Genomic DNA, 72,089 nt, shown 5'->3' on the forward strand with positions numbered 1-72,089 from the left:
AGTAGGCTCCGATTATGCATGTAAGCCAACTTTACAGTGTCAAACATGAATGGCTATGCTTACAGACTTTAGGAAATATGTTGTCTCTGATTACTATACGATACCAAACCATGATTGCTGGCGATGGCGAGGCAGTTCGACAAGCTGCTTTTGGGCTCACTTTAGTTCCGAGTCTACTCTTAAGCAACCATATAGCTGTGGACCTGTGGACAGGAGGTTCCACGGCCAGGCAGGACACGACCATAAAAAACACGCCAGTGTTATATGGTGTTCCATACGTTTTAATATAATTAATAGAGAGGAGAGAGCGATAGCGAGGATAGAGAAAACAGCACAACACAATAAGGGGAAAGTGTAGGCCCGTGGGCTACAAACCTGAAACCAAACATGAAGACCTAGACTGCAAACACACGCTAGATCCGTGCTAGATCAACATGACATGATAAAAATAGACAGAGACCTATGATGAATGAATAATATTGTCACCAGTAAGCACTTCATTGAACTGTGAAGCCTACACCATGTCTGTCCTGTACGTAAGTCAAGGCATTTGATTTGATTGATTTCACTGTGTGAAAAGGGTCCATATCGGGGATATCGTTACATGAAATATTTTTGTTACACCGAATATCACACATGAACATTTCCTATGGCCAGATATGGACTCATTCGATATCCTGAGATATGTGACATTCTATTTAATCTGTCCGTGTTGACGTATACTGACTGTATACATAGCATGTGGTTTTTTCCAGCACACTCAAGAGTCCAGATAAACAGTGCATTCGGAAAGTTTTCAGACCCCTTGACTTTTTCCACATTTTGTTACATTACAGTCTTATTCTAAAATGTTTTTTTTTATCTACACACAATATCACATAATGACAAAGCAAAAACTGATATTTTGGCAAATTTATTAAAACTTTAAAACTTTTACATAAGTATTCAGACCCTTTACCCAGTACGTTGTTGAAGCACCTTTGGCAGAGATTACAGCCTTAAGTATTCTTGGGTATGACGCTACAAGCTTGGCACACCTGTTTTGGGGAGTTTCTCCCATTCTTCTCTGCAGATCCTCTCAAGCTCTGTCAGGTTGGATGGGGAGTGTTGCTGCACAGCTATTTTCAGGTCTCTCCAGAGATGTTCGATCGGGTTCAAATCCGGGCTCTGGCTGGGCCACTCAAGGACATACAGACACTTGTCCCGAAGCCACTCCTGCCTTGTCTTGGCTGTGTGCTTAGGGTTGTTGTCCTGTTGGAAGGTGAACCTTCGCCCCAGTCTGAGGTCCTGAGCGCTCTGGAACAGGTTTTCATCAAAGATCTCTCTGCACTTTGCTTTCTTCATCTTTGCCTCGATCCTGACTAGTCTCCCAGTCCCTGCCGCTGAAAACATCCCCACAGCATGATGCTGCCACCACCATGCTTCATCATAGGGTTTGTGCAAGATTTCTTCCCGACGTGACACTTGACATTCAGGCCAGAGCGTTCAATCTTCGTTTCATCAGACCAGATAATCTTGTTTCTCATTGTCTAAGAGTCCTTTAGGTGCCTTTTGGCAAACTACAAGCGGGCTGTCATGTGCCTTTTACTGAGGAGTGGCTTACATCTGGCTACTCTACCAGAAAGGCCTGATTGGTGGAGTTCTGCGGAGATGATTGTCCTTCTGGAAGGTTCTCCCATCTCCACAAAGAACTCTGGAGCTCTGTCAGAGTGACCAACGGGTTTTTGGTCATCTCACTGACCAAGGCCCTTCTCCCCGATTGCTCAGTTTGGACTGGCGGCCAGCTCTAGGAAGAGTCTTGGTGGTTCCAAACTTCTTCCATTTAAGAATGATAGAGGCCACTGTGTTCTTGGTGACCTTCAAATGTTTTGGTATCCTTCCCTAGATCTGTGCCTAGACACAGATCCTGTCTCAATTCCTTCGACCTTATGACTTGTTTTTTTTTCTCTGAGATGCACTGTCAAATGTGGGATTTTATATAGACAGGTTTGTGTCTTTCCAAATCATGTTCAATCAATTGAATTTACGACAGGTGGACTCCAATCAGGGTGATTTACATGATCAATGGAAACAGGATACACCTGAGCTCCATTTCGAGTCTCATAGCAAAGGGTCTAAATACTTATGTGAGTAAGGTATTTTTTATTTTTTTTGTATAAATGTGCAAAAAATGTGCTTTATCAGGGTATTGGCTGTAGATTGATGAGAAAAAATGATATTTAATCAATTTTAGAATATGGCTGTAACGTAACAAAATGTGTAAAAAGTCATGAGGTCTGATTACTTTCCGATTGCACTGTACATCTCTTGGCTGAGGTCCATATCCGGATCGCAATATGCTTTTTGATATGCTGAAAATAAGAACAATTTCTGATGCATTTCTGAGTTTTCAGCACATGCTTAATAATGTGACAAATATGAAATTCATCTTTTTCTTACTTGCACATATCATTTCTGTATTCCCTCTGGATATCATGCATGAGAGGGCTGCCTCACTTCTAGTCCTTGGAAACTTTGCAGTATTTTTTATATTTTTTATGTATTTTTTATTACATTGTTAGCCCAGAAAATCTTAAGTGTTATTACATACAGCCGGGATGAACTATTGGATATCAGAGCGACATCAACTTGCCAGCTCTACGACCAGGAATACGACTTTCCCGAAGCGGATCCTTTGTCCGAACCATCCAGGGCATCTGAACTGATTCCAGAGGCTGACCCAAAACTCTTCTGCGGAAGAGGTAGACGGAGCGGCCTTCTGGTCAGACTTCGAAGGCGCACACCACCCACCGCTTCCGAGTATATTACTCGCTGATGTCCAGTCTCTAGATAACAAGGTAGACAAATTAGGGCAAGGGTTGCTTTCCAGAGAGACTTCAGGGATTGTAACATACTCTGATTCACGGAAACATGGCTCTCTCGGGATATGCTGTCGGAGTCGGTACAGCCACTGGGATTCTTTGTGCGTCGCTCTGACAGAAAAAAACATCTCATGGTGTAATTGTAACAACATACAGGAACTCAAGTCCTTTTGTTCACCTGACCTAGAATTCCTCACAATCAAATGCAGACCGTATTATCTCCCAAGAGAACTCTGGACTTTATGCAAACTGGAAACCATATATCCTGAGGCTGCATCTATTGTAGCTGGGGATTTGAACAAAGCAAATTTCAAATGAAATCAATTTGTCACGTTCCTGACCTGTTTTCTGTTAATTTTGTATGTGTTTAGTTGGTCAGGGCGTGAGTTGGGGTGGGCATTCTATGTTTTGTGTTTCTATGTTTAGGTTAGTGGTAATTAGCCTTATATGGTTCTCAATCAGGGACAGGTGTTTGACGTTTCCTCTGATTGAGAACCATATAAAGTTAGGCTGTTCACACTGTTTGTTTGTGGGTGATTGTCTTCCGTGTCTGTGTATGTTGCACCATACGGGACTGTTTCGGTTTGTTCGTTCGTTTGTTGTAGTCTGTACCTGTTCGTGCATTCTTCGTGTTATATGTAAGTTCTCATGTTTTAGGTCAGTCTACGTTCGTTTGTTATTTTGTAGTTTGTTGAAGTGTTTTCGGGTTTCGTCTTTTCTTTAATAAACTTCATTATGTCAAATTATCACGCTGCGCTTTGGTCCAATCCCTAATCCTCCTCTTCTTCCGAAGAGGAGGAGGACAGCCGTTACAGAACCACCCACCAATCTAGGACCAAGCGGAGTGGAGAAGGGAGGCAACAGCAGTGGGAAAAAACCCAGGACTCCTGGACTTGGGAGGAGATCCTGGACGGCAAAGGACCCTGGGCTCAGCCAGGGGAATATCGCCGTCCCAAGGCGGAGCTGGAGGCAGCGAAGGCAGAGAGGCGCTGGTATGAGGAGGCAGCGCGGCGACGCGGTTGGGAGCCCGAGAGTCAGACCCAAAAATGTCTTGGGGGGGGCACACGAGGAGTGTGGCAAAGCCGGGTAGGATACCTGAGCCAACTCCCCGTGCTTACCGTGGAGTGAGAGGGCGTCGTACTGGTCAGACACCGTGTTATGCGGTAAAGCGCACGGTGTCCCCAGTACGCGTGCTTAGCCCAGTGCGGGCTATTCCACCTCGCCGCACTGGTAGGGCTAAGTTGGGCATCGAGCCGGATGTCATGAAGCCGGCCCAACGCATCTGCCCTCCAGTGCGTCTCCTCGGGCCGGCATACATGGCACCAGCCTTACAGAGGGTGTTCCCGGTTCGCCAGCATAGCCCAGTGCGGGCTATTCCACCTCGCCGCACTGGCAGGGCTACTGGGACCATTCAACCTGGTAGGGTTGGGGAGGCTCGGTGCTCAAGAGCGCGTGTCCTCCTTCACGGTCCGGTATACCCGGTGCCACCTCCACGTACCAGTCCACCGGTGGCAGCCCCCCGCACCAGGCTGTCTCTCCGGGTTCTCTCTCCAGCTGCTCCCACCTGTCCAGCGCTGTCAGAGCCTTCCTCCTCTCCAGCGCAGCCAGTGCCTACACCACGCACCAGGTCTACAGTGCGTCTCAGCCGGCCAGAGTCTGCCGTCTTCCCAGCGGCGCCTGAACTGCCTGCCTGCCCAGCGCTGTTTGAGCTGCCTGCCTGCCCAGCGCTGTTTGAACGGCCTGCCTGCCCAGCGCTGTTTGAACGGCCTGCCTTCCCAGCGCTGTCTGAACTGTCTGCCTGCCCAGCGCTGTCCGTCTGTACTGAGCCTTCAGAGCCGTCCAGCCAGGACCAGCCAGAGCCGTCCAGCCAGGACCAGCCAGAGCCGTCCAGCCAGGACCAGCCAGAGCCGTCCAGCCAGGACCAGCCAGAGCCGTCCAGCCAGGACCAGCCAGAGCCGTCCAGCCAGGACCAGCCAGAGCCGTCCAGCCAGGACCAGCCAGAGCCGTCCAGCCAGGACCAGCCAGAGCCGTCCAGCCAGGAGCTGCCAGAGCCAGCCAGCCAGGAGCTGCCAGAGCCAGCCAGCCAGGAGCTGCCAGAGCCAGCCAGCCAGGAGCCGCCAGAGCCAGCCAGTCAGGATCCGCCAGAGCCAGCCAGTCAGGATCCGCCAGAGCCAGCCAGTCAGGATCCGCCAGAGCCAGCCAGTCAGGATCCGCCAGAGCCAGCCAGTCAGGATCCGCCAGAGCCAGCCAGCCAGGATCCGCCAGAGCCAGCCAGCCAGGATCCGCCAGAGCCAGCCAGCCAGGATCCGCCAGAGCCAGCCAGCCAGGATCCGCCAGAGCCAGCCAGCCAGGATCCGCCCCTCAGTCCGGTGCTGCCCCTCAGTCCGGTGCTGCCCCTCAGTCCGGTGCTGCCTCTTAGTCCGGTGCTGCCCCTCAGTCCGGTGCTGCCCTTTGGTAGAGTGGGATTGACATGGAGGGTGGTCATTGGGAGGAGGCCAAGGAAGCGGGGTTTGACTATGGTGGGGTGGGGACCACGACCAGCGCCAGAGCCGCCACCGTGGACAGACGCCCACCCAGACCCTCCCCTAGACTTTATGCTGGTGCGCCCGGAGTTCGCACCTTAAGGGGGGGGTTATGTCACGTTCCTGACCTGTTTTTCCTTTTTCTTGTGTTTATTTAGTTGGTCAGGGCGTGAGTTGGGGTGGGTTGTCGATGTGTGTTTTTCTATGTTGGGGTTTTGTGTTCGGCCTGGTATGATTCTCAATCAGAGGCAGCTGTAGATCGTTTGTCCCTGATTGAGAATCATACTAAGGCAGCCGGGGTTTCACGTGTGTTTTGTGGGTGGTTGTATCGCGTGTCTGTGTATGTCGCACCACACGGGACTGTTTGCGGTTTGTCACGTTTGTTGTTTTGTATGTCGTAGTGTTCAGTCTGTTTTCATTAAATAATCATGGACACAAACCACTCTGCATATTGGTCTGATCCTTCTCGCCTCTCCTCCTCGTCCGAGGAGGAGGATTACGACGATCGTTACACAATTTTTATTTGTCACATACACATGGTTAGCAGATGTTAATGCGAGTGTAGCGAAATGCGTGTGCTTCTAGTTCCAACCATGCAGTAATATCTAAAAAGTAATCTAACCTAACAATTTCATAACAACAAGTGTAAAGGAATGAATAAGAATATGTAAATAAAAATATATGAATGAGCGATGGCCGAACGGCATAGGCAAGATGCAGTAGATGGTATAGAGTACAGTATATACGTATGAAATGAGTAATGTAGGGTATGTTAACATTATATAAAGTGGCATTGTTTAAAGTGGCTAGTGATACATTTATTACATAAATGTTTTCATTATTTTAGTGGCTGGAGTTGAGTCAGTATGTTGGCAGCAGCCACTCAATGTTAGTGATGGCTGTTTAACAGTCTGATGGCCTTGAGATAGAAGCTGTTGTTCTGTCTCTCGGTCCCAGCTTTGATGCACCTGTACTGACCTCGCCTTCTGGATGATAGCGGGGTGAACAGGCAGTGGCTCGGGTGGTTGTTGTCCTTGATGATCTTTTTGGCCTTCCTGTGACATCGGGTGGTGTAGGTGTCCTGAAGGGCAGGTAGTTTGCCCCCGGTGATGCGTTGTGCAGACCTCAATACCCTCTGGAGAGCCTTACAGTTGTGGGTGGAGCAGTTGCCGTACCAGGCGGTGATACAGCCCGACAGGATGCTCTCGATTGTGCATCTGTAAAAGTTTGTGAGTGAGAACAAGGTTATCCAAATTCTATCAGCAAATTGAATGTATTACTCGCGATGGCAAAACTCTGGATCACTGCTACTTTATCTTCTGCGATGCATACAAGGCCCTCTCCCGCCCTCCCTTAGGCAAATCTGACCACAACTTCATTTTGCTCCTCCCTTTCTATAGGCAGAAACTCAAACAGGATGTATCCATGACAAGGACTATTCAACGCTGGTCTGACCAATCGGAATCTACGCTTCAAGATTGTTTTGATCACGCGGACTGGGACATTGTCCGGGTAGCCTCAGAGAATAATATTGAATTATACGCTGATTTTGTGAGGGAGTTTATAAGGAAGTTTATAGGAGATGTTGTACCCACTGTGACTATTAAAACCTACCCTAACCAGAAACCGTGGATAGATGGCGGCATTCGCGCAAAACTGAAAGCGCGAACCACCGCATTTAATGATGGAAAGTTGATGGGAATATGGCCGAATACAAACAGGGTAGTTATTCGCTCCGCAAGGCAATCAAACAAGAGAAATGTCCGTATAGAGACAAAGTGGAGTCGCAATTCAACGGCTCAGACACGAGACGTACTGTATGTGGCAGGGTCTGGTGACAATCATGGACTACAAAAAGAAAATCAGCCACATCATGGACACCGACGTCTTGCTTCCAGACAAACTAAACACCTTCTTTGCCGGCTTTATGGATAATACAGTGCCACTGACGCGGCCCGCTACCAAGGAGTGTGGGCTCTCCTTCTCTGTGGCCAACGTGAGTAAGACATTTAAACGTGTTAACACTCGCAAGGCTGCCAGATGGCATCCCTAGCCACGTCCAAAGAGCATGCTCAGACCAGCTGGCTGGTGTGTTTACATATATATTTAATATCTCCCTATCCCAGTCTGCTGTCCCTACATGCTTCAAGATGGCCATCATTGTTCCTGTACCCGAGAAGGCAAAGGTACCTGAACTAAATTACTATCGCCCCGTAGCACTCACTTCTGTCATCATGAAGTGCTTTGAGAGACTAGTCAAGGGTCATATCACCTCCACCCTACCTGTCACCCTAGACCCACTTCAATTTGCGTACCGCCCCAATAGGTCCACAGATGATGCAATCGCCATCACACTGCACACTGCTCTATCCCACCTGGTAAAGAGGAATAACTATGTAAAAATGCTGTTAATTGACTACAGCTCAGCATTCAACACCATAGTACCCTCCAAGCTCATCATTAAGCTTGAGGACCAGGGTCTCAACCCTGCCCTGTGCAATTGGGTCCTGGACTTCCAGACGCCCCCCCCCCCCCCCCCCCTACTTCGCTGATCCGCAACACTGGGGCCAAACAAGGGTGCGTGCTCAGCCCCCTCCTCTACTCCCTGTTCACCCATGACTGCGTGGCCATGCATGCCTCCAACTCAATCATCAAGTTTTCAGACGACACAACAGTAGTAGGCTTGATTACCAACAACGACGAGACAGTCTATTGGGAGGAGGTGAGGGCACTCGGAGTGTGGTGTCAGGAATACAACCTCTCACTCAACGTCAACAAACAAAGGTTTGGAGCCCGTCAAATGGCAGCCATCCCCTCCTGCACTGTTCTTATTAATATACACATTCCTCACATGGCTAATAGGAAAGAAGAGAAGAATGAGACGCTATGCTGATGATGATACGTTTGTGTTCATTTCCACCATGCCTCTATAATAGGAAACAGTGTGAATTATGTTACGCTTACAGGATGAAGTTAAATAAGCATTCAGACCAGCCTTCCTGATTTGAACTTTCGTAAACTCCATTAGTCTCTATAGAGAGAAAGACTTCAAAAGCTTTGCGGTTGTGTCTGCTGGTTTGTGTGTGTGCGTGAGGGAGGGAGTGTGTACAGGCGGGAGTGAGAGAGCTAGTGAGCGAGTGCATGTGTTTTTGCGAGTGAGCGAGTGCATGTGTCTGCCATTAAAAGGTTAGAGAGATTAAACAATAATGCTGGATCAAAGGCAATCTAGGATACAGATGCCTCCTTTTGTATGTGTTCATGTGAACAGTCAAAAGAGGACACTTTTGCCAGTAGCACGCAAATGTGTTACTTTGATCATGTGGCGGTACTTTCAGCACGTTATTCTGCAAAGGCTTTCTCTTCTTCTGGCGCAGACCAGACACAAGCTAATATCGCTGTGATTTGGCCTTTAGTATGGATGTTTCTGTGCACTGAACAAAAATACGCTGTGTGAGACTTTGTATGTAGGGTACATTCTAAACTAAAGTATTGACTTTCTCAGTGAAGGAAGAAGGTAAAAGCAACACCTCAATTTGTGAGTTATTGACGAAAAAGGTTTGGATCCTCCCTCACATGTTCAGCGCCAACAGTGCGAGGAGTCTGCAAGTGTTATGCTGCCTCTGGCAGAGCAGGATCATTTGTTTGTCTGCCCTCCTCCTCAATCTATCGCTTTCACACCATCCTCCTTACTACCCCTGTGTCCAGGAGCCAGACAGGGCTCTCTGTCTTACAGTGTGGCAGTGGTACGCTCATACACATACACATAATCACAACCATACACACAATGTGCATACGCATGCACGCACACGTGCATTTACGCAAACCCTGAGAGCATACAGTGCTCTTCCAGTTTTTTAGGACTTAGTAGAACATAGTGCATTTTGGGGGAAAAACAACAATCCCTGGTTTGTCATTAATAAGAGATTTGGGCCAATGACTCCCACAGTGGACAATCACAGTGTGTTTTACTGATAAGGCCCTCTGTGTCACGCCCTGACCGTAGATTGCTTTGTATGTTTCTATTTTTAGTTTGGTCAGGGTGTGATGTGGGTGGGTATTCTATGTTGTAGGTCTAGGTTTTCTGTTTCTATGTGTTTGGCCTGGTATGGTTCTCAATCAGAGGCAGCTGTCTATCGTTGTCTCTGATTGAGAGCCATACTTAGGTAACCTGTTTTCCCACTTGTGTTGGTGGGTGGTTATTTTCTGGTTAGTGTTTGTTGCACCTGTCAGAACTGTTTGTTGGTCGTTTTGTTGTTTTTGTTCGTGTATTCATTCTTGATTAAAAGTATTATGGATACGTACCACGCTGCACTTTGGTCCTCCTCTCCTTCTCCCGACGATTTTCGTTACACTCTGGCTGTGGTGTCATGCCTAAAGATGCAGATGGCTGTTGAGGGGATCTTTCATTTAGCTCTGGTTGGACTCTTGGGAGGAGAAAGGGCACTGGAAACCACACTGAACTTCTTACATCACCATTGACCAAAGATTAGTTAGCTGGTTTGTTTGTCGGCCCGCCCATATCTCAGTCTAGGCTACATTCCACTGACCAGTGCGTCTCAGATTGGGGGAACTGATCCTCGAGCAGCACTCAAACTCTGAGATGCTTTATGAAATACAGACCCAAGAGTTGCAGTGCATTCAGAAAGTATTCAGACCCCTTCCTTTTTTCTACATTTTGTTACGTTACAGCCTTATTCTAAAATGGATTAAATTACATTTTTCCTCATCAATCTACACACAATAATACCCCACAATGACAAAGGACAAACAGGTTTTTAGACATTTTTGCAAATGTATTAATAATAAAATACTGAAATACCTTATTTACATAAGTAGTCAGACCCTTTGCTATCAGACTCGAAATTGAGATCAGGTGCATCCTGTTTCCATTGATCAACCTTGAGATGTTTCTAAAACTTGATTTGGAGTCCACTTGTGGTAAATTCAATTGATTGGAGATGATTTGGAAAGGCACACACATGTCCACATAAAGTCCGACAATTGACAGTGCTGGTCAGAGCAAAAACCAAGTAATGAGATCGAAGGAATTGTCTGTAAAGCTCAGAGACAGGATTGTGTCGAGGCACAGATCTGGGGAAGGGTGCCAAAACAATTATGCAGCATTGAAGGTCCCCAAGAACACAGTTTGGAACCACCAAGACTCTTCCTAGAGCTGGCCGCCAGTCCAAACTGAACAATCGGGGAGAAGGGCCTTCCAGAAGGACAACCCTCTCTGCAGCACACCATTAATCAGGTCTGTATGGTAGAGTGGCCAGACGGAAGCCACTCCTCAGTAAAAGGCACATGACAGCCCGCTTGGAGTTTGCCAAAAGGCACCTAAACGACTCTCAGACCATGAGAAACAAAATTCTCTGGTCTGATTAAACCAAGATTGAGCTCTTTGACATGAATGCCAAGCGTCACGTCTGGAGGAAACCTGGCACCATCCCTACGGTGAAGTATGTTTGTGGCAGCATCAGCCGTGGGGATGTTTTTCAGCGGCAGGGTCTGGGAGACTAGTCAGAATCGAGGGAAAGATGAACGGGGCAAAGTGCAGAGAGATCCTTGATGAAAGCTTGCTCCAAAGCGCTCACGACCCTAAGCACACAGCCAAGACAACACAGGAGTGACTTCGAGACAAGTCCCACACATCAGGCCTCCAGTGCGCCTCCAGAGTCCAGAGCTTCCGGCAACAGTTCCCAGTCCAGAGCTTCCGGTGACAGTTCCCAGTCCAGAGCTTCCGGCGACAGGTCCCAGTCCAGAGCTTCCTGCGACGTTTCACAGTCCGGAACCTCCAATGACGGTCCACAGTCCGGAACCTCCAACGACGGTCCACAGTCCGGAACCTCCTGAGACGGTCCGCGGTCCTGGAACCTCCTGAGACGGTCCGCGGTCCTGGAACCTCCTGAGACGGCCCGCAGTCCGGAGCCTCCAGTGACGGTCTGCGGTCCAGAGTCTCCAGCGGGGGTTCTCAGTCCGGAGCCTCCGGCGACGATCCACGGTCCGGTTCCTCCGGCGACGATCCACGGCCCGGAGTCCCCGGCGACGAACCACGGTCCGGAGTCCCCGGCGACAATCTACGGTCTAGAGTCCCCGGCGACGATTCACGGTCCGGTTCCTCCGGTTACGATCCACGGCCCGGAGCCCTCGGCGACGATCCACGGTCCGGAATATCCGGCGACGATCCACGGTCCGGTTCCTACGGCGACGACCCACGGTCCGGAGCTTCCGGCGACGATCCCCGCACCAGAGCCGCCATGGAGGAAGATGTATCTGCGAGCGGAGTGGGTACTTTGCCCCGCTCCGGAGCAGCCCTTGACGGTAGATGCCCACCCGGACCCTCCCCTATTGAGTCAGGTTTTGCGGTCGGAATCCGCACTTTTGGGGGGTACTGTCACGCCCTGACCATAGAGAGCTTTTTATTCTCTATGTTGGTTGGGTCGGGGTGTGACTAGGGTGGGTCATCTAGGTGTTTGTGTGTCTATGTTGGCCTGTTATGGTTCCCAATCAGAGGCAGCTGTTTATCGTTGTCTCTGATTGGGGATCATATTTAGGCAGCCATTTCCCCTTTGCGCTTTGTGGGATCTTGTCTATGGATAGTTGCATGTCAGCACTATTATTAGCTTCACGTTTCGTTTGGTAGTTTGTTGTTTTTGTTCGGTGTTCATTTATTAAAGGAAAATGTACGCCTACCACGCTACACCTTGGTCCATTCATAATGACGAACGTGACAGGTACTGTACTCAGTGATGTGTTGTGTTGGATTTTCCCCAAATATAACACATTGTATTTAGGACAAAAAGTACATTTATTTTTTGCCACATTATTTGCAGTATTACTTAACTACCTTGTAGCAAACAAGATGCATGTTTTGGAATATTTGTATTCTGTACAAGCTTTCTTATTTTCACTCTGTCATTTAGTCGAGTAACTACAATGTTGTTGATCCATCTTCAATTTTCTCATATCACAACAATTAAACTCACCATTGGCCTCATGGTGAAATGCCTGAGCAGTTTTCTTCTTCTCCGGCAACTGAGTAAGGAAGGACGCCTGTATCTTTGTAGTGGCTGGGTATATTTACACACCAACTAAAGCCTAATTAATAACTTCACCATGCTCAAAGGGATATTCACTGTCTGATTTTTCTACCAATCAGTGCCCTTCTTTGTGAGGCATTCAAAAACCTCCCTGGTCTTTGGGGTTGAATCTGTGCTTGAAATACACTACTCGATTGAGGGACCTTACAGATAATTGTATGTGTGGGGTACAGAGATGGTGTACTCAATCAAAAATCATGTTAACCACTATTATTGAATGAGTCCATGCAACTTATTATGCGATTTGTTAAGCACATTTTAGGCTTGCCATAACGAACGAGTTAAATACTTATAGACTCAAGACATTTCAGCTCTTCATTCTTTATCTAAAATGTTCTACAAACAAAATTCCTCTGACATTTTGGGTTATTGTGTGTAAATCAGTTACACAAAATCTCAATATAATACATTTTAAATTCAGGCTGTAACACAGCAAAATGTGCAAAAGGTAAAGGTTCTGAAGGTAAAGGTTCTAAAGGTAAAGGTTCTGAAGGCGCCGTATGTTAAGGACGCAGTTCAAGTGGAAAGTGAGAGGCATAATGTGAGGGTAATGGGCACTAATGTGAGCTCTGTCACTGAGGGATAATTAGTGGAAAGGCCCTGTTATCTGATCTCACAGCATAGGCCTGGCGTCATTATGCACTTCCACTGCCCAGTCAGTCAAGTTTCCCTCTCCCCATGGTGAAAATCACATCAGGCTACTCTTATGTTACAAGTCAACTTAAGAACCAGAAAAATCATAGGACCATTTTCATGAACCTGATCACACTCATTAGCCCACAAAAGATAACTGTACATTATCGTCTACACATTGAAAGACTTTCAGTAGTATCTCTGTATTGTGCAGGATGGCTCATGAATGGCAACCCTCATGGAACCAAGGGAAAAGGGGTATTTACAATGAGATCTATAATCGTTGGACTGTTTCTAGAATAAATCATAGCTTACTTATGGCCAAAGTAGACACATGGTATAGAAACAGAGCATGGAAGGGTATGTTGGATAACATTTATTTAAATGTACTGTGTACAAATCATAAGAATATACTGTACATTTCCTATCTGAAAATCAGGTTCCTTGTACTTCTCTGTTACATAATCCTGTAGCTATAAGCTCATTTTCAAAGGATCTCCAAAGCGCGAGAGTTATCTTGGTTAGGGAAAATCCCACATTGACCCAGTTCAACTAAATGTGTGAAATGTTGGACACCTGCTCAAGTCTGTCTAAAAAATGACCTATTGTCAGATACAGAGAGAACCTTAAAATCTGTGTCAATGTTAATCCATACAGGTTTTACTTGTCTTTGAGCTGTCAGTCTGACCATTGTAGTATGGGGATGAAAAGGTACGTAGCCTGTCTATCTTTATCTCAATACAATACCAATGAATGTTCTTTCATTTTAATTAAGGTTAGTAGGCTATGGCTTACTTGTCTAAGATGTCATTTTGAGGCCACTGCAGGCCAAACTGAGGCCATTAGTAAGATTGGGTTTTACTAATTTGGCCAATGTTCACAAATTTCCCGAAAACCTGTGGAGAAAGATCTACCATTCACAAACACAGAAACAACCGACACACAAACCTCTTAACCGGTGATCTTTCTATAGTTTTGAGCATAAATGAAAACATAACAAATCTTGTGTCTTGTCAGACAGCCGACCAGACTAAGATAATCACAACATAGAAAAACCATAACAAGGAAATGATGGGCAACAGGAGGAATGATCCTAAGCAGAGATGCCAGGGCCTGAGTCACAAGCCCGTAAGCCCTAACATGCTGTTAATCATGTGGTTGGAACAATTTGCATGGGTTTAGGAAGGCTGGGCTTGTTTTTGTGTTTGAGCGAGCCAGTGCCTCAGAGAACAGCCCATCAAACCCAACCGGAACGCTTTCATAGCTGATATCATCTGTAATTGAATTTGCCTCTTGTTTGTTTACGTCCAGCTTTGAGCACCAAGGCAGGCTTGACGGGGCTGATGAAAACACCAAATGAAAGCAAGGATGATGAATCCATCTGATTATTTGAAATCCAAGGATAAGAAAGATGCAGACGTGTCGAGGAAAGTGATCGTTGTTTTTGGATCTGTGATGTTATTGAAAGCTGATTTGAAGTCCAATATACAGTAGGTTTCAGTTCTACTTTTTTATCTCTTGAAGGAGAAAGATAGGTACTGATAAGGTAAGGAAGGCTCATCACCCCATTCTCTACACAGCCCCCACCTGTGGGTGTGTGTATTCCTGTGACTCTCTCTCTGTGTGTGCGTGTGTACGTACATGTGTGTGTGCGTGCGTTCTTGTGCATGCACACATGCGTGAGGGGATGTCAACATAATAACAGCTTCAAGTTGCTCACTCATGGATGTCCTGACCAAAGATGTTTCTACTAATGTGATCCCCTATTAGGAGTTGGTATTTCTATGCCCATTTCTTGGAATGCATCCAAATAGATCATACCGTCAACACTACCCTGCACACAGCCATACACAGAATTGGCCCACATCATCCTCCCTCTTCCTGTTAATTGTTTAACCAAGTCAGGTTTAGAGCAATAGGACATCTGCATTTGGAGACCGCACCCCCTAAATGGATATTGCAGTGTTTCAGAAAAGTAATTTGTATTGACTGTTGTCTCTAACTGGATAAGATGCTAATGAGTGAAAGGGATTCTTTTTTTAGGTCAGACATATTTCACTGTCATGTTGACACAAAACAAACATCTCACACAATTTAGTGAGTGAATGTTATTTATGGATTACATGGAGAAAATCAGACCTCTGAAATTATTATGGATTGCCCTCCCTTCAGCAAAATATATTTTACCTAACCCTCCCTTTATACTTGCAATAAAACAAGTGACCCTCCCCTATACCCAAAATAATAATTTAAACATAAAATGGATAGCAGAGAACATGTCAACCATTTACCCTCACTTCTTGGACAGACCAGAGCCTTAAAAATGCAGTTTTAAAAACTGTTTGTCATCATGAAAGCATTACATGGCAACACAGTAATTTTGATAGCGTACAAGGCTGCGGGCCAGAAGGTTGTGGGTTCACAGACCACCTTGGACAAGAGTAGGAGTGGATGGAAAGATCACCTTTATAGTAAAAGCCTTGCATTCATATATCATCGTATTTGCAGGTCTGATCCTTTATTTGATAAACATTTCCTGCAATTCTATTTAATTTGACATATTAGCAGAATAATTTTTAATACCACACAAATTACCGAAATATAAAATGTTAAGCTAATGAAAGGTAGGCCTACCCCCTAAATTTGACTGTTGGTTTTAACTTAACAGCTGTTGTGACTATCATTAATGTGATGACTGCTATTTATCAAATAATTACCTACTATGCTTAATTATTACTTGATTAAATTAATCATGCAACAATTAACTCATTAGGAATTTGGGGCACCACGGGAACAGTTTACCGAGTTACTATCTCCCGACTTAAACTCTGAAGATGATCTAAATATCTCTTACATCAATACCAGTCAATTATTACCTCATCAGTCTCATTCTGAATGTTGCATAATCCTTGGATATCTGCATGAACCATAACCTAAGTGATGAATCAGCGATACACAAATTGACTTATTTACTAGCTAACTAAATCATCACACAGAATACGTAAACACACACAGCACAGGTTATTGATTACATACATAATACAATGAAAACAGGTCCCCAGTGGACTAACAAAAGCATGACCATTTGGTTACGCGATGGAAAAGGAGGGCCTACAAGGAATGTACTTATCGTACATACATTTAGAAACTATGCTCACCGTAACCAGAATACTTAGCACCCTAACAACCGCTCATTCGGGTTAGAAATTATAATGAATACTCAGGGAGAAAAAGGTGTAGATTCACCCGCAGAGCACGGCAGGTGTTTATTTCACCTCGGCAGAAGGCAGGAATCGTGGTCACAGGCAGGCAATGGTCATACACAGGTAGGCAAACAGGCAGGTGAATAAAACTAGGACTGAAGGCTATAATTGGTTCTCACAAACAAGCTAGGAAAAGGCTTAGTGGAGTCAAAATGAACAATACCTCACAAAGACACAAACAGAATGAACTGATCTAAATAAGGAGCTGATGAGACCTGGTGAGTAACTAACACAGGTGAAATCAATGAACAAAAATTAAAGACAGGGCTACGTTCAAGAACACAAAGAAACAGGGCTACATTTAAGAACACAACGAAACAGAACACAAGGTTGACTAAGAAAATAAACACAGAACCTTACAGAAATGCAATATATATTTACGCGTAGATGTCTTTTTCTGTCGTATCGCTGTTGAAACCACTCGATCTGTTTATGGGAAGTGGTTTGATGTAAGTCTTTGGTTGTCCACCAGAGTTCACAATGTCCTTCTTACTTGTAGGCATCTTTGTTTGTTAGAATAGATACTTCAGATGTACCACACGGTGTTCAGAGGGAGCTGTTCTTCCCTTAGGGGCGTTCCAACATGCCGAAACAATGTCTGTGCTCTCATGGGCGTGGTTACTGACTGGGCCCAGGTATATATGAAAAGCCATTATCTCATTTAGAAGGCTAAAATTAAATTTCTATCTTTGTTTAAATACTTAATACTTAATCATACTTAATCATATATTTTATGCAACATTTAGATGACTAACTTGACAACTATAATGTGTACACCCTCAGAGATACAGTTATTTAGTAACACCATCCTTAAGGATTTCACACAATTATAAAACTTTGACAGGATTGTTCTTTAAATCCCCACCGACCATTTCCCACATTCTTTATGTTAGAAATATTGTTTCATTATCCACTTTTGGATGTTGGAGTTTTGGTGGCAAAGTCTCTCTGTGTAACAAAGGATTTTCAGCTATCCATTTCTGCAGAGCCAAAGGGAGAGTTTCTGCAAGGTATTTAAGTCATAAAATAGGCCAAATCCCCCCCCCCCTCTCCTCTTCTATGGCTATCCTCAGACATTTGCCTAGCTGATGGGTCCTCTTGATCCTCACCAAGGAGAGAGAGTCATGACAGCCCTTCGCTGACACAGAGGAAGGCTATTTAAAGAGTGCATGGTGGGTGGAGGAATTGTTCGACAAATCTAAGGATATAGCAGTCTATAGCCTAATTTCCTCACTCAAACTGGTAGGACTACCCCTTACTTCTTAAATAGGAAGACATAGGCTCAAACACAAAGCCCTCTTGTTAGAAACGTCAAATTAAAATAAAGATGGTTGAAATGAATTATGGCTACTCAAATTTGCCTACTTTCAGCACCAAGAGCTGTCAATTTCCGAGTGATTGTGCTGCGGCTGCTGCTTCAAGTTTCAAGTTACTAGAATCTGGCTTATTGTGAGGTCAATAACTTTGATAAATACATCATGGGCAAGAAACATATTGTTCCGTAGTATAGTAGTAGCCAGCTGTTAAAGTTGACCTCCGGTCCTGCTTCTCATTTTCGCGCTGTTCTCAAGCCGAACAGAACATAGGCTATAGGCTAGTCTGCGCACATGATAGTGGATTTTTTTGGACTAGGCCTAATCAAAAAATATTTTCTGAAGAAGCCTTTGACTCTCCTCCTGAATAGCCACCATAGGCCTGCACAGCTATTGGTTAGGCACCATACAAAAAGTTGTTGATCAGCAAGAGCAGAGCAGGCCAGGGCTCAGGGTTGGAATATCCATTGCAGTGTGTAATGCAGCTTATTAAAAACATCCCAGCAGCCATCTTAGAAATAGAACTTTGCTATGAGCTTCTACGAGCATGCACTTCGTAGCCTATAGCATAGCCTATAGGCTTTGTATCATTTGACTGAGACCACACTAAATAGCCTACAGGTGCACTTGATATTGCGTGGCCAGAGAAGAATCAGAGGTGAGTGGCGGCATCGGGCACATTATATAGCCTGTTAAGTAATTAATTAAACAAAAAATGCAAAAAGTTTAAACTAAACATTACAGGAAAAAGGAATGCCTGAGGCTGATGCCACGCAAGCGCTTGTACACGTGCACACACACGCACACACACACACATGCAAATAGTGCCACACATGCACACAAACACACACATAATTGGCCGTTTTTACATTGTTGTTTTCTGTTGTTGTTTACCTTTTTTCTTGTCTTTTTACTCTTTTATTATTTTTATTAGTTGTTGGCACATCGGGTGGGTAGTTGTTTTGGTTGAGTTGGATGGAGATGGTGGCTAGGAGGGGATGGAGATGGGGGAGTTTGGGGATAGGGAATGAAGGGGGTGATTTCTCGGGGGGGATTTTGGGAGGGTCTTGGATAGTTGAGGGGCAGCTCTTGGGGGGAACTGTGGGGGGGGATCTTGGATGGTTGCCATCTCTTTAAAGTACATTAAGATATCATAATATGGCAAAGTTGTTTCCTACTAATTATTTGCCCACTTTAGCAATGTCATCGTATTTCCATGCCACTAAGTTAGTGTAATTCAGACTAAACAGTCACATTAACCTCTGAGGGTGAACCCATTACTAGGGCACAAATAAATATTGGATTCAGTTATGGTAACATAATTCACTTAAGCTAACATAATTTAACTGTATATATGAATAGTGTGTAAATAGTATGTTCGTTGTCTCTTGGTGTCTTTCCAATATACAGTGTGTATATATATATTTTTGTATTTATTTATACATTTTTTAACTGTCTATAACTGTTCTGTACTTTATGATTTATTTGTACGTTTTATGTGGACCCCAGGAAGAGTAGCTGTTGCATGTGGGATCCTAATAAACTAAACTAAACTCATGTCTGACAACAAACAGTGTACTAACTAGCAGCAACAAACTAAAACCAACCCAGGGCCATAGCAAAACATGTCACAGTTGGTTGTTTAGTGTAACGGCGTCACCGGCCTGAGTCTAATCCAATCTGGAGCCAGACAGCTGTAAAGCATAGAATTAGCTTCCAAACGAGATTACGAGCTATGTTTATAATTGAGGGATGATGACAATCGTTGAACCTGTTCTGCTGTTAGACAAAGTGCACAGTTGATTGCCAGACTGATTTCTTTGTTATTAACATATGTCGGGACCTACCAGAAGGAGCAAAGGTGGGTATCATAACATGTCCACCAATGTGATTGCAATGGTTTAGCGACCTCCAAAAATAGTTTTGTTCACTTGCTATTTTCTCAGCTTGTCAGGCAAGACCTCCGAATGAAAACCCTTGTGACACCTAATCCGATGTTGCCAGAGTCTCCCTCCACTCCTAGGAAAAGCACATGCCTTCAGATATTACCTATCCTAACTGCCACTGGTTATAGAACAGTGACTATGTGTATGTGTACACAGAAACATGTATGGAGCCAGCACATGGAGATTTGCAAAGTGATGTGATGAAGTCCAGACTGACAGGCGGTCACCGAGACCTGGCACTCGGCAAAACATTTTTGCTAGACACAACTTTCACTTGTGTTGTCTTTTTTATTATTGAATTGAATGCTATCAGCCAATATGGGGAGGGAGAAACTTTGTGTATTCTGGACCAGGATCAGGGAATTCCTGTTGTATACAGGACACCACACAGGAAGGCATGACGACTCTGACATGTTTGCCAAGGTAGCACCATTACCACCAGACAAAATGCTGATAGGCACAGTATCTGTATTGGCTGGGAATGACAAGGAAAAGTGCACTTTGCTATATTAGCAGAACACTGCTTATATGGTATTATGTAAAGGCAGGGTTGGGGAGTAACGGATTGCATGTAATCTGTTACATGTAAGGGATTACAAAAAAACTGTAACAGTAATCCGTTACGTCACCCAAAAAATATTGTAATCAGATTGCCGATACTTTTGAAAAACTAGATGATTACTTCGAGGATGACTTTAAAATTCAGAAAGGATGTTTGCGAAAAAAAATCTTGATAGTTCTCAGTTTCCTCAATGACAATCAAATCAGCATTTAAAAAAGGCGCAAGTTTAAGTTTGTTCCATCTGAGCGAGTCTGACCACAAGTCAGAGATCACTAATGATGACACACCAAATGTGTTTGATGGATCTCGGGAAAAGCGCAGGAATAGGCTTTTGTAGGCCAATGGTGCGACTGCTGTTGGCATCCAAAGATTGTCCAACTTGAATAAACGCGTGGAGGTAAGGATGACAGTAGTGGTGTAGTCTACGACGCCCCCCCCCCCCCCCCCCCCCCTTGGGTTGTGCCGTGGCGGAGATCTTTGTGGGCTATACTCGGCCTTGTCGCAGGATGGTAAGTTGGTGGTTGAAGATGTCCCTCTAGTGGTGTGGGGGCTGTGCTTTGGCAAAGTGGGTGGGGTTATATCCTTCCTGTTTGGCCCTGTCCGGGGGTATCATCGGATGGGGCCACAGTGTCTCCTGACCCCTCCTGTCTCAGCCTCCAGTATTTATGCTGCAGTAGTTTGTGTCGGGGGGCTAGGGTCAGTTTGTTATATCTGGAGTACTTCTCCTGTCTTATCCGGTGTCTTGTGTGAATTTAAGTATGCTCTCTCTAATTCTCTAATTCTCTCTTTCTTTCTCTCTCTCGGAGGACCTGAGCCCTAGGACCATTCCTCAGGACTACCTGGCATGATGACTCTTTGCTGTCCCCAGTCCACCTGGCCGTGCTGCTGCTCCAGTTTCAACTGTTCTGCCTGCGGCTATGGAACCTTGACCTGTTCACCGGACGTGCTACCTGTCCCAGACCTGCTGTTTTCAACTCTCTAGAGACAGCAGGAGCGGTAGAGATACTCTTAATGATCGGCTATGAAAAGCCAACTGACATTTACTCCTGAGGTGCTGACTTGCTGCACCCTCGACAACTACTGTGATTATTATTATTTGACCATGCTGGTCATTTATGAACATTTTGAACATCTTGGCCGTGTTCTGTTATAATCTCCACCCGGCACAGCCAGAAGAGGACTGGCCACCCCTCATAGCCTGGTTCCTCTCTAGGTTTCTTCCTAGGTTTTGGCCTTTCTAGGGAGTTTTTCCTAGCCACCGTGCTTCTACACCTGCATTGCTTGCTGTTTGGGGTTTTAGGCTGGGTTTTTGTACAGCACTTTGAGATATCAGCTGATGTACGAAGGGCTATATAAATACATTTGATTTGATCTATGTAAATGTCATATTTCTGTTTTTTATTTTTAATACAATCGCAAAAATAAATTTGATTTGATAAAGTAAAATTTAACATCCATATATGGCCAGCTATGTAAACTTTAACATTGATTTATCCTGCAATAGACGTGGTTCAATTGGTAACATACATTTTTTGTCGTCTTCTAATGCTTCTTAAGGGGAAAACAACGTAAAAGTAACTGAATGTAATCATATTACATTACTGAGTTTGAGTAATCCAAAAGTTACGTTACTGATTATAATTTTGGACAGGTAACTTGTAACAGATTACATTTAGAAAGTAACCTACCCAACCCCATGTAAAGGGTTGTTTATTCTACATGGACCTGTTGCTGCATTTGAAAGTTATCACAACTCTTAGTTTAGAATATCAACATACATTTGAAGTCGGAAGTTTACATACTCTTAGGTTTGAGTCATTAAAACTCGTTTGTCAACGCCTCCACAAATTTCTTGTTAACAAACTATAGTTTTGGCAAGTCGGTTAGGACATCTACTTTGTGCATGACACAAGTAATTTTTCCAACAATTGTTTACAGAAAAATTATTTCACTTATAATTGACTTTATCACAATTCCAGTGGGTCAGAAGTTTACATACACAAAGTTGACTGTGCCTTTAAACAGCTTGGAAAATTCCAGAAAATTATGTCATGGCTTGAGAAGTTTCTGATGGGCTAATTGACATAATTTAAGTCAATTGGAGGTGTACCTGTGGATGTATTTCAAGGCCTACCTTCAAACTCAGTGCCTCTTTGCTTGACATCATGGGAAAATAAAAAGAAATCAGCCAAGACCTCAGACTCCACAAGTCTGGTTCATCCTTAGGAGCAATTTCCAAACGCCTGAAGGTACCACGCTCATCTGTACAAACAATAGTACGCAAGTATAAACACCATGGGACCACGCAGCAGTCATACTTCTCAGGAAGGAGACGCGTTCTGTCTCCTAGAGATGAACGTACTTTGGTGCGAAAAGTGCAAATCAATCCCAGAACAACAGCAACGGACCTTGTGAAGATGCTGTAGGAAACCGGCACAAAAGTTTCTATATCCACAGTAAAACGAGTCCTATATCGACATAACCTGAAAGGCCGCTCAGCAAGGAAGAAGCCACTGCACTAAAACCGCCATAAAAAAGCCAGACTACGGTTTACAACTGCACATGGAGACAAAGATCGTACTTCTTGGAGAAATGTCCTCTGGTCTGATGAAACAAAAATAGAACATTTTGGCCATAATGACCATCGTTATGTTTGGAGGAAAAAGGGAGAGGCTTGCAAGCCGAAGAACACCATCCCAACCGTGAAGCACGGCGGTCGCAGCATCATGTTGTGGGGGTGCTTTGCTGCAGGAGGGACTGGTAAACTTCACAAAATAGATGGCATCATGAGGTAGGAAAATTATGTGGATATATTGAAGCAACATCTCAAGACATCAGTCAGGAAGTGAAAGCTTGCCGCAAATGCGTCTTCCAAATGAACAATGACCTCAAGCATACTTCCAAAGTTGTGGTAAAATGGCTTAAGGACAACAAAGTCAAGGTATTGGATTGGCCATCACAAAGCCCTGACCTCAATCCTATAGAAAACTTGTGGGCAGAACTGAAAAAGCATGTGTGAGCAAGGAGGCCTACAAACCTGACTCAGTTACAACAGCTCTGTCAGGAAGAATTGGCCAAAATTCACCCAACTTATTTTGGGAAGCTTGTGGAAGGACACCCGACACGTTTGATCCAAGTTAAACAATTTAAAGGCAATGCAACAAATACTAATTGAGTGTATGTAAACTTCTGACCCACTGGGAATGTGATGAAAGAAATACAATCTGAAATAAATAATTCTCTCTACTATTATTTTGACATTTCACATTCTTAAAATAAAGTGGTGATCGTTCCTGACCTAAGACAGGGAATTTTTACGAGGACTAAATGTCAGGAATTGTGAAAAACTGAGTTTAAATGTATTTGGCTAAGGTGCATGTAAACTTCCGACTTCAACTGTAGCTATGTACAACCATTTTTCAACAACCATTTTCCACCTAGCTAGTTGCTAGCTATACATATAGTTCAGTGGAGACTGCTGAGAGGAGGATGGCTCATAATAATATCTGGAATGGAGCAAATGGAATGGTATCAAACACGTGGTTTCCAGATACTGACTGGTTTTCTGATCCATGCTCGTGCCTTTTTTTAAGGTATCTGTGACCATCAGATGCATATTTGTTATCCCAGTCATGTGAAATCCATAGTTTATGGCCAATTTATTTATTTCAGTTGACTGATTTCCTTATATGAACTGTAACTCAATAAAATCTTTGAAAATGTTGCATGTTGGGTGTATATTTTTGTTCAGTGAAAATTTATATTTAGTTCATTTATCAGATGATTTTTTCCATATTTTTGTTTTATTTAACTTGGCAAGTCAGTTAAGAACAAATTCTTATTTGCAATGACGGCCAGGGTTGACAGAAATACTTTCCCCAAAACCTTCTCAATTAAATGTTAACTGCAAAGTAGGCTTACCTGGCAGAAGTGTATATCATGAGTAAGTATATAATTTGTATTTATAATTTGTTATTTGCACACTTTACCATGAAATGAGCAGCAGCAGTACAGAACCATTGCTAGACTAACACATCAGACAGCACATTCCTCATTCCTCACAAAGGACCAGATGCCAATTCTTCCAGACCTTAAAAAAAGTGTCTTCTGATGTGATTTAAGCATTTACATGGACTCAGGAAGTCAAATTTCGTTGTTTGTCTATGAACAATTGTCATTTTGAGAGTAAATCAAATAAAACAATCTAAAACCAGGAAAAATAAAACTGAGAAACTATAAATTATAAAACATAACCTGGGAGAAAAATCTCAGATTTAATAGGGCCCCCCTTAGAGTTGCATGTGAGAAAAAAACGGCCTATTTGAATGCTATTTAAAAAAATTAGAGGCTTGCAACACGTTGCATTTTTTACATGTCTAACTAGTCTAACTAATTGTAGTTAAACACGTGCTGCGTTCAACGAATCAGCAAGTCAGAAATCTTCACGTTTTTAGTTCCGACTAGTACATGAACAGATCTGTCCTGCTTGTGCAACTGCAATATCTGTTACAACAGAGGAGGTTATAACTGCCTCTACAATAGAACTCCCAGATCACACTTGTAGGCGATGACAAGCTCATGCACAGAAAGACGTCATGGTGTCTAACGGTCGTCTTGCGTTGAACTGCGCGTGTGCAGGCCGTAGCTTTTGACGAAAATGAAAACATGCAAGTTTGTCACTTTTACGAGGTTGGGGTAATAACATGTTCATTAAGACATTGGCTCGAATCTAGGTTGTGCCTTTAAATTTCGAGAAAATTAACAAATGAGGAATATGTTTTCTTTCATTGACTTATCAAAAGCCAAACCCCCTGCTTGGTCTGTTTCGTTTCCCGGAAGTCTCCCGATGTTAGAATACCACCTCAATAATACAGACAGTAACGCCTCGATCACGCCGACACTGTCATTGCATTTTGGCACACCATAAGTACATTCATTTCGAATGGAAAGCTGTGTTTGCCTTGCAACATTGATTTGCAGTTGCAGTGTGTTCTGTGTGGTGCATAGATTGGATTTATCACCAAATCAAATTGTATTTGTCACATGCGCCAAGTACAACAGGTGTAGGTAGACCTTACAGTGAAATGCTTACTTACAAGCCCTTAACCAACAATGCAGTTTTAAGAAAAATAAGTGATAAGTAAAAAATAAGCAGACGGCTATGCAGAAATGGTAGCAGAAGGTGAATGTTGAACTTTTGTTGCAGAGAAATCCAGATGATGCTGCATACCGTTTTGCGCAAAGTACTATCGGTGTGATCCAAGCATAATAGGTTTTGGTATACCAGAAGTACATTAATTTCCAATGGAGCTGTGTTTGTCTTGCAGCCTTGCGTTGCACTGCAGTGCGTACTGTGTTGGATTTATTGAACGTATGCATCAAATCGCATGCTTAGACGGCTTGGTAGAAATGGTAGCAGAAGGTGAATGTTGAACTTTGGTTGCAGACATATCCAGATAATGCTGCATACCATTTTGCGTGTGTTTCACTGTCGGCATAAAGTACGTGGTAGGGAGTGGGGGAACGGACTCATGTACCAGCGCTTGTTGATGACGTATCAGTTATTCTAGCAGACGCAATGGAGGTAGAGGCAACAAATGAAGATTGCTCCTGGCTTCCTTTTATTCTTGATATTATAAAATGGTAAATCAATTCTGCTTTTTTTTTCTTGTGCATGTTCCCATACCCTTCACATAAAGCTTTTGGTTATGTGTACTCCTCTCGTATGAGGCCAACGTTAGTAAGATAACGTTATTTAGTTAGCCAGAACCATGGTAACGCTACCCGGCTAGCTTACTAGCGATAGTTCGTTTTGCTTGTGGCTTTGAAGTGTTAGGTATATCGCAGCACATAATAGATGCAGTCACAGAGCATAGGATAGTTAATAATGAGATGTAATTTAGCTGTCAACGCCTCATGTGCCTTGTTACTTTAGTATGCACTTTCACAAGACATTATTATGACTACAGCTAAGTAGCTCTGGTCCAGGGCGTTACGTGCTGCTTGCTAAGGCTGGGATCAGCAGCATCAACAAGCTGTACTTCATAAGAAACTGCTATGTAGCCTGAAGTCTTGTTGAAATATTTTCTCCCTTTATAACAGCATGGATAAAGACAGTATGGATGTGAACCAAGAGCTGACCAAGCTAAAGACTAAGATTCAAGAGACCAGGGAGAAGATCCTAGCCATGCCTGAGATAGAGTCCAGTCCTGGGGAGCAGCAGGAGCAGCTGAAGACCATGAGAGAGAAGGTGGACACCAAGACACAGCTCCTACAAAAATACAAGGGCCTCTGTGTGTTTGACTCTCCCAAATCATAGTGGGATGGGGACAACATTTTGGTGAATGGATTGTCAGGGCATGGACAGAAAAGACTATAAGTATGGCATCCAAACTAATTTAGCTAGGTTTCACTGTTTGACTTCAAGTTAAATAATGGTGAGTGCAGCGTTCAGTCTGGTTTAACCAGGCTACAAAAGACTGACCTTTTTATGCCAAATGTGTTCATCATTCAGTGAATTCATAGCCTGGCTTCTTTCAATTTAGATAGGTACTGACTGTTTGATATAGGGCAATTGTAGAACAGAATTATTATCAATAAGAAGTGTTAAATAGTGTATATTTAGCCGATTTTATTGTTGTATTGTAGAAATAAACACATTTCATTGGGCCTTTTTTTGTTATTCTCAGTTATGTGGATAGTATCTGAAGTATTCGGTCATAACAATGGTTGGTAGACATAGTAAATTCCTGGAAAGGCCTAGCCCATTGAAGTACCAACACAAAGCAGTCGTCTGCCAAGAGAGAACTGCATATTAATTAGCATTGTAATTACACGTTTCAGCCATTAAAACCAAAGGGAAGAACAGAATGTTACAGAAGGCAGAGGAATTATTTTGAATGGAACGGTTGTAGAAGATCATGTCCCAGTCTTTGCAGGATAGGCATAATCAAGACATGCATGTCACTGTTCTTGTGTATGAATTTACAGGACAAGTTGAGCTAAAGGGGTAAGTTGAGTCACCATATCATTTTACCAAATATTTAGGAAGAGGTCATCATTTCATGGAGTGTCAAGGAAGAAACCACATGAAAAAAGTGGTAAGAAAGTTAAGTCAGAAAAAAATATTTTGTGCCAAGTCAAATGAATGTATTATGTTAGTGGTTTCATGATGCTTGTATCTAAATCAAAGGAGATCATTTTAAGATTGTTCGATACATCAGTTGGGGTCTCTAACCTTCAATATGAGGTCTTAAACCCAGCATGAAAGTACATCCTTGTAGCTGTGTGGCTAATATAGTTAAAATGTTTACCTTGGGTAAGTTGAGGCAATGGCAAGTGTTTTCTTCCCAGGTGTAATTTATTTTACCTTTATTAAACTAGGCAAGTAATAGTAATATTATTTGACTGTGGCGCTATGCTATTCAGCGTTGCTGATGACAATTATCCCGATACCGAGATGGGTAGATCAGAGAACAAATTCTTATTTTCAATGACAGCCTAGGAACAGTGGGTTGACTGCCTTGTTCTGGGGCAGAACAACATATTTTTGCCTTGTCAGCTCAGGTATTTGATCTTGCAACCTTTTGGTTACTAGTCCAATGCTCTAACCACTAGGCTACCTGCTGCCCCAAGGCATCACTGGGATATGAGGTAACAACAAGGCCTGGCCTATGTTAAAAGTGTTTAAAAAAGTACAAAGTGTTTAAGTGTTAAGCCTATGTTAAAAAATGCTTAAAATTATTCAAAGACAAAAAAGCGATTGAAATTGTGTTGAATTGTGTTTGGGAAATAAAGATAGACATGGTTTTAAAAAGGTAGTAGTAATATTTCATTCAGTACAGAATTTGTAGGCGGCTTAACTTACCCTGTTCCGCGGCTCAATTAACCCATACCCTGGGTAAATTGTGCCATGAGACCACTTTTTTTAGACAAGCTATGAATTCTGATTATTTCCAGGGATACACAACATCCTGAAATATACAACATGTAGATATATCTTTGTTAGAAAGAATACTATATTTCAACGTACCCCACTCTCCCATCCACAGGACTACGCTGAATTGTATGTGTTGAGATGTTTCTGGTTGGTTGAAGGTTTAGAACAGGACTACAGTATGTGCTTTAGTCTGGTAGGAAAGCCTTGTTGTTTCTGTTGATGCTCTCTTGTAGGACATTACATGTACCAGCTGTTATATCTTCTGTGTCATGGTGTGGGCAGAGGCATGTAGGCCAAGGATATACATTCTTATCATGCTTTATTGTATGGCATTTCACATGTTTGTGTTTGTCCCCAAGGAGTGTAATCTTTGAATTACATTTTTTTTTTAAATACACTCGGTGTACAAATCATTCGGAACACCTTCCTAATATTAAGTTGTACCACCCTTTGCCCTCAGAACTGTAACTCAGTAAAATCTTGCAGGTTGCGTTTTATATTTTTGTTCAGTATACTTTCCCACTGGGCACAGACATCAATTCAACATTTATTCCATGTTGGTTTAATGTCATTTCATTGAAGTGACGTGGAAATAACATTGATTCAACCAGTGTGTGCCCAGTGTTAGGTCTAGTTAGTTAGGTCTATAATAAGACAATAGTGCAAAAGGTGAAAAAGCTGAGAAAGTGCATGGCCCTTTAATTATGTTCCAATTATTGGGTAATTATAGTTCTTACATCCAAGTAGGCTAAATTCTTTCTCAATCTGTAAACTAGTGGTGTGGGACTCTCAACTGTCTTGAATGCTAGACTGCTCATTGCAGCTTATTTCATTAATTCATGCTTTGGTGTTTGGCTTAGGTAGTTTCCCTAGATACCGTATCTAGGCCTACTAGGTGCAGGGAGTGATGAGTGAATAGAGTTGGCCATTTCAAAACACGTGTGAGAAGAAAAGCATAAAGAAACAGAAGATTCAGATGTTTGTATTTATTTTTTCCAGTTCTTTTTTCTTTCTTTGCAAAAGTTGACGTCAACATACAATAATAAATATACATTCACAATATAAAATTGTTCCGATTGCAACATTCAAGTTGAATTATCTGTTATAAAATGTATAACAAAATGTAAACAACATTCTTCACATTGTACTCCACGCCAGGAGTCTGTTTTCTCGCCTGTCTGTAAAGATGTCTAAACAACACATTTTACACATTTGTTGTGAATAATCTCACAATATTTTAAGCCACATCACATAAGGCTCTGGTCTAACAGAACAGAGTAGCTAACGTTCTTAAATGTCTCGCGGACATGTAACATGCGCTTCCACGTTTGTGGAGAGGTTGAATCTAGACAGTGTCATTACGCCTGGAGCTCATAGGCTTTCGGCATCGCTGTCTCTCAAGTGTCCCCACTAAGGGCAACGGAAGCGGCATGGGCAGCCTTGCGCGCCCAAACCCCGTCTGTCAGGTGCATCACAAATGAAGCATATCCTTTTAGGTTACAATATCTTCCATACGATTAATCTTACAGTCTTAGCTGATAGTACATCTCTCTTTATCCTTTCCCTGCCCGCCACCGATCGCCTTCTCCTTTATGTACATCAAGTCACTGTGGACGCTCGGGCGCCGTGCGAATGGTGCCACGATGCCATACGCGTCTCCATCGTGTTTCTTGTTCTTATTTTTCAGTGACTTAGTGCGAAGCATGTCGCAGTACTGCACCGAGACCTTACGGTGGAGGTCCGGGCTCATCTCATTGGGTAGGTTGGCCATGGTGAATAGGGTCTGGAACATCTGGTCCACGTTGGTGTTGCGCTTGGCTGATATCTCAAAGTATGCGCACTGCTCATCTCCAGCCACCAACTGCTCAATCTCTTCATTCTGCACCTCCCGGTAAAACTCCCGGTCGCCCTTATTGCCGCAGATAACCAGAGGCACGTCAACGTTCTCCTTGGTCTTGTTTTTTAGGCAAGACTTGGTCTCAATTATCTGTCGCTTGAGCCTCTGAACCTCCTCGAAGGAGTCTCTGTTGTCTAAGCCGAAGACCAGGATAAAGACATCACCTGAATGGAAACAAGAGAAAGAAGGGATTTAGTATCAGAGCTTCTATGAAACACAGTGACAGCATTTCAACGCGTAATAACTACAAAGACGCACAAATTGCGTTATTGAACATGCACACTATTTGAGTTGCAATAACCAGAGATGGAATAAGATATTCACCTGTCAGTATGGATAGTCTCCTCATGGCAGGGAATGGGTGGTTTCCTGAGGTATCCAATATGTCCAGTTGGTATACATCTCCCTTAATGCTGTACAGTTTCCTGTGAAAGTCCTCTATGGTCGGCGTATACTGCTCATCGAATCTCCCGTTCAGAAACTGAGACACGATGGCTGTTTTGCCCACTTTGGTGGACCCCAAAATCACCATCCTACAACAGTTCTTCGCCGGTATATCAAAGTCGTTCTCTGAAGGCGACATTTTCTTGATCATGATTGTGAAGTGAATGTGCGTAGAGTGGTTCCAATATGTGCTCACTCGTCGTTTCCTTTATTTTCAGCCAAAGTTGGATTCAACAGTTGGCTATCGTTTAAAGTTCTCAGTGCGCTCTGTTCAGTCTGTCTGAACTACGGGGATGGCCAGCTATTTAAGCAGAAAGCAGAGCCCTCCCCTCTCCCGACGTCACGGTACTCAGCGCTCTATTGAGTAGAAGGGAAAGGGTAACAGGTGCGTGCTGATGCGTCTGTCAGTTCCAGGGAATACGAGACTATGAGAACTGCGTGACCAACTACCTTGGGGACTGGGACAGATAAGCATTGTAGCTTGCACCTGAGAAGAAAGCATTAAGCAGATAAGCATTAAACAAAGCATTACCTCGACTTAGACATTTGGGCATATTTAACTATCTAGTCTACACTGAGTATACCAAACATTATGAAGAACAATCCTAATGAGTCCCCCACCCCCATTTGCCCTCAGAACAGTCTCAATTCTTCAGGGCATGGACTCTACTCGGTGTGGAAAGCATTCAACAGGGATGTTGGCGCATGTTGACCCCAGTGCTTTCCACAGTTGTGTCAAGTTGGCTGGATGTTCTTTGGGTGGGTGGACTGTTCTTGATACACACGGGAAACTGTTGAGCATGAAAACCCAGCAGGGTTGCAGTTGTTGTGAAAATCAGTGCGCCTGGCACCTAAAACCATAACCCGTTCAAAGGCACTAGCATTTTTTGTCTTGCCCATTCACCCTCTGAATGGCACAGATACACAATCCATGTCTCAAAAAAATACTTCTTTAACCTGTCTCCTCCCCTTCATATACATTGATTGAAGAGGAATTAACAAGTGACATAAATAAGGGAGCATAGTTTTTATCTGGATTCACCTGGTCAGTCTATGTCATGGAAAGAGCTGTTCTTAAGGTGTTGTACACTCAGTGTGTTGTCAGTAATATTGTGTGTAATGCTCGCTTTCTGCAATATTAGGCCTACTTTGTTAATAATTACACTCTTTCTGACATTTGGCCAGTATTTATTCTGTTTGGAATGATGTTGAACCTTGGACAATTTTAGTAATATCAAATCTAAAGAATGGACTTGAACATAAAATAGGCTGCAGTAGCCTAGCCTTCTACATACCAGGCATTCCCAATGCGTCAGAGCAGTAGGCCTACACAATCTGCCTTTTTACAAATCTGTTTCAGATAGTGCTTTTAATTAAAAAGTCCATGCACATTCAGCCAGGTGGAAATTAAATTGTCATTCCAGACATTGCACTAAACTCATTTCACTCAAGTGTAACAAAATGTAGCCTAGTTTTATTCAATTGTGCACTCAGTTGATTACTATTAGGCTAACACTAATACGTTTAAATGTGTTAAAGGGATAGTTCACCCAAATGACAAAATTACATATTGGTTTCCTTACCCTGTAAGCAGTCTATGGACAAGGTATGACAACAATCCATGCTTTGGTTTTGTTTTCCTGACCACTGTTTCAAACGCTAACTGTTTAGCATTTGTGGCCCAAATCCAATGCAAGTCAATAGTACCTATATTAAGATTTTTGCACTTCATGTCCAATTCATCCTAAAGTATATACAAATTGATTGTGTCACTCAATGAAGTTTCATATAGATGTGATTTTGTAATTTGGGAGACTATCCCTTTCAGCTTTAATTCAATTATTTGAAACGTGCACTCCATTAATGCATTTGTGCATAGTTCTTCATTCGAGGCACCAGTCAAAAGAAGCCTCTCATGGAAGCGGAGAACATTTGTGTATTTACAAAGCCTACCACAAAGGGGCACTCATGTTACAACCAGCACAGGTGCTTTGGCAAACACATTGTAGTGAAATACAATTGTGCTTTGTGTGATTTATTAACCATAGAAGCAGTCAGTAAGGAAAATGTCACTTTGCAGCATTTAGTGTGTGTGTATGGCTGCATAATGCATAGTGTGTACACGTGTACATATGTGCTTACATGTTTTCCTGTATGTGTATATGCGCATGCATGTACCTGTGTCTCTATGACTATTTCAACCTGTACCTGCTCAAGGAAACTGTGTACTCATATTAAGAACCCAATAATCAGTCTTCTCAGAAACCTAGAACTGAAATCTCCCATAATTGCGTCAGATGCTCGATTAGGTTCTGGGGGGAGACGTATGAGAAAAGATACTAACGAGACTAGCGAAGTCTCCACCCCCCTAAACAGAAACTCTCAGCCAAACCTAGTCCAAATGTCTCTTCCTTTTTCCGAAATTCAAACGACGCGAACACACGAGAAATCGTGATTTGTTCAACTGATAAATGACGGGAAAAAATCTTCAAACCGGAAACAAAGTTCCTTGTTAGTCATCGCATCCCACAGTCTGTTGATAGATGCTACGATACCATCCTATGTTACGTGCGTCAGTCCACAAGAGATGAGGTATGTTACTTCAATCCCATCTGAGTTGGAGGGCAGAAGCAACGTGTCTCTCAGAAAACCCCCTGGTGGGTGGTGAAACACAGAGAAAAAATAGGCACTGTGACCCAATGTATCCACGGCCTTCCCTTGATGACTTATTCAGGGTCTCTCTGACCCTGAGCCTGGTGCACAGGCCTCTAATGCAGTACAGGCACGTAGCAATGGAACTCAGGGCCCCAAAAAAACATCAGACGAAAGTGAACCTTTTAATCATGAGGCATTATACATTTTAGTTCATGCAATAGACTAGAACAAAACTATGCAGAAAATTGTTCATATATCTACTATATAAATATGATTGTGTGTGTGTGTGTGTGTGTGTGTGTGTGTTTGAGTGAGAGAGAGAGAGAGAGAGAGATGCCGAAGAGACATTCAATCAGAGTCATACAAAATAGCCATTTCCGATAGCATGGCAAAGGATTTCTAAGAAACGACATAGAACGCAGACCAAAGACATTAAAACGGAGTTAAAAATCACCGTTTTATAACCGGTTAGGTAATGGTGGACACAGAGGGCCTTTATTACAGAGCAAAGACAAAGGGATGAGACAGAACATTGAAACAGAGAGAAGGAGAGATGTGGTCACTCCGACCTCTCTTTAACACTGTGGGAGGGAACAAGGGAAGGAGACAGTGCCCAGACATGAAAGACAGCATCCAATTTTCTACTGCCATGTCCATCCTTCATCCCCACGCCCTTGTTTTACGCTACCAATGAGAGGAAGAAATTACATCTACTTTCCCTGTGATTGTGGGGGGGAAAAATGCAGAGAGCGAGACCACGAAACACACATCAAAAGGATGGCCAGACAGGCCATTTTCATGTCAGATAACGGTCTGTGACAGAAGGTGATAATGATACAGGTAACTGGTCCAGAGGCGACGGAGGAGAACAATGTGGAGCACCATATGTACAAAGCAAATAGAGGACTTCAAACAGCCGCACTATCAAGGACTCTAGCTGTGTGGGACTGACATTAGAAAGAAGTAGGCAGGGGACACACAGCTTTGTGCATCAGCAGCTGCAGTCATGCTGGAGGATTGCGACACAGACAGTGATGGGAACACAACACTCATACTGGGAAGTTGCTCTGTACAAACATGGTTCCCACAAGCTGCAAAACATGGGGTGTCCAGAGTGCACGTTACCCCTATAAACACTGGCCAGCTGCTGGAAGCAGGAGGTGTGTTGACACGACAAACAACCAGATACATACTAGCATACCTTCAGTCATTGTTTGGGGTTTGACTGGAAGGGTTTGGTGGTTGCAGAGAAGGTATAACCAGACATGAGAAACTACCAGATACATTAACGTTTACCTCACCAATGGCCTTAAGGTGTTTGGACATGTCTGGAAGAGGTGAGTGCAGATCATGTATACAAGACACTACGCGATACATGACCTTTCACCTCAGCAATAGCCTGAAGGCATCTGCTGAACATAAAAGAACTGACTGCGTAAGTTGTCTTACAAGTATACCTTCTCTGCATGAACCCATTCAACAGTAAACGGGCTAGTAACCTTACATTAAGAAGTGTACGTTTTCACATACTAACCTATTTTTTCTTCTTTCAGATAATTTATGAATTGTACTTGCCTGAATTCAATCCAGAATTGAATTCTGCTGCTCCATCGATCGCTCCATGCAGTGCCTTCGGAAAGTATTCAGACCCCTTGACTTATATCCACATTTCATTACGTTACAACCTTATTCTAAAATGTATTCAATATTTTTTTTCTCTCATCAATCTACACACAATACCGCATAATGACAAAGCGAAAACTGTTTTTTTGCAAATGTAATAAACAACAGAAACGTATTCAGTCAATCTCTTCATTCAAAGACTCAATCATGGACACTTACTGCCAGTTGTGGCTGCTTTGTGTGATGTATTGTTGTCTCTACCTTCTTGCCCTTTGTGCTGTTGTCTGTGCCCAAAAATGTTTGTACCATGTTGTTGTCATGTTGTGTTGCTACCATGCTGTGTTGTCATATGTTGCTGCCTTGTGTCTCTATTTATGTAGTGTTGTGTTGTCTCTCTTGTCGTGATGTGTTTTGTCCTATATTTATATTTAATGTTTATTTATTTAGATTTTTTTCCCATCCCCGCAGGAGGTATTTTGCTTTTTGGTAGGCCGTCATTGTAAATAAGAATTTGTTCTTGCCTAGTTAAATAAAGGCTAAATAAATAAATAAAATACATTTAGATAAGTATTCAGATCCTTTGCTATGAGACTAGAAATTGAGCTCAGGTGCAGCCAATTTCCATTGATCATCCTTGAGATGTTTCCACAACTTGATTGGAGTCCACCTGTGGTAAATTCAATTGATTTGACATGATTTTGAAAGTCACACACCGGTCTATATAAGGTCCCACAGTTGACAGTGCATGTCAGTGCAAAAACCAAGCCATGAGGTCAAAGGAATTGTCCGTAGAGCACAGATCTGGGGAAGGGTACCAAAACATTTCTGCAGCATTTAAGGTCCCCAAGAATACAGTGGCCTCCATCATGGAAGAAGTTTGGAAACACCAAGACTCTTCCTAGAGCTGGCCGCCCGGCCAAACTGAGCAATTGGGGGAGAAGGGCCTTGGTGTGGGTGGGGACCAAGATCCTGATTGTCACTGTGACAAAGCTCCAGAGTTCCTCTGTGGAGATGGGAGAACCTTCCAGAAGGACAACCATCTCTGCAGCACTCCACCAATCAGGCCTTTATGGTAGAGTGGCCAGACGGAAGCCATTCCTCAGTAAAAGGCACATCACAGCCCGCTTCGAGTTTGCCAAAAGGCACCTAAAGGACTGTCAGACCATGAGAAACAAGATTATCTGGTCTGATGAAACTGAGATTGAACTCTTTGTGCCAAGCTTGTAGCGTCATACCTAAACCGACTCGAGGCTGTAATCACTGCCATAGGTGCTTCAATAAATTACTGAGTAAAGGGTCTGAATACTTATGTAAATGTGATATTTCAGTTTTTTATTTGTAATACAGTTGCAGAAAAATCTAAAAATCCTGTTTTTGCTTTGTCATTATTGGGTTTTACGTGTAGATTGATGAGGTGAAAAAAACATTTTAATCAACAAGGCTGTAATGTAACAAAATGTGGAAAAAGTCAAGGGATCTGAATACTTTACGAATGCACTGTACATGCAGTCTGAAACTGCCATCCTAGAAGTCGTTTGTGCTGACTTCAAAATGAGGGGCGTTGTACAAAACAATTAAATCAGCGATTGGATCTTCTCTGACCAATCATAGTATCGAATCCAATGACGTTATTCATGATTCGTGTAGGCTGTCTCTGGCCCAACGTTCCCTATTCAACAAGACGTCAGGGAGGAACGCATATCCATACTCATCGTGGAGAAGAAACACTACTGGGCATGTCATTTGGCCGGAGTGATGTGGATGGGCAGAATGTGTGTATGCCTGTGAGTGTGTGACTACCTGATTGCACTCGTAACCCAGTGAACTAAATAACAAGTAGACTTCATAATTACATACTATTATTCAAATAATAATACACTACGTGATCCAAAGGTGTGTGGACACCTGCTCGTCGAACATCTCATTCCAAAATCATGGGTATTAATATGGAGTTGGTCCCCTTTGCTGCTATAACAGCCTAAGCTCTTCTGGGAAGGCTTTCCACTAGATGTTGGAACATTGCTGTGGAGACTTGCTTCCATTTGCTTCCATTCAGCCACAAGAGCATGAGGTCAGGCATAGTGAGGCCTGGCATAGTGAGGATCGTCGATAAGGCCTGGTTCGCAGTCGGCGTTCCAATTCATCCCAAAAGTGTTTGATGGGGTTGCTGTCAGGGCTCTGTGCAGGCCAGTCAGGTTCTTCCACACCAATCTGTATAACCCATTTCTGTATGGACCTTGCTTTGTGCATGGGAGCATTGTCATGTTTAAACAGAAAGGGCCTTCCCCAAACTGTTGTCACAAAGTTGAAAGCAAAGAATTGTCCAGTATGTCATTGTATGCTGTAGCGTTAAGATTTAAATTCACTGGAACTAAGGGGCCTAGCCCAAACCATGAAAAACAGCCCCAGACCATTATCCCTCCTCCACCAAACTTAACTTCTCTAGGGTAGGGGGCAGCATTCGGAATTTTGGATGAAAAGCATGCCCAAATTAAACTGCCTGCTTCTCGGGCCCAGAAGATATGATATGCATATAACTGGTAGATTTGGATAGAAAACACTCTAAAGTTTCCAAAACTGTTAAAATAGTGTCTGTGAGTATAACACAACTGATTTGAGAAATCAATTCGGGAAGTTTTTTGTTGTTGTTGGTTTTGTAGTTTTCTATTCAATGCCATTACAGTATCCATTGACTTAGGACTCAAATTGCAGTTCCTATGCCTTCCACTAGATGTCAACAGTCTTTAGAAATTGTTTCAAGCTTGTATTCTGAAAAATTAGGAAGTAAGAGCAGTATGAATGAGTGGACCCTAAAGTGTCACAGAGCTTTTTCATGCGCACGACCGAGAGAGTCCTTTCATGTTTACCTTTTATATTGACGACGTTATTGTCCGGTTGAAATATTATCGATTATTTAGGCTAAAAGCAACCTGGGGATTGAATATAAACATCGTTTGACATGTTTCTATGAACTTTACGGATACAATTTTGATTTTTTGTCTGCCTGTTTTGACTGCGTTTGAGCCTGTGGATTACTGAAGAAAACGCGCGAACAAAACTGAGGTTTTTGGATATAAAGAGACTTTATCGAACAAAAGGAACATTTATTGAGTAAATGAATGTCTGCTGAGTGTAACCATATGAAGATCATCAAAGGTAAGGGATTCATTTTAGCTCTATTTCTGACTTGTGTAACTCTTCTACTTGGCTGGTTACTGTTTGTAATGATTTGTCCGCTGGGCTATGTTCTCAAATAATCGTAAGGTATGCTTTCGCCGTAAAGCATTTTTTAAATCTGACACCGTGGTTGGATTCACAAGAAGTTCATCTTTAAACCTATCTAAAATATGTTTTGTTTTCTGAATTTTTATAATGAGTATTTCTGTATTTGAATTTGGCGCCCAGCAGTTTCACTGGCTGTTGAAGAGGTGGGACGCTAAAGTCTCACGTACCCAAGAGAGGTTAACAGTTGTCACTATGCATTGCGGCAGGTAGCATTCTCCTGGCAACTGCCAAACCCAGATTCGTCCGTCGGACTGCCAGGTGGTGAAGAGTGATTCTTCACTCCAGAGAAAGCGTTTCCACTGTTCCAGAGTCCAATGGTGGTGAGCTTCACACCACTCCAGTCGACGCTTGGCATTGTGCATGGTGATCTTAGGCTTGTGTGCGGCTGCTCGTCCATGAAAACCCATTTCATAAAGCTCATGCATAGTATTAATATTAGCCCTCTGATTACAATGAAGAGCGTGTCGCTCTGTTCTGGGCCAGTTGCAGCTTAACTAGGTCTTTCTTTGCAGCACTAGACTATATGACTGGACAATAATCAAGATAAGATAAACCTAGAGCCTGCAGGACTTACTTTGTTGAGTAAGGCGTCAAAAAAGCTCCATCTTTACAACCATTGAATCTATATGTTTTGACCATAACAGTTTACATTCTAAGGTAACACTAAGTAATTTAGTCTCCTCAACTTGTTCAACAGCCACACCATTCATTACCAGATTGAAGACTCATCTCTTCAGTAGGTCCTATGATTGAGTGTAGTCTGGCCCTGGGGTGTGAAGGTGGACGGAAAGGCACTGGCTGGTTCCCCTCTCACCACTGGGATTCTCTGCCTATTACCCTAGTCACTGGCTTACTTGTGCTCTTCCATGCCGTCCCTAGGAGGAATGCGTCACTTGAGTGGGTTTAGTCACTGACGTGATCTTCCTGTCCGGGAGATCTTTGTGGGCTATACTCAGTCTTGTCTCAGGGTAATAAGTTGGTGGTTTGAAGATATCCCTCTAGTGGTGTGGGGGCTGTGCTTTGGCAAAGTGGGTGGGGTTATATCCTGGATATATATACAGTAGCAGCAACATTATGTACAAAATAAGTTTAAAAAATAAGGTACAAATGCACAAAAATTAACATAACACAATCAGTTAGGAGAACGTAAAACATCAGCCATCTTCTCCTGCGCCATTTCAGTTTTGTCTAAGATGACAGCAATCTGTAAGTCATTGAGAGAGGACATTAGTTCTGTATGTGAATGCCTGATAACAATTACAGACTCTATGAGTCCCCTTGATATACCTGCACATATGTATTCTGAGACAGTAGGTGTTAATTGATTATATCTACGTGTCCCTCTGTTGATGACCTGTGTGGTGTGTCATCCAAAGACGGGCAGCTAAAAAGCATGTGTCTGTTCTATTTCACTAGGTTGCTAATGAGTTGCTATCTCTTGCTCTCACACACCCACGCACCAACGCTCCCCCGCACAAACACACACTCCCCCGCTCACAAACTCGCACACACACACACAAACACACGTACTGTATGACTAGTCGTTCAGTGAGCGGGGAAATTCGCAGCCGGCCCTCACACGCGTTAGGCATAACGCCAGGAGACGCTTGTAGATTTGACAGCTTCAACGCAGTTACAACTTCGACAGCGCCAAACAAAAGTAATAGTAGGCTATGCGTTTGTCGGTTACCACGGGTTACTGCTGAACTGATTTAATCCTGGCATAAACTCACTCCAGGTGATTAAACAACTCCATCAATAATTAGTACATTTCATTGATTTCATTCGGCATTATACAAGTCACTTGGAATAGCTCTAGAGCTAATTTTACTATAGCAACAAAACAGTGGATGTGTTGTCATTCTGTAAGTGAGATCCTTAGACAAACATAGTCTGTCCTGCTTCATCTTCATTTTTGCTTGCTGCGCTCTCTGTCGATAGACGTCCTTGGTGAAAGGTCTGCAAATACCAGAGAATAAACACATAATACAATCATAAATGGGGGAAGAGAGTAATACGGCTACTCCACCGTACCAGCCCGTGCCTGGAGCCCGTGTTTGTTCCCCGGAAGAGTGTGGGTGTGTAAAAGTTGTCCCTCTTCCTGCCTGTTATCCATTGCTGCTCGCATGGATACACAGTGTTCTGCACCAATGACCCCCCAGTCACTCCCCGTAAAGCCCCATCCTGTACAGACAGATGACTGCCTGGACAGGTGTAGCGTCCAACCCTATAATGACCTTCTCCCCCTCTTCTCCCTCCCTCTCTTCTGTCCCTGCTCCTTATAAAACACTGGAGTAAAAAGTTATTAATGCCCACCCAGGTATGGATAATGGAGACTAATTAGCATCTGGATTTACATCAGGGATCGTTCAATGGACTGACAAGAGGTAGGTACAGACTGGAGAGTGATGTGTAGCATGTTTTGATTGGGATAGACAGGGGCAGGTACAGTAAACAGAGTTACATCTTATTCTACTAGTCTGAATAAGAGTGGGTGGAAGAAGAAATCAAACATTTGTGAGATTCGGGATGGCTTTAAATCAGACCTGAAAATGAGTTAACAATACTAATATAAATTCAATGTGACAACACTAATAATGTGAATGATTCTCTGGTCTGATGAAACCAAGATTGAACTCTTTGGCCTGAATACCAAGCATCACATCTGGAGGAAACCTGGCACCATTCCTACGGAGAAGCATGGTGGTGGCAGCATCATGCTGTGGGGATGTTTTTCAGCGGCAGGGACTGGGAGACTAGTCAGGATCAAGGAAAAGATGAACAGAGCAAAGTACAGCGAGATCCTTGATGAAAACCTTCTCCAGAGCACTCAGGACCTCAGACTGGGGCTAAGGTTCACCTTCCAACAAGACAATGACACAAAGCACACAGCCAAGACAGTGCAGGAGTGGCTTCGGGACAAGTCTCTAAATATCCTTGAGTGGCCCAGCCAGAGCCCTGACTTGAACCCGATGGAACATCTCTGGAGAGACCTGAAAATAGCTGTGCAGCGACGCTTCCCATCCAACCTGACAGAGCTTGAGAGGATCTGCAGAGAAGAAAGGGAGAAACTCCACAAATACAGGTGTAGCGTCATACCCAAGACTCAAGGCTGTAATCGCTGCCAAAGGTGCTTCAACAAAGTACTGAGTAAAGGGTCTGATGTTATATTTCTTTTTTTTTTAATACATTTGCAAACATTTCTAAAAACCTGCTTTTGCTTTGTTAGTATTGGGTATTGTGTGCAGAAAAAACAAACAATTTAATACATTTTAGAATAAGGCTGTAATGAAACAAAATGTGGAAAAAGTCAAGGGGCCTGAATACTTTCCGAATGCACTGTGTGTGTCCCGCTGTTATTAATGTCCGGTCTGGTGTATCCTCCAAAGATAGGCAGCTAAAAAGCATGTGCCTGATATCTGTCACTGGGTTGTTGTTGAGTTGCTATCTCTTGCCTTAACACACACCCGAGCACAAACGCTTCGCACACACACACAAACACACGAACTGTATGAGTAGCCGTACAGTGAGCGGGGACCTTTGCAGCTGGCCCACACACACGCAATAGATATAACGCCAGAGCCGCTTGTGGATTTGACAGCTTCAATGCAGTTACACCTCTGACACCGCCAAACAAAAGCAATGATAAGCTATGCTTTTGTCGGTTACCACGGGTTACAGCTGATCTGATTTAAACCTGGCCTAAACTCATTCCAGGTGATTAAACAACTCCATCAATCATTTGTACATTTAATTGATTTCATTCAGGCATTATACAAATCACTTGGAATCGCTCTACTGCTGGTTTTACTACGTCAACAAAACAGTGGATGTGTTGTCATTCGACACATTCGCTGATCAAAACGCACTTCCTCCATGCTTGGAGAAGACTCATGACATGGACACACTAAAAAGTCAACCAGTTCCCTCCTGGTATGTTTTCAACTCCCCAGGCAAACAGTGATGCACAGCAGGGAACCTACAGCTATGTAATTGGCTTTTCTCCTCAAATCATGCAGTGCCAGACGTGTCCCCCTGCTTAAGCCAGTACATGTCCAGGCCTGTCTGAAGTTTGCTAGAGAGCATTTGGATGACCCAGAAGAAGATTGGGAGAATGTCATATGGTCAGATAAAACCAAAATAGAACTTTTTGGTAAAAACTCAACTCGTCGTGTTTGGAGGACAAAGAATGCTGAGTTGCATCCAAAGAACACCATACCTACTGTGAAGCATGGGGGTGGAAACATCATGCTTTGGGGCTGTTTTTCTGCAAAGGGACCAGGACGACTGATCCGTGTAAAGGACAGAATGAATGGGGCCATGTATCGTGAGATTTTGAGTGAAAACCTCCTTCCATCAGCAAGGGCATTGAAGATGAAACGTGGCTGGGTCTTTCAGCATGACAATGATCCCAAACACACCGCCCGGGCAACGAAGGAGTGGCTTCGTAAGAAGCATTTCAAGGTCCTGGAGTGGCCTAGCCAGTCCAGATCTCAACCCCATAGAAAATCTTTGGAGGGAGTTGAAAGTCCGTGTTGCCCAGCAACCGCCCCAAAACATCACTGCTCTAGAGGAGATCTGCATGGAGGAATGGGCCAAAATACCAGCAACAGTGTGTGAAAACCTTGTGAAGACTTACAGAAAACGTTTGACCTCTGTCATTGCCAACAAAGGGTATATAACAAAGTATTGAGATAAACTTTTGTTATTGACCAAATACTTATTTTCCACCATAATTTGCAAATAAATTCATTAAAAATCCTACAATGTGATTTTCTAGATTTTTTTTTCCTCATTTTGTCTGTCATAGTTGAAGTGTACCTATGATGAAAATTACAGGCCTCTCTCATCTTTTTAAGTGGGAGAACTTGCACAATTGGTGGCTGACTAAATACTTTTTTGCCCCACTGTATATGACTTCCCCCAACCTTTCAATTAGTGGCCGCTCCACACAGGTCCATTTAAAACCTCTTTGAGTAGGTGGGCTTCTCATCGATCCTAGCACAGGTAGGCTAAATAAATGCCTGAAAGGGACCAAAGGGCTCTGGTCAAAATAGTGCACTATATAGGGGATAGGGTGGGTGCTATTTGAAACACAAACATAGTTTATAATGGACAGGGTATGTGGTGTATGGATCAGAAACACCGAACGCATCAGAGTTAGAGGATCAGATTTAATTAAGATGCATCGTAATTGTGACATCTGCAAACATAGCCAGCTAGAAGATTAAGCAATAAGGCCCGACCGAGGGGGTGTGGTATATGGCCAATATACGATGGGCTGCTCTTATGCAGGATGCAACACGGTGTGCCTGGATACACCCCTTAGCTGTGGTATATTAGCAATATACCACAAACCCCCAAGGTGCCTTATTGCTATTATAAACTGGTTACTATTATAATTAGAGCAGTAAAAATGCATGTTTCGTCATACCTGTGGTATACTGTCTGATATACCACGTCTTTCAGCCAATCAACATTCAGTGCTCGAACCACCCACTTTATCATATTAAATACTTTTCATTGGCTTCTGAGATAATACCTATACGCTTGAAGTCGGAAGTTTACATACACTTAGGTTGGAATCATTAAAACTCGTTTTTCAACCTCTCCACAAATTTCTTGTTAACAAACTATTGTTTTGGCAAGACGGTTAGGACATATACTTTCTGCATGACACAAATAATTTTCCCAACAATTGTTTACAGACAGATTATTTCACTTATAATTCACTGTATCACAATTCCAGTGGGTCAGAAGTTTACATACACTAAGTTGCCTGTGCCTTAATTAAGCAGCTTGGAAAATTCCAGAAAATTATATTATGGCTTGAGAAGCTTCTGATAGGCTAATTGACATCATTTGAGTTAATTGGAGGTGTATCTGGGGATGTATTTCAAGGCCTACCTTCAAGCTCAGTGCCTCTTTGCTTGACATCATGGGAAAATCAAAATAATTCAGCCAAGACCTCAGAAAAAAAATTGTAGACCTCCACAAGTCTGGTTCATCCTTGGGAGCAATTTCCAAACGCCTGAAGGTACCACGTTCATCTGTACAAACAATAGTATGCAAGTATAAACACCATGGGACCACGCAGCCATCACACCGCTCAGGAAGGAGATGCGATCTGTCTCCTAGAGATGAACGTACTTTGGTGCGAAAAGTGCAAATCAATCCCAGAACAACAGCAAAGGACCTTATGAAGATGCTGGAGTAAACAGGTACAAAAGTATGTATATCCACAGTAAAACGAGTCCTATATCGACATAACCTGAAAGGTTGCTCAGCAAGGAAGAAGCCACCGCTCCAAAACAGCCATTAAAAAAGCCAGACTATGGTTTGCAACTGCACATGGGGACAAAGATCATACTTTTTGGAGAAATGTCCTCTGGTCTGATGAAACAAAAATAGAACCTTTTGGCCATAATGACCATTGTTATGTTTGGAGGAAAAAGGGGGAGGCTTGCAAGCCGAAGAATACCATCCCAACCGTGAAACACGGGGGTGGCAGCATCATGTAGTGGGGGTGCTTTGCTGCAGGAGAGACTGGTGCACTTCACAAAATAGATGGCTTGAGGGAGGAAATGAGGGAGGAAAATGATGTGGATATATTGAAGCAGCATCTCAAGACATCAGTCAGGAAGTGAAAGCTTGGTCGCAAATGGGTCTTCCAAATGGACAATGACCCCAAGCATACTTCCAAAGTTGTGGCAAAATGGCTTAAGGACAACAAAGGCAAGGTATTGGAGTTGCCATCACAAAGCCCTGACCTCAATCCCATAGAAAATATGTGGGCAGAACTGAAAAAGCATGTGTGAGCAAGGAGGCCTACAAACCTGACTCAGTTACACCAGCTCTGTCAGGAAGAATTGGCTTTCACTTCAGCAGTAATAAATTCATGAACTTCTTTGAGGAAAAGATCATGACCATTAGAAAGCAAATTACGGACTCCTCTTTGAATCTGCGTATTCCTCCAGGGCTTAGCTGTCCTGGATCTGCACAGCTCTGCCAGGGCCTGGGATCGGGAGAGACACTTAAGTGTTTTAGTACTATATCTCTTGACACAATGATGAAAATAATCATGGCCTCTAAACCTTCAAGCTGCATACTGGATCCTATTCCTACTAAACTACTGAAAGAGCTGCTTCCTGTGCTTGGCCCTCCTATGTTGAACATAATAAACAGCTCTCTATCCACCGGATGTGTACCAAACTCACTAAAAGTGGCAGTAATAAAGCCTCTCTTGAAAAAGCCAAACCTTGACCCGGAAAATATAAAAAACTATCGGCCTATATCGAATCTTCCATTCCTCTCAAAAATTTTAGAAAAAGCTGTTGCGCAGCAACTCACTGCCTTCCTGAAGACAAACAATGTATACGAAATGCTTCAGTCTGGTTTTAGACCCCATCATAGCACTGAGACTGCACTTGTGAAGGTGGTAAATGACCTTTTAATGGCGTCAGACCGAGGCTCTGCATCTGTCCTCGTGCTACTAGACCTTAGTGCTGCCTTTGACACCATCGATCACCACATTCTTTTGGAGAGACTGGAAACCCAAATTGGTCTACACGGACAAGTTCTGGCCTGGTTTAGATCTTACCTGTCGGAAAGATATCAGTTTGTCTCTGTGAATGGTTTGTCCTCTGACAAATCAACTGTACATTTCGGTGTTCCTCAAGGTTCCGTTTTAGGACCACTATTGTTTTCACTATATATTTTACCTCTTGGGGATGTTATTCGAAAACATAATGTTAACTTTCACTGCTATGCGGATGACACACAGCTGTACATTTCAATGAAACATGGTGAAGCCCCAAAATTGCCCTCGCTAGAAGCCTGTGTTTCAGACATAAGGAAGTGGATGGCTGAAAACTTTCTACTTTTAAACTCGGACAAAACAGAGATGCTTGTTCTAGGTCCCAAGAAACAAAGAGATCTTCTGTTAAATCTGACAATTAATCTTGATGGTTGTAAAGTCGTCTCAAATAAAACTGTGAAGGACCTCTGCGTTACTCTTGACCCTGATCTCTCTTTTGACGAACATATCAAGACTGTTTCAAGGACAGCTTTTTTCCATCTACGTAACATTGCAAAAATCTGAAATTTTCTGTCCAAAAATGATGCAGAAAAATTAATCCATGCATTTGTTACTTCTAGGTTAGACTACTGCAATGCTCTACTTTCCGGCTACCCGGATAAAGCACTAAATAAACTTCAGTTAGTGCTAAATACGGCTGCTAGAATCCTGACTAGAACCAAGAAATTTGATCATATTACTCCAGTGCTAGCTTCCCTACACTGGCTTCCTGTTAAGGCAAGGGCTGAGTTCAAGGTTTTACTGTTAACCTATAAAGCGTTACATGGGCTTGCTCCTACCTATCTTTCCGAGTTGGTCCTGCCGTACATACCTATACGTACGCTACGGTCACAAGACGCAGGCCTCCTAATTGTCCCTAGAATTTCTAAGCAAACAGCGGGAGGCAGGGCTTTCTCCTATAGATCTCCATTTTTATGGAACGGTCTGCCTACCCATGTGAGAGACGCAGACTCGGTCTCAACCTTTAAGTCTTTACTGAAGACTTATCTCTTCAGTAGGTCATATGATTGAGTGTAGTCTGGCCCAGGAGTGTGAAGGTGAACGGAAAGGCTCTGGAGCAACGAACCGCCCTTGCTGTCTCTGCCTGGCCGGTTCCCCTCCACTGGGATTCTCTACCTCTAACCTTATTACAGGGGCTGAGTCACTGGCTTACTGGTGCTCTTTTAATGCATTCCCTAGGAGGGGTGCGTCACTTGAGTGGGTTGAGTTACTGACGTGATCTTCCAGTCTGGGTTGGCGCCCCCCCTTGGTTTGTGCTGTGGTGGAGATCTTTGTGGGCTATACTCGGCCTTGTCTCAGGATTGTAAGTTGGTGGTTGAAGATATCCCTCTAGTGGTGCGGGGGCTGTGCTTTGGCAAAGTGGGTGGGGTTATATCCTTCCTGTTTGGCCCTGTCCGGGGGTATCTTCGGATGGGGCCACAGTGTCTCCTGACCGCTCCTGTCTCAGCCTCCAGTATTTATGCTGCAGTAGTTTATGTGTCGGGGGGCTAGGGTCAGTTGGTTATACCTGGAGTACTTCTCCTGTCTTATCCAGTGTCCTGTGTGAATTTAAGTATGCTCTCTCTAATTCTCTCGTTCTCTCTTTCTTTCTCTCTCTCTGAGAACCTGAGCCCTAGGACCATACGTCACGGCAAACCGGGCATGATGACTCCTTGCTGTCCCCAGTCCACCTGGCCTTGCTGCTGTTCCAGTTTCAACTGCTCTGCCTGCGGTTATGGAACCCCTACCTGTCCCAGACCTGCTGCTTTCAACTCTTAATGATCGGCTATGAAAAGCCAACTGACTTTTATTCCTGATTTATTATTTGACCATGCTTGTCATTTATGAACATTTTGAAAATCTTGGCTCTCTCTAATTCTCTCCTTCTCTCTTTCTTTCTCTCTCTCGGAGGACCTGAGCCCTAGGACCATACGTCAGGACTACCGGGCATGATGACTCCTTGCTGTCCCCAGTCCGCCTGGCCTTGCTGCTATTCCAGTTTCAACTGTTCTGCCTGCGGTTACAGAACCCCTACCTGTCCCAGACCTGCTGTTTTCAACTCTTAATGATCGGCTATGAAAAGCCAACTGAAAATTATTCATGATTATTATTTGACCATGCTTGTCACTTATGAACATTTTGAACATCTTGGCATAGTTCTGTTATAATCTCCACCCGGCACAGCCAGAAGAGGACTGGCCACCCCTCATAGCCTGGTTCCTCTCTAGGTTTCTTCCTAGGTTTTGGCCTTTCTAGGGAGTTTTTCCTAGCCACCGTGCTTCTACACCTGCATTGCTTGCTGTTTGGGGTTTTAGGCTGGGTTTCTGTACAGCACTTCGAGATATTAGCTGATGTACGAAGGGCTATATAAAATAAACTTGATTGATTGATTGATTGAATTGGCCAAAATTCACCCAACTTATTGTGGGAAGCTTGTGGAAGGCTACCCAAAACGTTTGACCCAAGTTGAACAATTTAAAGGCAATGTTACTAATTAAGTGTATGTAAACTTCTGACCCACTGGGAATGTGATGAAAGAAATTAAAGCTGAAATAAATAATTCTCTCTTCTATTATTCTGTCATTTCACATTCTTAAAATAAAGTGCTGATCCTAACGGACCTAAGACAGGGAATTTTTACTCAAATTAAATGTCAGGAATTGTGAAAAACTGAGTTTAAATGTATTTGGCTAAGGTGTATGTAAACTTCCGACTTCAACTGTAGGTAAACGCTGAGCGTATTGTCAGACAAAATAGTGTGAATTATGAAAACTACAGCTCATTCAATGGGCCTGTTAAAAGCTGAAAATGATTTATCCAACCCTTTCATTGTAAGGACTTGCTATTAAAATACAGTGATCAAGGTTTTCAAAAACAGAAAGAAAATATCTTGGACTTGGGCTAGGAGGATCTTTGACAGAAAGGAAAAAACTCCCCCATCCCCCCTCTCTTTCTATCCCACCCTGTGCTGTCCTCTCTGTAGCAGGTTGGTGTTGCTTGGTAGTCAGACTGGTAGTCTTTGGTCTGTTAGTGATCCTTGGACAAACAGTCCATCCTGCTTCATCTTCATTTTTGCTTGCAGCACTGCGCTCTCTGTCGATAGACGTCCTTGGTGAAAGGTCTGCAAATACCAGAGAATAAACACATAATACAATCATAAATGGGGGAAGAGAGTAATACGGCTACTCCACCGTACCAGCCCGTGCCTGGAGCCCGTGTTTGTTCCCCGGAAGAGTGTGGGTGTGTAAAAGTTGTCCCTCTTCCTGCCTGTTATCCATTGCTGCTCGTATGGACACACAGTGTTCTGCACCAATGACCCCCCAGTCACTCCCCGTAAAGCCCCATCCTGTACAGACAGATGACTGCCTGGACAGGTGTAGCATCCAACCCTATAATGACCTTCTCCCCCTCTTCTCCCTCCCTCTCTTCTGTCCCTGCTCCTTATAAAACACTGGAGTAAAAAGTTATTAATGCCCACCCAGCTATGGATAATGGAGACTAATTAGCATCTGGATTTACATCAGGGATCGTTCAATGGACTGACAACAGGTAGGTACAGACTGGAGAGTGATATGTAGCATGTTTTAATTGGGATAGACAGGGGCAGGTACAGTAAACAGAGTTACATCTTATTCTACTAGTCTGAATAGCACGCACGCACGCACGCACGCACACGCACACATGCACACACGCACTGTATAAGCAAGCGTGCAGTGAGCGCGACTTTGGAAGCTTGCCGAAACACACGCAATAGGTATAACGCCAAGAGCCGCTTGTAGATTTAACAGCTTCAATGCAGTTACACCTTCGAACACCGCCAAACAAAAGCAATGGTAAGCTATGTGTTTGTCGGTTGCCACGGGTTACTGCTGATCTGATTTAATCCTGGCCTCAACTCACTCCAGGTGATTAAACAACTCCATCAATAATTGTTACATTTAAGTGACCTAATTATATGACTTCCCCCAACCTTTCAATCAGTGGCCGTTCCATACAGGTCCATTTAAAACCTCTGAGTAGGTGGGCTTCTCATCGATCCTAGCACAGGTAGGCTAAATATAAACCTGAAAGGGACCAAAAGGGCTCTGGTCAAAATAGTGCACTATATAGGGGATAGGGTGGGTGCTATTTGAAACACAAACATCGTTTATAATGGACAGGGTATGTGGTGTGTTGATTTGGAAACACCGAACACGGAAACAGAACACAAGACAAGCCATGCAACACATTAGAGTTAGTCAACATGTTTTAAGTGGGATAGGCAGGGACAGGTAATGTGTGTTGTCACAGGGAAGGAGGGAGGGTTAATAGGGCTTTTTTATTCTCTGATTCATAACAAATCTCTTGACCTGGTTTTCAAACAATTGAAGACACAGTTTTCTGCATGAGCACTTTAATTCGTTTAGGGAGCATTAGTTAGGAGCTTCTGATGCATATTTTCTCCCCCGAGTCCTCTTGATATACCTGCACATACGTGTTCTGATTGGTGTGCGATTGACTATGTCTATATGTGTCCCTCTGTTGATTACCTGTCTGGTGTATCCTCCAAAGACAGGCAACTAAAAAACATGTGTCTGATGACTGTCACTGGATTGTTGATGAGTTGCTATCTCTTGCTCTCACACCCACTTCCCTGCCCGCACACACACGCACCCACTGTATGAGTAGGCATGTAGTGAGTGGGGACCTTGGAAGCTAGCTCTGGCTCTGGCTTTAGCTGGTTCTGTGTGGTGACAGGGAGACAGAGGGATGAGGGAGGAATGGAAAGAGCGTAAGTGGGCCACACAATGGCTGAGAAGAAGACCGGGTGTGGGTTGAACCCTCTCTCCATCCTCCACTTTGATGCGCTCGGAAGAAAACACATTTGTTTATTTCATTCTCAATTTCTCCCTCTCAACTCCCCCTTAATAATTTGTGAGGGGGAGTTTGATAACAAGAGAGACAGGAAGACAAATCCTTCCATTCCAATTTTTCAATAGCCGCCTTTATAATAGCTAGGGAACGGGACACATTTCAGCAAATAAACGCCTGTTTGAAATAAACGCTGGGTCTAAATGAATTGGTTACACAGTTACCATGAATGTTTATAAGGTTTAAAAAATTGTAAAAAAAAAAAAAAAACATTTTATTAGTCACATGCGCCAATACAACAACCTTAGTAATTACATTAAATAATTCAGTAATGACTCAAAAAAAGGATGGCAATTATCTGTTTTTATTGCCAGTAAGAAACTGCTAGCCATTGGCTGCTAACAGCGTAAAACTGCAAGCTAACTGGCAAGCACAAAAACAGTCAACAACTTTGGGAATACAGACCCCCATAAATTGGCTGATCGCTGTCGAGTGGCAAAAGTAAGAACTGACAAATGCATAATTATTCTGTCAAGTATTATTATTTATTTTTTATAGAGGCATAAGAAATATTACACAGAGTGTAAATGATAACAAATTAGTCCAGGAAATGAACAATTTGATTAAAATGCTGGAAGTGAATGCTGGAATTAAACAATGAACTATGCAAATGAGCAAAAGCTTAAGGAAATAGATGCCTGGTTCAAATAGAAGCCTGTCTCTAATAAGCCTGTCTCTAATTTTGTTCAGTGATTTAAGCAAATTAACACCCAGGCTTTTAATGGAAGTTTTACGGTAGTTGTATAAGAACCAACCAAACTTAACAAGCTTAAAAAAAATTGTTACGCTTGCATTCAATTGCCCCTCCCAGTTGCTCAAAACCAGCTTCCATTCCTCCTGTGTCAAGGGGAGTTATGGCTGATTTAACATGAAACCTGTCACTTTAATTGTCACATTTTATTATCATTTTTTATTATTTAACCTCTGGAGATAAAACATGTTTGTTATAAACTTGAACAGGTAATGTTCAACTACCCGAAAAGGCAGTCTATTCGTGAAATGACACTTGTGTTGTGTGTTGCAGGTGGCGCGTTGGAAGCATCATACGGGGGTCTGACCAGACTGTTTGGGGGCCCTTATCTTACCCTTTACTGCCTACCCACAGAGCACAGATGGAATTTCATTGAAATGACGTGGATTCAACCAATGTGTGTCTAATGGGTAGGCACCCTCATCAACCTCCTCAATGTCTACCTCTCTTTTCTCTCTTTCATCCCTTCTCTTCGCTACCTCTATTATCTCCTCCTCATCTCTCGCTCGTCCTCTCCTCCTTCTGTCTCTGTCACACACCTTGTTTTCCTGCTTGGGGTCCCCAAATTTTCCTCCAACCCCCCCCCACTGAAACTCAGATCAGAATGACATCATAGTGATTGAGTGGGGTCAAGACATGAATCACAGGCCAATGGAGAGACTACTGTGGGACGTTTCATTTTGTACCTCATCATTCCTGCCATTTGACTGGTAATATCCTGTCCTTTGGTCCTTACCTAATCCAATGACTTGAGCTTTCCATTTATGAGTCTAATCCATTTAATTCATGTCTTAATTGACCCTGATTAGATGGAACCAAACCCCCTAGTGGGCTATTGATTTAGAGACACAATAGCCCCTCATAGGACTTACCAGCTACTGTATGTGTGTGTGTTCGTTCATTCTTATGTGTCCTACAGGCTTGCGTCCGTGCGTTTGTGTGCGTGGGCAGAAGTAGTTCAAGGCTATGTTTTATCTATGACAGTGAAAGGAAAAAACAGCCCTCATTCTTCACACTCTTCTCACTTTCATTTCTATTGTGATCGATCATGTGTCAAATCCACCCTACAGTCAGCCTTATGCCTGAAGGCTGTACTACAGTAACTCTTTGTGTAGTGGAGGCCAAAAACTGTTGTTGAGAAAGCTGTAGTACAAGTGTAGCTCTCAAGACAAAGTACTCTTAATTTCATAGCTAATACCATATCGATCTTTATCAATATTCACCTAAAGCATAGTATTAGCCTAAAGCAGCAATACTCAACAGGCAATTTCATTTTTTTGTGTAGTCAGCTGCGCCTCGACCCCTGGTATTATATGAACACATCGGCAGAGGAGAAACTTTAGTTTCAGAATGAGGGGGGGGGACATAACTATATACACTACCAGTCAAAAGTTTGGACATACCTACTTAAAGGGTTTGTCTTTATTTTTACTATTTTCTACATTGTAGAATAATAGTGGAGACCTCAAAACTATGAAATAACACATATGGAATCATGTAGTTACCAAAAAAGTATTAAATCAAAATATGTTTTATATTTGAGATTCTTCATATAGCCACTCTTTGCCTTGAAGACAGCTTTGCACACTTTTGGCATTCTCGCAACCAGCTTCATGAAGTAGTCACCTGGAATGCATTTAAATTAACTGGTGCGCCTTGTTAAAAGTTCATTTGGGGAATTTCTTTCCTTCTTAATGCGTTTGAGCCAATCAGTTGTGTCGTGACAAGGTAGGGGGGTATACAGAAGATAGCCCTATTTGGTAAAGGAAAAGTCCATATTATGGCAAGGACGGCTCAAATAGGCAAAGAGAAACGACAGTTCATCATTACTTTAAGACATGAAGGTCAGTCAATCCGGAAAATGTCAATAACTTTGAAAGTTTCTCCAAGTGCAGTCGCAAAAACCATCAAGAGCTATGATGAACTGGCTCTCATGAGGACCGCCACAGGAATGGAAGACCCAGAGTTACCTCTGCTGCAGAGGATAAGTTCCTTAGAGTCATTAGCCTCAGAAATTGAGTTCAAGTAACAGACACATCTCAACATCAACTGTTCAGAGGAGACTGCGTGAATCTGGCCTTGATGGTTAAATTGCTGCAAAGAAACCACTACTAAAGGACACCAATAAGAAGAAGAGACTGCTTGGGCCAAGAAACACGAGCAATGGATATTAGACCGGTGGAAATTTGTTGTTTGGTCTGGAATCCAAATTGGAGATTTTTGGTTCCAACTGCCGTGTCTTTGTGAGACACAGTGTGGGTGAAGGGATGATCTCTGCATGTGTATTTCCCACCGTAAAGCATGGAGGAGGTGGTATGCGGTGGGGGTGCTTTGCTGGTGACACTGTCTGTGATTTATATAAAATATATTTTGATTTGTTGAACACTTTTTTGGTTACTACATGATTCCATATGTGTTCTTTCATAGTTTTGATGTATTCACTATTATTCTACAATGTAGAAAATAGAAAAAATAAAGAAAAACCCTTGAATGAGTAGGTGTGTCCAAACTTTTCACTTTTACTGTATATACAGTGCTCTCTGAAAGTATTCAGACCCCTTGAATTTTCCCACATTTTGTTAAGATACAGCCTTATTCCAAAATGTATTACATCGTTTTTTCCTGTCATCAGTCTACACACAATACCCCATAATGACAAAGCAAAAACAGGTTAAGACATTTTGGCTAATTAATTAAAAATAAAAACTGAAATATTACATTTACATAAGTATCCAGACCCTTTACTCTGTACTTTGTTTGGCAGTGATTACAGCGTCAAGTCTCATTGGGTATGACGCTACACGCTTGCCTTGTCTTGGCTGTGTGCTAAGGGTTGTTGTGCTGTTGTAAGGTGAATCTTCGCCCCCAGTCTGAGGTCCTGAGCGCTCAGGAGCAGGTTTTCATCAAGAATCTCTCTGTACTTTGCTCCGTTCATTTTCCCTTGATCCTGTCTAGTCTCCCAGTCCCTGCCGTTGAGAAACATCCCCACAGCATAATGCTGCCACCACCATACTTCACCATAGGGAAGGTGCCAGGTTTCTTCCAGATGTGACGCTTGGCATTCATGCCAAAGAGTTCAATCTTGGTTTCATCAGACCAAAGAATCTTGTTTCTCATTGTCTGAGAGTCTTTAGGTGCCTTTTGGCAAACTCCAAGAGGGCTGTCATGTGCCTTTTAGTGAAGAGTGGCTTCCGTCTGGCCACTCTACCATAAAGGCCTGATTGGTATAGGAACTCTGGAGCTCTGTCAGAGTGATCATCGGGTTCGTGGTCACCTCCCTGACCAAGGCCCTTCTCCCCGATTGCTCAGGTTGGCCGGGCGGCCAGCTCTAGGAAGAGTCTTGGAGGTTCCAAACTTCTTCCAGTTAAGAATGATAGAGGCCACTGTGATCTTGGGGACCTTCAATGCTACAGAAACGTTTTTGCACCCTTCCCCAGATCTGTGCCTTGACACAATCCTGCCTTGGAGCTCTATGGACAATTCCTTCGACCTCATGGCTTGATTTATGCTCTTAAATAGACAGGTGTGTGCATTTCCAAACATGTCCAATCAATTGAATTTACCACAGTTGGACTCCAATCAAGTAGTAGAAACATCTCAAGGATGATCAATGGAAATAGGATGCACTTGAGGTCAACTTCGAGTCTCATAGCAAAGGTTCTGAATATTTATGTAAATAAAGTTTCTGTTTTTCATTTTTAAGACATTTGCAAAAACCTTTGACAACCTATTTTCTCTTTGTCATTATGGGTTATTGTGTGTAAATTAATGAGGACTTACAAAAATGTAATCCAGTATTGAATAAGGCTATAACATAACAGAATGTGGAAAAAGTCAAGGGTTCTGAACACTTTCCGAAGGCACTGTATATATATATATTTAAATACGTGTTCCTCTATTATTTTCCACTAACCCTACCACCCCTCCCCTAACTGGAGTAAACTAATGGACAACAACACCTTGGCTTCTAATTCCAGGTTATTCATACTATATACATTTTATGGGCACAGTATATTTTACAATAGTTATCTTTTGTTTGTTTTTAGTCCGATCCATCAGCTCCAGTCAACCCCTCCCATCGATCTCTGACCACCATTGATTTCTATTTGCCATATATTTTTCAACTGTACTGAGATGTTTCACTAAAGTTCTGAACATTTCTATGCTCATAGCTTCTACATATTGCAAATTAAAACATTTGCTAAGACTCTGACTTTTTAAATCACCTAGCAGTGCTATTTGCAGAGGGGGACATAACTTGCATCTAAAGCACATTTCCTGCATTTATAAACTATCTAATATGAACCATGGCCCTTTAGCCATCTCTATTTAGAACAACAAAAAGTCAGCAAAAATTAACTACATCCATGATAATTCAATCATTTATATTGTGGTGCACCTTTAAACCAATAGCCTTACAAATGAACAACTCACAAATAAAGTACAGACAACTTTTGATTGTCTTTAAGACATCCTGTAAATCAAATTTCAGCCAGACCGCCCAGCCAACCAGAGCTGCCTACACACCCGATCCCCACTAGTCTAGTCAATAACTCAACTCTCTCCCCAACACAACTTCCTTCCCATCTGTTTGTTGTATGTCTCAAGGGAAAGGTTGAATGAAAACACACATACACCTACACGGAAACAGTACACCCTCCATATAATTCATATCATAGGACTAATAGTACATTAGAGCTATTTTTACTTGCACACAATATAGCTGGGTCACCCCGTCCTGCCCCTAAGGGTCCACGGCCCTGCAGCGCTCCAACCCAACACACCCCACTCAGCTTTAGGATCTTAATGAAACATTCATTATTGGTTTCAGGTGTGTTAGGCCAAGGCCAGAGTGATAACAGTACAGCAGACCCCCAGGGCCAGGAATGAGCAGCCCAGCAGCTAGGAATTGCCTAAATAGGTTTCTTGCCTGACGTGGGCACGTTTTCAATACAGACTCCTTTTGTCGTACAGTATTCCATATAAGGCATCCACAGCTTATAAAAGTTGCACAGTATACCCTTAATCTTAAAACAAATCTACTAATACTGTACATAACTTGACATTTCTTCCATACATTGTGGGAGAATATCCAACCTTCCAGCTAATGGCAATGCATTTATTAGCCACTTTAAAATGCTAGGTTTCACCATTTCTTCTGATAACAGTCTCCAGTATCAACATTTCCAAGCAAACAAAAACAGAGAGAAGGGTAGCAGGTGGGAGTTGGACAGAAAGCCAGAGGGTGCAGGCGGGATGAACAAATCGGTCCAGCGTAGACCTGTACTGTGCACCATGACAGTGAAGCCTGTAATGTTAGAGATGTTTATTACTGTGTCAGTGTGAAAAGTAGGGAATTAGCTAGGGAAACTGACAGATCAATAACGTTACATTGTCATACTGACTGATACAACTCACATTGCACTGAAAAAACGTCAGAATATCAATGTTGAATCTTTTGGCCAATGGTTTTATCATTTGATTCAGTTCTAGTTTGATTGAGGTCAAAAATAATAGCTCCTTGTAAGCCAACTTTTGGCCTGCTCTCCCTCTAACGGTGCATAAACTGGCGAAATCATTCCACGTTCATTTACTTCTGAAACGGGACAAAACAAAGCCTACAAAACATTTCCATACAAACAACTGCTGTTTGATAGTAATAATAGCCACCTCATATTGCTACCTGACAGATAACTAGAGGCTAGAGTAGACCTGGCTGTGGTAGCTACTAGCTAGCGTAGCTTATTCATTCACCTCAGTCGAGAGGGGATGAAACATTAACTAACGTTACATGTCAGTTACAATACTAGCTCAGCACGGCAAATAAACACTAGTTGAGTTCAGCAACAGTTACCTTGCCAGCTACATCAGTCAACTAAAGAGTAGCCAGTTTCGTTTCTGCTTCCTTTCACAACTAGGTGAAAGAGCGCAACACGTACGCACTGAACTGGGCTCAACTCTCCCGCGCTGGTCCAGCCAGCCTTCCAGAAGCTTTGCCTTCACACAGCCTGTCAGCCTGCTATGTGGTGTCCGTGCGGTCCTAAATCAAGTCGGAAAACCACTCCAAACAGCCTACCCGACCGGTCGAAGGCGTCCGCATGGTCCTAAAGCACACCGATGCCGATGTGTATCACATTCCAATGATAAAACTTGGGGGGACAAAAATGCAATTTCAGAATGTGTGCTCCCCTGCACATGAGACCAGGGTTGGGTAGGTTACAATCTAAATGTAATCCGTTACAGTTACTAGTCGCCTGTCCAAAATTATAATCAGTAATGGAATTTTTGGATCACCCAAACTCAGTAACGTAATCTGATTACATTCAGTTACTTTCCCCTTAAAAAAAACTCTTAAGGATCCACCCCTTTTTTCCCCAATTTTCGCCTAAAATGACATACCCAAATCTAACTGCCTGTAGCTCAGAGCATGAAGCAAGGATATGCATATTCTTGATAACATTTGAAAAGAAACACTTTGAAGTTTGTGGAAATGTGAAATGAGTGTAGGAGAATACAACACATTCGATTTGTACCATCTTTGAAATGCAAGAGAAAGCCCATAATGTACTATTCCAGCCCAGGTGCAATTTAGATTTTGGCCACAAGATGGCAGCAGTGTATGTGCAAAGTTTTAGACTGCTCCAATGAACCATTGTATTTCTGTTCAAAATGTTGTATCAAGAAAAACAACAAAAATTTTGTATCAAAATGTTGCATCAAAATGTGCCTAATTGGTTTACTAATACATTTTCAAGTTCATAACTGTGCACTCTCCTCAAACAATAGCATGGTATTATTTCACTGTAATAGCTACTGTAAATTGGACAGTGCAGTTAGATTAACAAGAATTTAAGCTTTCTGCCAATATCAGATATGTCTATGTCCTGGGAAGTTTTCTTGTTACCTACAACCTCATGCTAATCGCATCAGCCTACCTTAGCTCAACCATCCCGCGGGGGACCCACCCATCCTGTAGAGGTTTTAAGAGGCATTAGAAGAAAACAAAAATTGATGTTACCAATTGAACGACATCTATTGTAGGATAAATCAATGCTTAAGTTTATATAGCTGGCCATATACGGATGTTCAATTTTACTTTATGGGTTGGTTATGTAGGTTTCTACTACATATAATAATACGATTAAATTATATCTTTACTTTAATAACCGAAGTCTATCAGAATTCCAGTCATTGCAATAAATGTTATACCCCTTGATCTTCAAGAATAGGACTTGGAAATATGGAAGTATAGATTAGCCGAATTGTTTTACCTGAGCATAACCCCAAAACGAAAGATTTATTAGCCAGCCCTACTGTGTTGTTTATGATTTTGTTGTCATGGAGGACTGATTGGGCTCATTGATTCGAGTTGAAAAATAAATGCTGTGCTCAGGGAATGGCATGCTTTGAGCACTACTGAAAAGTGCTATGAACATGTGAAAAAGGAATGCAATATGCTGCATTTGCTATAGGCCTATTGTTGGCGACACTTTGACATCTTGATAATATGCAGCTGTTTAAAGGGCAAATCCACAGATGAAACAATGACAAAACGTTTTGGTAAATGTAATATTTGTGTTGTGGAGAAATAACAAGGCAGGAGACGGGAGTACAGTTAGTTTTCGTTTAGTCAAAACCTCTCGTGCTCTACAGTTTTTCCGGGCACACTAGTGTGCATGTGCATTTCCTATTAGGTGTAGTAACGTACACTGTCGTAATACATCACTGCTTAGTAACAGCATAGTAACTAATATAAACAGATGTAGATCCCAGATACTACACTCCTCCCCCATAGTGTTTAACTCCCAGAGAACAAGGTAAATATGTTAGGGAACTACTAATGCAATATCTGAACAATGCATTCTTAACATTTTTCAACTACTGGGTTGAAGCAGACTTTTCAGAGCCCAGCACAAATCCAGGGGATTATTCTGCCCCGAAGATGGAGTTTGTGTCCTAATAACTAACCCAGGTAATGTCCTTTTTCTTTCCTTTTATCTAGGACATATTAAAGTGTTTGTTTGTTTTACTGTCTGTTACCTTAAACAGCTCAACTCACAGGTCAAGCTTTTGAGGTGCCTTTCGCTGTCGAATAGGATATCTCCGCTCCTCCTGGGCTTCCGGTGGTGGGCCAGGTTCGGGTGGAAGGTCAGGCTCTGTCTCTCCCGTACGTCCACAGTCAGGAGAATAGTCCTGGGGGTCGTTATTGTTCTCTCGGCGTGTCTCTGCTGGGGCGTTGGACCGTAGCAGATGATCCACATGAACGTTGACCTGGCGATGACCAATTTGGACTTGGTAAGTCAAAGGTCCTTTGCGTTGCAAGATCACACCTGAGTTCCACAGGCTCTTGGGGTGTCTGAAATCACGTACCATCACCATCTCTCCCTCTTTGAATTCTCTGACAGTCTTTGAGTGTCTGTCATGAGCTTTCTTCTGCTGTAGCTGGTGCTTTGCCACAGTGCTTGACAAGTCTGGTTTCAACAATGTCAGGCGGGTACGTGGTTGGCGTCTCAGAAACAGTTCAGCTGGTGTACATTCCGTTACTGTGTGTGGTGTGTTACGGTAAGTAAACAGGAACCGTGGAAGCCTTTGGTGGGTGGGCACAGACTGAACCTCGAGTCTAGTCCAGGCCTTCTTAAAGGTTTGCACGGCTCTCTCCGCTGCTCCGTTTGATGCCGGATGGTAAGGTGGTGACAGGATGTGCCTTACTCCATTGTTCTTGAGAAACATTTCAAAATCGTTTGACGTGAAAGGAGGGCCATTGTCCGATACGAGCTCCTTGACTAGTCCAAAGGATGCGAACAGGTGTCTGAGAAGATTGATGGTCTTCTCAGCTGTGGTCAGTTGAGTAGGGAACACTTCCATCCACTTGGAATGGACATCGACGACAACAAGGAAATGTTGCTTGTCAATCTCGGCGTAATCCACATGGATGCGTTCCCAAGGTGTCGCAGCCCAGGACCATGGATGAAGAGCTGCAGCAGCAGGCTTGTTGCGAACAGCTTCACAAGGTGAGCAGTGGCCTACATGCTGTTGAATGTCCTGATCCAGTCCAGGCCACCACAGATAACTGCGAGCGAGTGCTTTCATTCGAGTGATCCCTGGATGTCCCTCATGCAGGTCAGATAGCAGTCTCCGCTGGAATTTGTGAGGTACCACCACCCTTGATCCCCACAGAACACATCCTTGATCAGTGGACAACTGGTCTTTCTTGTCGATGAATGGACGAAGGTTATCGTCATTTACGAAGTTTGGCCAATCTCCTAATGTTAAGTCCAAGACTTTGGAAAGCACTGGATCTTTCTTTGTTTCCTCTGCTATGTCTGAAGCAGATATGGGCAGTTCGTCAATGAGAGAGATCTGGAAGACTGCTCTATCATCTTCACTGTCGGAGTCACTATTGCATGGTAGTCTTGATAGTGCATCTGCATTTGCGTGATCACTGGATCGTCTGTACTCAATCTCGTAGTCGTAGGCTAACAATATCAGAGCCCAACGTTGCATTCGAAGTGCAGCAAGGGTTGGTATAGCTGATTTTGGTCCAAGGATGGCCAACAGAGGCTTGTGATCTGTCAGCAGTTGGAACTTCCTTCCGTACAGGTGAAACTTCTTCACTCCGAATATTATGCTCAGGGCTTCCTTCTCAATTTGAGCATAATTTCTCTCACTTGGTGACAGAGTCCGTGATGCAAATGCAATAGGGTGTTCTTCACCTGACGATAGAACATGTGAGATGACGGCTCCTACTCCGTATGGAGATGCATCACACGCGAGTCTCAGCTTCATCTCAGTGTTGTAGTGGGCAAGCCACTTGCTCTTTAGCAGACGCTGTTTGCAAGTCTTGAATGCTTCTTCGCATTGTGGGGACCAATTCCACTTTGTATCGGCCTGCAGCAGTTGGTGAAGCGGATGCAACAATGTGGACAAGTTTGCCACAAACTTTCCGTAATAGTTCAGGAGCCCCAAAAATGACCTCAGCTCTGAGATATTTGTGGGTGCTGGTGCGTTTACGATTGCTTCCACCTTGCTGTTGGTTGGGTGCAGGCCTTGTGCATCAATCTTGTATCCGAGATACTCCACTGAGTCCTGGAGGAACTCACACTTGCTGCGTTTCATTCTCACTCCGTATTTCTCCAGTCTTGACATCACTTTGTCCAGCACTACAAGGTGCTCTCCAATGGTTGGTGCTGACACGAGGATGTCGTCCATGAAGCACACAACGTTGTCTATACCGTCCAAGATCTGATCCATTGTGTGTTGGAATATCGCTGGAGCTGTCGAGATTCCATAGGCCAAGCGATTGAATCTGAATAGCCCCTTGTGTGTATTGATGGTCAGATACTGTTCTGACTCCGGATCCAGCTTCAGTTGCTGATAAGCGAATGCCAGGTCCAGCTTACTGAAAACCTTCCCACCAGCTAGAGTGGCAAACAGATCTTCAGCGTTTGGTAGTGGATATTCCTCTGGTAGTATGCAGCGATTTACTGTGACCTTGTAGTCACCGCACATTCTGACGGTCTTGTCTTTCTTTGGGACTACAACAATCGGAGCGGCCCAGTCGCTCCTCGCTACTTTCGTGATTATGTTATTCTTCTGTAGGCGGTCCAGTTCCTTCTCTACTGCTTCCTTAAGAGCATAGGGAACTGGACGTGGTTTGTGAAAGATAGGCTTGGTTCCTTCTTGCACTCTGACTTTTGCTGTGAAGTCTTGTATTTCGCCGTAGCCATCATTGAAAAGTTCTTTGTGCTTCTCCAGCATGTTAGTGAGTGTAGCCTGACTCACTGGTTTGTCCTTTCTCAGACTGAAGATTTCTCCCCAGTTCAACTTGATCTTTTGTAGCCAGTTTCTGCCTAACAAGGCTGATTTTTCTCCTTTAACAATGACAAGCGGTAGCGTCCACTCCTTCCCCTCATACCGGACTGGTACCTGGATCTGCCCTAACACAGGAATAGTGTCACCAGTGTATGAAGAAAGGCGGATGGACGCTGGCTGAAGAGGGCACTCTTTCAGTTTTTCTTTGTAGAGTCTCTCTGGAACCAGAGATACAGACGCTCCGGTGTCCAGCTGCATTTTTACTGGTTTTCCCGCTAACTCCATGTTGAGATAGATTCCATCTTTTTGTTGTTGAGCTGTGTACACTGTGGACAGTTCCAATACTGTTTCAGTAGTACCTTCCTCTTCTTGTTCTGCGTCTGACACTTTGTGCGCTCTTGCTGTGCGTTTTGAGGCTTTACACACTTTCTGTAAATGTCCAACCTTTCCACAATTGTGGCACTTTACATTTTGGAATCGACATTCACTGTGCTGATGATTATCTCCCCCACATCTGTAGCAACTTGGCTTAGACCTTTGAGATGTGGGCTGCTTTGTTCTTGTGTAACCTTGAGGACGGGACTGAGAAAAGTGTGACTTTTGTGAGCCTTTTTCACCACGTGCATCACTGACCTTGTGAACACCTTTCTGACGTTCTGCATATCCCGATAGCTCAATAGTATCCCTGTGGGCAAGCTCGAGTCCAAGTGCGATATCACAGGCTTTCCGAAAGGTCAGGTCCTTCTCTGACAGAAGCCTTCTGTGATATGCTTCACCTGTGAGACCACATACAAACTTGTCTCGAAGAGCATCATCAAGAAATTGTGCAAACTCACATGTACTTGCCAGCCTTTTCAAAGCAAGGATGTAGTCAGCCACGGTTTCCCCTTGACTCTGGTGATGTTGGTAAAATCTGAAACGTTCTGCAATGAGAATTGGCTTAGGCTTGAAATGCCTTGAAAGAGTTTCAGTCAGTTCTGCATAGTTCAACTCCACTGCTTTTATTGGTTCAATGAGACCTTTCAGCAATCCATACTCAGTTGGACCCAAAACACTGAGAAATACGTCTGCTTTCTTTTCATCTTTGATTTCATTTGCAGCCAGCCAACGCTCAAAACGCTCCAAATAGGAATCAAAATCCTCTTTTGTAGCCTCAAACTCTGGTACTCGACCAATGGTTGCCATTTTCACAGTTAATTGTTCAGTTTCCTTATTCCTTGTATTCCTTAATTTTCATCTAATTCTTCACTTCAGAAGTTTCTGCAATTACTTCGTTCACTGCACTCATTTGTAATAATGTACACACCGTGTTACGTTCCTTCTTCCTTTTTTTTCTTTCTTGATAATATTTCTCCACTGAGATCGCCTAATTTCAATGGGTTCAATGACAGTTTTTTTTATTTTACCACCAGAGGGCAGTGTCGCTATTCTGGACTCCAATAGTCTTGCTACTTGGCAGCTCCTGAACACTGTACCTGCTAGCAGTGCTTAGCCTTTTTTTACTGGCGAAAGAAAATAAAAAATAACTGACGAATTACGTAATTATTTTGAGTTTCATTACTCACGCAACATTCTTCCCTTCAAGCAATGTCCGTTAAAGAAGTTTAATCACCTCGTCGCCACTGTAATATTTGTGTTGTGGAGAAATAACAAGGCAGGAGACGGGAGTACAGTTAGTTTTCGTTTAGTCAAAACCTCTCGTGCTCTACAGTTTTTCCGGGCACACTAGTGCGCATGTGCATTTCCTATTAGGTGTAGTAACGTACACTGTCGTAATACATCACTGCTTAGTAACAGCATAGTAACTAATATAAACAGATGTAGATCCCAGATACTACAGTAAAAAGCTGAGGGATGGGCCTGTAGAAATGTAACCACTGTCAGATTAATAGACAGAGCTATGGATGCAAGGACTGACCATCCATGATATCAAAATTATTGTTTTAACCAAGTTATGAGGCTATACAGTGTTTGTTTACATTTACAATGTTTACAAACATTGGATAAAAACAGCTTATATTTTGGGTTCGCATGGAGTGAGACAGTTGAACTAAGCTCATGAGGCATTTGTAAATTATATTCTTAAAGAATCAATGGATATCTATCTATCCATCTATCTACATATATATAATTTATAAATCCAAAAATGGATGTAGCAACTACAGATTGCCCCTTTAAGTCTATCAAAAGTGTGCGAGTTTGAGCAGGTGTCCATTAGGCCTATGGATTTTTTTTTTTATCACCATGAATTAGATTGAGCAATAAAAGCCCCACTTTTATTCCATAGGCTTGGATCCGCTCTATGCAGCTGTTGCAAGAGCGCATTTTTCCCTGGCTGTCCACTGGTTTCAAAAACAATGATTGATAGGCATCTTAAACTTCTAGAATTCAACCATTATTGGGTTCAAATACACATTTAGATTTGTGAACAGCCATCCACAACGATCACGATCCGTAAGGCGCAAATAGCTAAATGAGACAGCAGCAGTGTGATTCACATCAATGTGGTTGTTGTGTAGATATCAATAATAGGTGATATACGTATCGCTGTAGACTACACCACTGCTGTCATCCTTACCTCCAAGAATTTATTCAAATTGGTGACTACCACAAATTTGTGTGGCCTCCCAAACCTTCTCAAATAGTACCCCTGGCCTAATGTGCATAAGCTTATCGGAATTTCCCCAAGAAGTGACTTGAACTGTTGTCTTTTTCAAATTAATTCTCATAGTTGGCCGTGGTGATTGAGATTGAAAATGCTATTTGGAAAGCACACCTTCCATTGAAGTGAATCGACCTTTCACCCACTCTCTATATTTGAACAGTATGACCAACAGTTTAATGCTGCTGGCATTTTCCTGTTTACATGTTTGTTGGGGCGTAAAGCACCACTTTCCATTCATAGAAGGCTACAGTACTTGTCTGACTTACTCTATCAGTTTAGACAAATAGGCCTTCTCGCCAATTTTTACCTCACATCTTAGTGGAAGTAAATGTTGCATATGTTACTAATAGTTTCCTGGAATGGATGGCTTTTTTCCCCAGCCAAGATTGGCCTGGCACTCACCTGGTCCTGAAGGGCAAGGTGTCAGTAAAGGTAGGGATGATGGATGGGCTTTTCCTCTTAGGCAGAGCTGGTTGGGAAAGACGTATTCAGCAAGTAACCGAGATTCTGACATGGAGGCTGGAAATTGAACCTCTCTCCCTGACTGGCAGCCCATTTAGACATAACGTCAGCTCTCATAGTCGGGGGGAATAGAAAGGAAGAAAAACACAGCTATTTTGCATGTATTTATAACCTGCCATCGCCTCTGACGTACTGAATGAACAGAGCAAGACATACTGTGTGTCAGGTATGAAGGTAAGACCCAGATGCAGACCACATCAAGTAAACAACAGTTTAATATTCCAACAGGGGCAGGCAATAGACAGGTCAAGGCAGGCAGGGGTCAGTAAACCAGAGGTGGGGCAACTGTACTGGGCGGCAGGCAGACTCAGGGTCAGGGTAAGGCAGAGGTCGGTAATCCAGAGGGGGGAAAAGGTACAGGTTGGCAGGCAGGGTCAGGGGCAGGCAGAGTGGTCAGGCAGGCGGGCTCGGAGTTAGGACTGGCAAGGGTCAAAACCAGGAGTGCGAGAAAAGAGACTGGAAAAAGCAGGAGCTGAGACAAAACGCTGGTTGACTTGAGCAAACAAGATGAACTGGCAACAGACAGAGAACACAGGTATAAATACACAGGGGATAATGGGGAAGATGTGCGACACCTGGAGGTGGGTGTCAAAGACCTTCCTCACCTCTCCCACGAACTCCTCCAGGCTCGCACATATGGACGGCTGCTGTTCCCATACAGCGGTAGCCCAGGTGAGAGCCCTTCCAGACATCAGCGTGATGAGGTAGGCTATTTTGGAGCGATCCGAGGGGAAGGAGGAGGGCTGAAGCTCGAAAATGAGGGAACACTGAGCTAGAAAGGCCCGACAGGAGCTCGGCTCTCCATTGAAGCGTTCCGGAGGAGGTAATCGGGGCAACAGAGAACACAGGTATGAATGCACAGGGGATAATGGGGAAGATGGGCAACACCTGGAGGGGGGTGGAGACAATCACAAAGACAGGTGAAACCGATCAGGGTGTGACACTGTGTAGTGCATTCAGGACCATTGTGCTAGTTAAATCCTTTAGTTAGAGTAGCGGGACCTTCTCTTCTAAGTCATAACCCTTATTTCACAGCATAGTGCATCTGAGCTCTGAGTATCCGAGAGAGTTAGACAGTTAGCTTGAGTACACACACAAGCACCGCGGACAAGCACAACTAAAATAAACAGAGAACACGTGTGCACGCATGCAGGCAAGCACGCACACACACACCCTGCCAAGCACGCAGGCACGCACGCACAGCACACACGCACACGCGCACAGCAAGATAGCGAATAATTGTGTGAATGCCATGGCAATTTTGCAAATGTCATGCCAGTCCCTCTTGCCACAGTTATTTTCTCACTTCCTCCCTGTGGACACAAATCAAGAATAGCAATGCTAACAGAGCCTTAGGGAACTTCATAAATTAGCATTTTTAATTAAGAAGTTTGTGAATGATTGTTCCCTCTAACCTTTAGATATGAAGAACAAAAAACGAATCAGCGCCTATGAATAGCAGTATTCTCTAAGAGCTTTAGCTTTAGGCTCCCTTGATGATGATTCAAAGTGTCTGGATTATTATGACTTGTGAAGAGGGATAGAGAAAGGATGGGTAGATCTACACCCGTTTCTGAGCCCTAAAAGTGCAAGTGCGGATGAGGTAGCCTTTGTACAGTACAAGTACTATGAAAGGAGTGCTCTCAAGTGTCTAGAAGGTTGGTCTATTACTGTAAAGAAATTTTAAAAGGATTTTAAATTATAGCGGAGGAATAATGTGAATGCATGTAGAAAATTGGAGTGGAATTTCTCATGGCATAAAAGGTTTGTAATGGGTGAATGTTTGACAGCTGATGACGAGGAAAGAAGAAGACTTCAACAGGTGTTCAACAGATGGAACCAATCACACATGCACATGGTCCCATGTGCACAGGTCCCATGTTTCACGAGCTGAAATAAAAGATCCCAGATATTTTCCATATGCACAAAAAAAGTATAACTCTAATTTTGTGCACAAATTTATTTACATCCCTGTGAGTGAGCATTTCACCTTTCCCAAGATAATCCATCCACCTGACAGGTGTGGCACATCAAGAAGCTGATTAAACAGCATAATCATTACACAGGTGCACCTTGTGCTGGGGACAATAACAGGTCACTCTAAAATGTGCAGTTTTGTAATACAATATAATGCCACAGCTGTCTCAAGTTTTGAGGGAGTGTTGCCAGAGAATTTAAAGTTAATTTCTGTACTCTAAGCCGGCCTTACAACAGCAGACCACGTGTATGGCGTCAGGTGGGCGAGCGGTTTGTTGATGTCAACGTTGTGAACAGAGTGCCCCGTGGTGGCGGTGGGTTTATGGTATGGGCAGGAATAAGCTACGGACAACGAACACAATTGCATTTTATGAATGGCAATTTGAATGAACAGAGATACAGTGACTAGATCCTGAGGCCCATTGTCGTGCCATTCATCCGACGCCATCACCTCATATTTCAGCATGAGAATGCACGGCCCCATGTTGCAAGGATCTGTACACAATTCCTGGAAGCTGAACATTTCTCAGTTCTTCCATGGCCTGCATACTCACCAGACATGTCACCCATTAAGCACATTTGGGATGCTCTGGATTGATGTGTACAACAGCATGTTCCAATTCTCGCCAATATCCAGCAACTTCACACAGACATTGAAGAGGAGTGGAAGATATTCCACTCAATCAACAGCCTGATCAACAGCCTGATCAACTCTATGCGAAGGAGATGTGTCGAGCTGCATGAGGCAAATGTTGGTCACACCAGATACTGACTGGTTTTCTGATCCAGGCCCGTATATATATTTTTTAAAGGCATCTGTGACTAGTCATGTGAAATCCATAGATTTGGGCAGATTGACTTTTTTCTATTGACTGATTTCCTTATATGAACTGTAACTCAGTAAAATCTATGACATTTGTTGTATGTTGCATTTATATTTTTGTTCAGTGAACATCGCACTTAAACAGGATGAAATTTCAGGCGGTCATTTAAAACAGCTCTTACACTAAAATGGCATTATCTTCATTTTCACAATATTATTCTAAATATGCCCTCAATGGCGGCCAGTTTATTATTTTTACAAAATGAAATGCTGCAATGTCTTGAGTCAATTCAATCCCTTTGTTATGGCAATCCAAAATAAGTTTGTTTGTTTCTTTGTAACATTTTTTAAAACTTATTTTGAACATAATGTTGCTGTCTCTTTTGACCAAAAATAACTTCTGGGCATCAGAACTGCGATTAATCACCACGGACTGGCAGAATCCTTTTTTCCCTTTAACAAGTCCAACGAGCCCGACGTGAATGATATACTGCTTCCCCAGGAACAGGACCAGATCCCGTCATTTGCGTGAAGAGAAGGCGGCGAAAAGGGGACAGAGGGCGGGCTGCCTTCTCAGAATTCGTAGGCGATCGAATAAATCCCCACTTCCTTTCATCCTGCTAGCAAATGTGCAATCTTTGGAAAATAAAATGTATGACCTACGTGGAAGATTAAACTACCAACGGGACATTCAAAACTGTAATATCTTATGATTCACGGAGCTGTGGATGAATGACGACATTATCAACATACAGCTGGCTGGTTATACACTGTATCGGCAGGACAGAACAGCGGCGTCTGGTAAGACAGGGGAAGGCGGACTATGTATTTTTGTAAATAACATCTGGTGCACGATATCTAAGGAAGTCTTGAGGTTTTGCACGCCTGAGGTAGAGTATCTCATGATAAGCTGTAGAACACACGATCTACCTCGAGAGTTTTCATCTGTATTTTTCGTAGCTGTTTACATACCACCACAGACTGATGCTGGCACTAAGACCTTACTGAATGAGCTGTATTCTGCCATAAGCAAACAGGAAAACGCTCACCCAGAGGCAGCGCTCCCAGAAGCCAGGGACTTTAATGCAGGGAAACTTAAATCTGTCTTACCAAATTTCTATCAGCATGATAAACATGCAAACAGAGGGAAAAAAACTCTGGACCACCTTTACTCCACACACAGTGACGCATTCTAAGCTCTCCCTCACCCTCCATTTTGCAAATCTGACTATCATTATATCCTCCTGATTCCTGCTTACAAACAGAAATTAAAGCAGGAAGCACCAGTGACTCGATCAATAACAAAGGGTCAGATGAAGCAGATGCTAAGCTACAGGACTGTTTTGTTAGCAAAGACTGGAATATGTTCCGGGATTCCTCCGATGGCATTGAGGAGTACACCACATCAGTCATTGGCTTCATCAATAAGTGCATCGATGACGTCGTCCCCACAGGGACCGTACGTACATTCCCCAACCAGAAGCCATGGATTACAGGCAACATCCGCACTGAGCTAAAGGATAGAGCTGCCGCTTTGAAGAAGCGGGATTCTAATTCGGAAGCTTATAAGAAATCCTGCTATGCCCTCCGACAAACCATCAAACAGGCAGAGCGTCAATAGAGGACTAAGATCGAATCGTACTACACCGGCTCTGATGCTCGTCGGATGTGGCAGGGCTTGCAAATCATTACAGACTACAAAGGGGAGCAAAGCCGAGAGCTGCCCAGTGAAACGAGCCTACCAGACGAGCTAAACTACTTCTATGCTCGCTTCGAGGCAAATAACACTGAAACATGCATGAGAGCACCAGCTGTTCCGGAAGATTGTGTGGTCACTCTCCCCGCAGCCGATGTGAGTAAGACCTTTAAACGGGTCAACATTCATAAGGCCGCAGGGCCAGACAAATTACCAGGACGTGTACTGCGAGCATGCGCTGACCAAAGGCAAGTTTCTTCACTGACATTTTCAACTTCTCCCTGTCCGAGTCTGTAATACCAACATGTTTCAAACAGACCACCATGGTCCCTGTGTCCAAGAACACTAAGGTATTCTGCCTAAATGACTACCGACCCGTAGCACTCACGTCTGTAGCCATGAAGTGCTTTGAATGGCTGGTCATGGCTCACATCAACCCCATTATCCCAGAAACCCTGGACCCACTACATTTTGCATACCATTCTAACAGATCCACAGATTATGAAATCTCTATTGCACTCCACACTGCCCTTTCCCACCTGGACAAAAGGAACACCTATGTGAGAATGCTATTCATTTACTACAGCTCAGCGTTCAACACCATAGTGCCCTCAAAGCTCATCAATAAGCTAAGGACCCTGGGACTAAACATTTCCCTCTGCAACTGGATCCTGGACTTCCTGACGGGCCGCCCCCAGGTGGTAAGGGTAGGTAACAACACATCCACCATGCTGATCCTCAACACAGGGGCCCCTCAGGGGTGCGTGCTCAGTCTCCTCCTGTCCTCCCTGTTCACTCATGACTGCACGGCCAGGCACGACTCCAACACCATTATTAAGTTTGCCGATGACACAACAGTGATCGGCCTGATCAACGACAACGACAAGACAGCCTATAGGGAGGAGGTCAGAGACCTGGCCGTGTGGTGCCAGGACAACAACCTCTCCGTCAATGTGATCAAGACAAAGGAGATGATTGTGGACTACAGGAAAAAGAGGACCGAGCACACCCCCATACTCATCGATGGTGCTGTAGAGGAGCAGGTTGAGAGCTTCAAGTTCCTTGGTGTCCACATCACCAACAAACTAACATGGTCCAAGCACACCAAGACAGTCGTGAAGAGGGCATAACAAAACCTATTCTAAAGATTTGGCATGGGTTCTCCGATCCTCAAAAGGTTCTACAGCTGCACCATCGAGAGCATCCTGATTGGTTGCATCACTACCTAGTATGGCAACTGCTCGGCCTCCGACCGCAAGGCACTACAGAAGGTAGTGCGTACGGCTCAGTACATCACTGGGGCCAAGCTTCCTGCCATCCAGGACCTCTACACCAGGCAGTGTCAGAGGAAGGCCCTAAAAATTGTCAAAGACTCCAGCCACCCTTGTCATAGACTGTTCTTTCTGCTACCGCACGCCAAGTGGTTCCGGAGCACGTCAAGTCTATGTCCATGAGGCTTCCAAACAGCTTCTACCCCCAAGCCATAAGACTTCTGAAGATCTAGTCAAATGGCTACCCAGACTATTTTCATTGCCCCCCCCCCCCTCTTTTACACAACGGCTACTCTCTGTTGTAATCATCTATGCATAGTCACTTTCATAACTCTACCTACATGTACATATTACCTCAACTAAATGGTGCCCCTGCACATTGAATCTGTACCAGTACCCCCCTGTGTATAGTCTAGTTATTGTTATTTTTCTCCTGCTCTTAAATTACTTGTTACATTTATTTCCTTTTCTTACTCATATTTTTTAAAAGTGTATTGTTGGTTAGGGGCTCGTAGTAAGCATTTCACTGTAAGGTTTACACCTGTTGTATTCGGTGCATGTGACTAATAACATTTGATTTGATTCGGAATACTCGTGTTTAATGACTACCTCATCTCTTTAGCCCACATATACAAGTATCTGTAAGGTCCCTCAATTGAGCAGTGCATTTCAAACATATTCAACAAGAAAGACCAGGGAGGTTTTCTAGTGCCTTGCAAAGAAGGGCACCCATTGCTAGCTGGGTAAAAAGTGTGACAACCAACCCCGGTCGCCCCCTTGTACCCTCCTTCAGTGGCTTTGGTCATTTATCAAGAAATCTGGGTTTAAAGTCTCGTGACCAAATTGAATAAGATAATCATCTTCTTAAGTGATGCAGGTACAGTAAAATTCACTTAAAAAGCTCCCTTTTCGATACAGAAAACAGGTTACCATGGTTTTGTTATGACACCCTAAAAGCCAGGTGTTCTATTTAGCGAATATTTATGTATGTCTATCGCACTTTGTCAGTTAAAAGACTCCATAATGCAACCCATTATATAAC

The 72,089-nt window shown here is 43.3% G+C and overlaps 2 protein-coding genes across 2 annotated transcripts; one reads left to right on the forward strand and one right to left on the reverse strand.

Annotated features, from left to right (window-relative positions):
- The first annotated feature begins 25,711 nt into the window (after positions 1-25,711).
- LOC120029770 (mediator of RNA polymerase II transcription subunit 9-like) lies at positions 25,712-26,870 on the forward strand. The gene is made up of 2 exons (XM_038975042.1): positions 25,712-25,843; positions 26,303-26,870. Exons 1-2 carry the CDS (start codon positions 25,779-25,781, stop codon positions 26,517-26,519), a joined length of 282 nt encoding a protein of 93 aa, XP_038830970.1. The 5' UTR covers positions 25,712-25,778; the 3' UTR covers positions 26,520-26,870.
- Positions 26,871-29,140: 2,270 nt separating this feature from the next.
- Positions 29,141-30,740, reverse strand: LOC120029969 (dexamethasone-induced Ras-related protein 1-like). The gene is made up of 2 exons (XM_038975277.1): positions 30,361-30,740; positions 29,141-30,200 (listed from the first exon to the last, which is right to left on the reverse strand). The coding sequence occupies exons 1-2, from the start codon at positions 30,629-30,631 to the stop codon at positions 29,671-29,673; spliced, it is 801 nt and encodes a 266-aa protein (XP_038831205.1). The 5' UTR covers positions 30,632-30,740; the 3' UTR covers positions 29,141-29,670.
- Positions 30,741-72,089: the final 41,349 nt, after the last annotated feature.

This window comes from Salvelinus namaycush, chromosome 35, assembly GCF_016432855.1.
Source record: "Salvelinus namaycush isolate Seneca chromosome 35, SaNama_1.0, whole genome shotgun sequence".
NCBI classification, from domain to species: Eukaryota; Metazoa; Chordata; class Actinopteri; order Salmoniformes; family Salmonidae; genus Salvelinus; species Salvelinus namaycush.

Bases quoted from the DNA above. Each gene is read 5' to 3' on its own strand.
- LOC120029770 (XM_038975042.1), top strand. From the start codon at position 25,779: ATGGAGGTAGAGGCAACAAATGAAGATTGCTCCTGGCTTCCTTTTATT. The intron at 25,844-26,302 runs GTAAATCAATTC...CCTTTATAACAG, and splicing joins ATTCTTGATATTATAAAATG to CATGGATAAAGACAGTATGG.
- LOC120029969 (XM_038975277.1), bottom strand. From the start codon at position 30,631: ATGATCAAGAAAATGTCGCCTTCAGAGAACGACTTTGATATACCGGCG. The intron at 30,201-30,360 runs GTGAATATCTTA...GTTTCCATTCAG, and splicing joins GAGACTATCCATACTGACAG to GTGATGTCTTTATCCTGGTC.